The 72,089-nt window shown below is 37.2% G+C and overlaps 3 protein-coding genes and 1 long non-coding RNA gene across 4 annotated transcripts; 2 read left to right on the plus strand and 2 right to left on the minus strand.

The window, feature by feature from the left end:
* Nucleotides 1-11,182: 11,182 nt before the first annotated feature.
* Nucleotides 11,183-13,926, minus strand: LOC140169336 (uncharacterized). The gene is made up of 4 exons (XM_072192592.1): nt 13,548-13,926; nt 13,044-13,269; nt 12,557-12,641; nt 11,183-12,188 (listed from the first exon to the last, which is right to left on the minus strand). The coding sequence occupies exons 1-4, from the start codon at nt 13,924-13,926 to the stop codon at nt 11,205-11,207; spliced, it is 1,674 nt and encodes a 557-aa protein (XP_072048693.1). The 3' UTR covers nt 11,183-11,204.
* Nucleotides 13,927-34,821: 20,895 nt separating this feature from the next.
* LOC140169337 (uncharacterized) lies at nt 34,822-54,577 on the plus strand. The gene is made up of 9 exons (XM_072192593.1): nt 34,822-34,997; nt 36,245-36,387; nt 36,980-37,128; nt 37,890-38,431; nt 39,766-39,961; nt 43,088-43,273; nt 44,241-44,360; nt 47,397-47,518; nt 48,227-54,577. The coding sequence occupies exons 1-9, from the start codon at nt 34,918-34,920 to the stop codon at nt 51,819-51,821; spliced, it is 5,133 nt and encodes a 1,710-aa protein (XP_072048694.1). The 5' UTR covers nt 34,822-34,917; the 3' UTR covers nt 51,822-54,577.
* Nucleotides 54,578-59,924: 5,347 nt separating this feature from the next.
* Nucleotides 59,925-62,814, minus strand: LOC140168999 (short transient receptor potential channel 7-like). The gene is made up of 3 exons (XM_072192295.1): nt 62,701-62,814; nt 61,925-62,070; nt 59,925-60,559 (listed from the first exon to the last, which is right to left on the minus strand). Exons 1-3 carry the CDS (start codon nt 62,771-62,773, stop codon nt 60,083-60,085), a joined length of 696 nt encoding a protein of 231 aa, XP_072048396.1. The 5' UTR covers nt 62,774-62,814; the 3' UTR covers nt 59,925-60,082.
* Nucleotides 62,815-65,085: 2,271 nt separating this feature from the next.
* LOC140169903 (uncharacterized) lies at nt 65,086-68,511 on the plus strand. Its single transcript, XR_011861428.1, has 4 exons — nt 65,086-65,185; nt 66,196-66,291; nt 67,066-67,178; nt 68,348-68,511. It is a non-coding gene; the product is annotated as an uncharacterized lncRNA (long non-coding RNA).
* The last annotated feature ends 3,578 nt before the right edge of the window (nt 68,512-72,089 follow it).

A 72,089-nucleotide genomic window follows, 5' to 3' on the forward strand; every position in this document is an offset into this window, starting at 1 on the left:
CACTATGTGTAAGAAATGTAATGAAATCGTTGGAATGGTGTATTAATTGTAATCACTATGTGTAAGAAATGTAATGAAATCGTTGAAATGATGTATTAATTGAAATCACTATGTGTAAGAAATGTAACGAAATCGTTGCAATGATGTATTAATTGAAATCACTATGTGTAAGAAATGTAATGAAATCGTTGAAATGATGTATTAATTGTAATCACTATGTGTAAGAAATGTAATGAAATCGTTGGAATGATGTATTAATTGTAATCACTATGTGTAAGAAATGTAATGAAATCGTTGGAATGGTGTATTAATTGTAATCACTATGTGTAAGAAATGTAATGAAATCGTTGAAATGATGTATTAATTGAAATCACTATGTGTAAGAAATGTAACGAAATCGTTGCAATGATGTATTAATTGAAATCACTATGTGTAAGAAATGTAACGAAATCGTTGGAATGATGTATTAATTGTTATCACTATGTGTAAGAAATGTAATGAAATCGTTTGAATGATGTATTAATTGTAATCACTATGTGTAAGAAATGTAATGAAATCGTTGCAATGGTGTATTAATTGTAATAGCTAATTCCTTATCCTTTAGTTAGTCCTAACTATCGATAAAAGTCAAATTGTAATATTTAGCCAATTTTTGGAAATAAGGGCCAAAACATGCGTTTTTATGGTATTTTTCGTATCCTGTGACAATCAAGCCCCAAGACTTGTACTAAGACTAATTTCAGTTTATACATTCTAATTTTTGGAAAAGACAGGTTTCATTCTTACTATACAGAACTGATTGTTTGTTTATTTTTTAATACAAACAAAAAAATATGTGACCATCCAGCACAACTGAGCCCTGAAGTCGCCAATCATCATCTTTGAGATATTCAACCAAAATATTCTGCTTGAAATTAGCTTTAAAATGATGTATATCATTTCTATAGTACTTGACATTTAAGTAGTGAAAAATCAATAAAACAGTCAATAAATCCTTTGTTTCCTGTTGTTTATTGTTAAGTTCAATGGAGCAAATCTCAATAGTGGCACTGGCGGAGCATATCTCAATAGTGGCACTGGCGACATCAGGGCTCAGTTGTGGAGGATGGTCACATATTATCCTGTTTAGCCACACGAAACATAGCTAAATCCTAATCCTTTAGTTAGTCCTAACTAGCGATAAACGTAAAATTTAAATATTTGGCCACGTTTGGAAATAAGGGCCAAAAATATGCGTTTTAGGGTACTTTTCGTATGCTGTGACAATCAAGCCCAAAGACTTGTACTAAGAATAATTTCAGTTTATGTAGTCTAATTTCATTCTTATAACCAACCATTTATTAAAGTAACACACACACACAAAAGTGAAAATTAGAGCAAAATTTCGGCTGATACACAACATTTTGAACGCTTAGACTTGTTCCAAGTCTGTGATATTTCTGATTCGATTGTTATAAACATGCCGAAAATGCATGTTTTTGGCTCTTTTTTTCAAGAAATTAGTAAAATAGGGAACTTTTTCTTTTATCTCCAGTTAGGACTAAATGAATGATTAGAATTGAGCTGTTTCATTTGGTAGAATTTGATTATTATTATAACCCCAAATAGTTAATGCTGTATTTTTCTGGAATGGGGAGTAAATCCATTTAAATCGTTACAATAACGAAATGATTGTAATGATTGGGAGGGCGAGTTAGCGCAGCGGTAGTTCCCTCGCTTTGCACCACTGAGGTCCCGGGTTCAAGCCCCGGCGCGGCCCAAGGACTCATGTGCACTTGGTTTATCCGATTCCATGCTCGCTCTCGCAGGTTTTCTCCGGGATCTCCGGTTTCCTCCTGCTTTAAAAAATCGGTGATTAGTTGTTTGGTTATCAAAAACTTCCTTCACCCGATGGAATTTGGGGAGCTGCACAGATAATTGGTGGATGTTACAATCTAAGTGCGGATAGGTCTGCGCCTGAGGTTCGGCTGCAACTGGCCTAGATGATGCGATCTGATTGTGATGATTCACCATGGCAGCGAAATTACAGCGCTTTGAATCCTTCAAGATCTAGCTGGAAAAAGGCGTTATATAAATCCGAAATTTATATTATTTATTATTATTATAAGTTGCATATAAAAGATCACTAAATTAGTAGAAGACCGTCCTGTAGAGTTCATGACCAACTCATAGAACAAAGATTTGAAAGTTATTTTGGGATCTTTGATTGATTCTGAATCAATTTAGCCTGGGCTCACCTCCTGAAACTTCTGGGTATTCCGGGGAGAGGTCAATCGAGGTTACAAGGGGGTAAAATTTTCAGAATGCTCCAATTATGTTAAAGTAATATATTAAATTACTCGTGTGGTCACGAGGATTCCACAAATGTATAGCTTGTTATGTGTCGGACCTTTCAAGAGGGCGCTACGACGGAAAATGTTCATAGGTCAACGACCTTTTTGAATTCTAAGCATAGTAAACAACGTCCGATTTCGTCCGATCAAATCTTACAGGTGAGAGTTTCAGCATGACATGGTTCAATGCCGAGGTACCGCGTGAACGTACCAGTGCAGCACGGTATATTCAAAAATTGTTTTCACCTATTCGCCAGCGTATGCAAGACTATTTTTACGAGCCACTCACGCCTAGGCGTAAGTGCATATACACCAAACACAAGTCAATTGAAGCCGTACAATTTACCGCGAATTTAGGACCGTAAAATTTAGACTGTTATTTTGTCTAGATTAGCACCCAACCTCTCATCTCAAGGTTTTATGTCAAAAATTAACATAACTTACCAAAACGAAAACTGAAATTCACGTGCTTCAAATTATTAGTAACTAACAAAAGGCTAGAATAAAAGATTGGTCACACCTGGGAGGCTACCACTTTATTATAACTGCGGCAGGTCCCGGACAGAACCTGAATCCAGTGAGATTGGGCGATGAAAATATAATACGAAAAACATAGAAATATCCAAAACTATGGAACAATTTAGAGTCTCAGTTTTGTAAGGAATTTCTATCTGGAAATCCCTCGGGTAATTCTGGCTAGAAATACCCGAAATATCGAATCATGCTGTAAACATCTAAACATGTTAAACACCATCTGATCTCTTCACTCTACCGTGTACATGGTATAACAATATTGATTAATCGAAACAACTTTGTGAGAGATCAGTGTTACATGTCTTATTGGCTTTTAATGCGGCGTTCTGAAAAGTAAGCGTGCTAACTAGGAATTAAACAAAATATTAATTCCATACAGCTTAAAACACATAGCAAAGACTTGCAATTAATGGAGTTCACATAAAAGATTGGTCACACCTGGGACGCTACCACTTCAGAATAACAATGACTTACGAAAACGGATACAGATACGGAAACAGAAACTGAAAAGATAAAACGACGGCATGTATTGTATTCATCATATGCAACAGCACGTAATGTACTGAATAGATTCATCAGGTTTGAAGATAAATAAATATACAATTTCTTCTAAACAAAACCAAATTTTACTCACTAGTTTGACAGTTTCAGTAGAGGATCATATACGTGACTTAGATAGTGGCGCTTGGAGAATGACACTACACTGAAAGAAAGAACCCTACTCTCAGTTGACGAAGTGTTGGAGTTACTACAGTTTGTACTCACTACCACATATTTCCTTTTCCGCGGCACTTTTTATAAACAACGATTTGGTGCTGCGATGGGTAGTCCCGTATCCCCGTTTGTAGCTAATCTCTACATGGAGTTTTTAGAGCAAAAGGCCATAGCATCTGCCCCTCTCACATGTAAGCCACGGTTGTGGAAGAGATACGTGGACGATATATTGGAAATAGTGCAAAAAGATCATGTAGACAATCTTACTGAGCACCTTAATCAGAGTGACCCCACTGAGAACATCAAATTTACCTATGAGAAAGAGCACGAGGGTACCATACCATTTTTGGACACACTATTAAATTGTTCGTAAGCCAGATGGGTCAGTGAAGGTCACACACACTGACCAGTACCTGAATTTTAATTCGCACCACCCTATCCACCAAAAACTTGGGGTGATCAGGACTCTTTTTGATCGAATGCATTCCATCAAAACTGAGGACGCGGACAAGAAAGTGGAGGAAACAAAAATCAAAGAGGCCCTCGGCCGCTGTGGATACCCAAATTGGACTTTTAAGCAAGTTAAAGACAAAATGGATAAGAAACAGGCTAAGAAACCTAAAAAGAAAAAGGACACTGACATCCAAACTAAAGGACTAGTTGTCATTCCTTACGTGGAAGGGCTCGCGGAAAAAGCCAATATGATATTCAGAAAGCATGGCATAGCCACAGCCATGAAGCCAAACACTAACCTCCGCAAACTTCTAGTCCACCCCAAGGACAAGGTTGACCCCATTAACAGCACGGATTGCGTCTATGAGATACTTTGTACCAATTGTAACAACACTTATGTTGGTGAGACCGGAAGGACGTTTGCAACGCGACTCAAAGAACATCAAAAAGAAAATATGAGGGTGCAAAAGACAAAACAAAACTACACGCGTCAAACACGTAAACAGTCATAAACTGAACAATCAAAATCGGCTATTGCAGACCATGCAGAACCACGTAATATATTGGGACAATTCAAAAATCCTGAGCAAGGAGTGTAATGCAAATATAAGACGCATCAGGAATCAATCTGGATTCGTAGAAGAGGACCCAACGTCATGAATAGGGACGACGGGGCACACTATCTAAGTCACGTATATGATCCTCTACTGAGTGACATTTCTACACCCTCTGTGGTCGGGAATCGTCCAACCGGAAGAAGTGATCAACAATCAATATTCTGATGATGCTTTTCGACCATGAAAAGCGAAACCGTCAAACTAGTGAGTAAAATTTGGTTTTGTTTAGAAGAAATAGTATATTTAAATGTAATGTAATTGTTCTTATGTATTAATTGTAATTACCATGTTGAGCAACACTAAATGTAATGAAATCGTTATTCTGAATGATGTATTAATTATTGTAATCACTATGTGGAACAAGACTAAATGTAATGAAATCGTTATACTGATGTATTATTGTAATCACAATCACTAAATGTAATGAAAGTGTCATGATGTATTAATGATGAATTATTGTGATGAACAGCCCTAAATGTAATGAAATCGTTATACTGATGTATTATTGTAATCACAATCACTAAATGTAATGAAAGTGTCATGATGTATTAATGATGAATTATTGTGATGAACAGCCCTAAATGTAATGAAATCGTAATGACAACGTAGTCAAAATGTAGAGCAACACTAAATGTAATGAAATCGTTATAATCATGTATTGATTGATATTACCATATAGAACACTGAATGTAATGAAATCGTTATAATCATGTATTGATTGTTATTACCATATAGAACACTGAATGTAATGAAATCGTTATAATCATGTATTGATTGATATTACCATATAGAACACTGAATGTAATGAAATCGTTATAATCATGTATTGATTGTTATTACCATATAGAACACTGAATGTAATGAAATCGTTATAATCATGTATTGATTGATATTACCATATAGAACACTGAATTTAATGAAATCGTTATAATCATGTATTGATTGATATTACCATATAGAACACTGAATGTAATGAAATCGTTATAATCAAGTATTGATTGTTATTACCATATAGAACACTGAATGTAATGAAATCGTTATAATCATGTATTGATTGTTATTACCATATAGAACACTGAATGTAATGAAATCGTTATAATCATGTATTGATTGATATTACCATATAGAACACTGAATTTAATGAAATCGTTATAATCATGTATTGATTGTTATTACCATATAGAACACTGAGTGTAATGAAATCGTTATAATCATGTATTAATTGTAATCACCATGTAGAACACTGAGTGTAATGAAATCGTTATAATCATGTATTGATTGATATTACCATATAGAACACTGAATGTAATGAAATCGTTATAATCAAGTATTGATTGTTATTACCATATAGAACACTGAATGTAATGAAATCGTTATAATCAAGTATTGATTGTTATTACCATATAGAACACTGAATGTAATGAAATCGTTATAATCATGTATTGATTGATATTACCATATAGAACACTGAATGTAATGAAATCGTTATAATCATGTATTGATTGTTATTACCATATAGAACACTGAATGTAATGAAATCGTTATAATCATGTATTGATTGATATTACCATATAGAACACTGAGTGTAATGAAATCGTTATAATCATGTATTGATTGATATTACCATATAGAACACTGAATGTAATGAAATCGTTATAATCATGTATTGATTGATATTACCATATAGAACACTGAATGTAATGAAATCGTTATAATCATGTATTGATTGATATTACCATATAGAACACTGAATTTAATGAAATCGTTATAATCATGTATTGATTGTTATCACCATGTAGAACACTGAGTGTAATGAAATCGTTATAATCATGTATTGATTGATATTACCATATAGAACACTGAATTTAATGAAATCGTTATAATCATGTATTGATTGTTATTACCATATAGAACACTGAGTGTAATGAAATCGTTATAATCATGTATTGATTGATATTACCATATAGAACACTGAGTGTAATGAAATCGTTATAATCATGTATTGATTGTTATCACCATAATGTAATGAAATCGTTATAATCATGTATTGATTGTTATTACCATATAGAACACTGAGTGTAATGAAATCGTTATAATCATGTATTGATTGTTATTACCATATAGAACACTGAGTGTAATGAAATCGTTATAATCATGTATTGATTGTTATTACCATATAGAACACTGAATGTAATGAAATCGTTATAATCATGTATTGATTGTTATTACCATATAGAACACTGAATGTAATGAAATCGTTATAATCAAGTATTGATTGTTATTACCATATAGAACACTGAATGTAATGAAATCGTTATAATCATGTATTGATTGTTATTACCATATAGAACACTGAATGTAATGAAATCGTTATAATCATGTATTGATTGATATTACCATATAGAACACTGAATTTAATGAAATCGTTATAATCATGTATTGATTGTTATTACCATGTAGAACACTGAGTGTAATGAAATCGTTATAATCATGTATTGATTGTTATTACCATATAGAACACTGAGTGTAATGAAATCGTTATAATCATGTATTAATTGTTATCACCATGTGTAACAGCAGCAATGTTTGGAACAACACTAAATGGTTAAAATTTGTAATCATTTAAGGGATCTGGAATGAGCATTTTGAGCATTTCGACAGTATTTTTGTGGGACATGAGAGCACATCAGACATATCTAATTGTATTCTGAATACGAAGAATGTCTTTCTGATATCAAATAATTTTCATTTTTTGAAATTCACGATATAATTAAAAAATTAAACGAAAACTTACCTGTTTGAAGTTTGATTTTAATTTTATGAATGATTAGATGGTAATGAGAGAGCTAACAGGAGAGATACGGTTCGCGCATGCGTAATCATCTTTGAAAGATATTATAAGGCCAGAATATTAATTGTCCAGCCATAATATACACAATAAACATAGATCAATAAGATCATATAGTTTCTTGTCTCAATACACCTGTGATGAAGCTTGTGAAATGAAGGGATGGGTGAGGAGGGCCTGTTAGCTCTCTCATTACCATCATTCATAAAATTAAAATCAAACTTCAAACAGGTAAGTTTTCGTTTAATTGTTTAATTTATTTCATGATACATTCGTTCACTACCAGGAGATCTTTAAAGGAACTCTGGTCTCATAATAAAGTAAAACAAACATCTGACAAGTGACAACTAGATTGTAAACATAACATGTCATTAACAACTTTTAATGTGTCAATATTTTGTAATCAAAATCATGTTCAATGGTGTCAACACACTGGTTTGTAATCTATACTATTACCTGTTGTCAAATAAACTGGCAAATGTCAACATAAAACCTACCTATTGTAGCTTTTCATTGTTTTGTGTCTCGTGTACATGTACAATGTACCCGGGGGTGCCACTGTAATGGTGAAGGGGGGTATCAGGCGCGTCCGTGGACTCACAAAAAGCACCCTAAACAAGTATTGCTGAGACTGAAATTTACACCCCTAAACAAGTATAAGTAGCGTGATTTGCTACCCTAAACAAGTAGTTGTCTTTTCTCTACCCCTAAACAATTGATGCAATTATTACCCCTAAACAACACTAAGAAACAGGTGCTTTTAACCATAAAATAAGTAAGAAGCTGTTGCCTTGGTCAATTTTGGAAATAACTTGGACCAAAAATGTGTTTTTGCTTCCTTTATTAAATAAATGCATGTTATGAAAAGTTTGAACATGTTGAATGTAAAAGTTTCAACTTCAAAGGTTCATAACTTGACAACTGAGCCCCCTACATACATATGAACTGTATCAAGAGATAGAGCTCTTTAAAATAAAGCTTTTCTCAAAAAATTGGACAGAGCTCCGCCGTCTGACAGAGAAATTTAAGGTTTCCAAGAGCTTGCTTTTTAATCACAAGTCACTTATTCACAGAGCTTACCTATAGTACTAGTAGTAGCCTCCATTAAAACAATAGTTTAAGGATGCACAACTATGTTTTCTCAAAATTTGAGTTGGCAAAATCCCTAAAAAAGTAAGTCCTAAATTTATTAATTTATTCAATTTGGCAACTGGCTAAATTGCGAAAAAACAAACAACCAGGTTTTGAATTTGGAGTTAATAGGACATCAGTAAAGTGGTCAAACATCGTTTTTTAGTCTTTATCAATTATTAATTTAAATGAATAGGACTGGCAACCCACTAATTTCAGAAAATCATTGATCAATACATCATTAAATCAGTCAAGTGTCAATGTCAATTAGAATACTATGATAGCAGTGGATATGCATGGTTAAAGAAAATATATTAATGTGCCCATGCTGCACCATGAGAAAGTCACGACAAAACAAAGTCGAAAACCATCTTGTAGGCTTCTTTTGCACAAATAGACCTAAATAGTTAACTAAATACCTTCATGACCTTCAGAAGACAAAGCATGTGTAGCAGTTAGATAGTTAATAAAAAATATTAATGTGCATGAAAAATCGGCAAGTTGGAAGAAAATCATTTCGGAAACCATCTTGTAGGCCTATATAGTTTTTTTTAATGTGCATGCATCATGCGAAAGTCGGGAGAAAAACAAAGTCCGAAACCATCTTGTAGGCTTATTTTTTGCACCGATAGAGCTAAATAGTTAACTAAATACCTTCAGAAGACATAGCATGAGATGGTTGAGTAAAATACTCTCTAAATTACAAAGTCTTATTTTTAAATCTAAAAGACTTACTTTTAAATCTAACAGAGACTGTTATTAGTGACGAACCCTTTGGGATTTAAACTAAGTCTTTGTTAAGACTTAAAATTTTAAAACCACAAAAGACTTAAAATATAAATCTCTTAGACTTGAAATTTAAATCTTTTCAGTTTTACCTTTAAATCTTTTCAAGATTTACTTATAAATAAATCTTCTTGAGATTTAAAATTTGCAAAGGAGTTGGGATGCAGAAAAAACAACAACACAGACTCGAAATGTGCAATTTATTCAGGCAAATATTGATTTCTTTTATTGCAGCTCCATAATAAACACATTGAATGACATCCAAACATAATATCATAATACTAGTAATTGTGATATGTGTCAAATGCAGAAATTGAATCCTAGGTGTATATGTGTATAGGTAAGCGTACAGCAGAAGCACAGACTACTACCTCGGCGATTGAAGATAATGTTCACATTCGCCCTTCGTGCACAACAATGTAAGCTTTTTCATGGAAGTTATAGTCACTGACATTGGCAATTTACATCTGGGATGCCATTCTGCAAAACAAATTCGTCTATATCACTTCATTCATTCGCTCGTCACCACACGAAATCGCAAAAGAAAGATGGCGGCTGACGTCCAGGAAAACGTTTCGATTTGATCACGTGCACGCACCATCGCGTTGTGATTGGCTCGATTGGCTTCATGTTTAAGTCTTTCGAAAGATTTAAAAATAGATTTTCTTTTTCCCGATCCCAAAGAAAATTTAAATCTAACCCCGCTTAAAATAAATCTTAAAGACTTAAAAATGTACAAGTCTCAACTAAGATTTAAATTTTAAGTCTTTCTAATTTAGAGAGTATTAATGTGCATGAAAAATCAGCAAGTCGGAAGAACATTATTTCGGAAACCATCTTGAAGGCCTAGCCATATAATTTTTTAATGTGCATACATCATGCGAAAGTCGGGAGAATAACGCAGTCGGAAACCATCTTGTAGGCTTATTCTTTTGCACCAATAGAGCTAAATAGTTAACTGAATACCTTCAGAAGACATAGCATCATATGGTTTTAAGTAAAATATTAATGTGCATGAAAAATCAGCAAGTCGGAAGAACATTATTTCGGAAACCATCTTGTAGTCCTAGCCATATATTTTTTTAAATGTGCATGCATCATGCGAAAGTCGGGAGAATAACGCAGTCGGAAACCATCTTGTAGCCTTATTCTTTTGCAACACTAGAGCTAAATAGTTAACTGAATACCTTCAGAAGACATAGTATTAGATGGTTATTAAAATATTAATGTGCAGGAGAAAATTATTTCGGAAACCATCTTGTTGTAGGCTACAACAAGATGGTTTCTGTAGGCCTATTAAATAATTTTTAATGTGCATGCATCAACGAAAGTCGGGAGAAAAATGATGTATATTTTTGCCAGTTTGGTATGGGTTAAGTGTCTAGTGTCGAAAGAATTGAGTCCGTTGGCAAAACCCCGGGGCAAAACTACCTTAAGTACGTAAGAGCTCCAAAAACATACCCTTTTACACCAATTTTACATGGATTTGATACCCTATTCGCGTTACGCACGTAACGTGCCCTAGTCTGAAAAAATACCCTTTTTACGTAAATTTACGGACGCGCCTGATACTCCCCTTCACCATTCGAGTGCCCCCCCCCCCGGGACAATGTACCTTTATGATATGAAATTATCTTCAACAGTCAGTAACTTTTTGAAACGTAAATGTGCAGTTTTTGTGCACAGTAAAAACAAACTATATAGCAAAGCATTTGTTGTAAAAATTCTTAGTTTCAAAATTCTGATCAAGTTCTCATGTAGTTTGTGTGTTCATACACATAAGCAGTTTCAAGTATTCAAAGTGTCCAATATTGCAGAAGACACGCCATCCATGTTCTGCTCAACAGGCTTGTTATATAATTTGCGAAAAGTTTCCTCTCGTGCCCAGCCTGCAGCATTCAAAATCTGTGATTCTGGCACTGTAGAATTGTTTAGCGTTGAAGTTGAAGCAGCTCTTGTGGAATGCGGCTTATACTTGGTCGTGTCCACTTCAGCTAATTCCATGACAGTTCGAATCCACCGGGATATGGTGTCTTTAGACACCCTAGCATATGGACGTCTAAAGCTGATAAATAAGTGGCTTTCTCCAGATTTTCGAAGATCCTTTGTTTTGTTCAGATAGTGCTGAAGATACTTGAACACACATAGGCGTCTGTCAGGTGGGTATGCTGAAAGTCGTACAATGGTCCCAACATGACCTGGCCTGCTCTGCTTGACTAATTCTTTCACATGAAAACAAGCAGAATTATCAGTCATTTTCAGATCAGCAATCTGCAATTTGTGTAAAGTTTCAATTCTTTGGGTGCTAGTTAATGCTATCAGCATGCTCAGCTTGTAAGTCAAATCTCTCAATCCAAGGGTTTCTACAGGAGAGAGTTTGCGTAAAACATTTAGGACTACTCTAACGTCCCAAATATGTGTGTAGCGTGGTTGCGGTGGTTGCAAATTAAAGATGCCCTTCATAAAACGCTTGACGAGTGAATGATTACCCACTGATTGTCCATTTGGTGATAAAATGAAAGAAGACAGTGCATTTTGTGCTGTGTTCAAGGCACTATAACCCAAGTTAAAGTTTTCATGAATTTCTGTTAGAAAGGTTAAAATATAAGTCACATCCGCTTGCACTGGATTACACTGTTCTCGACAACAAAAGTCCAACCAGTGTCTAATATGGACAGCATATTGTTTCCGCGTAGATTCTCTCCACGAAGACATAATAATTGGCAATGCTTTCTCCGGTACTCCAGCACTGATGTACGATTGCCAGACAATCTGCAAGCAAGAAGATCAAGTTTGTTATGTAGTGGATGCATAATGCAGGAAACAGGTTGTGTTAGTGTATTTTTAGCTTAAGGCAACACAATGGGGTCATCAACTAACATATGCAATAATACCGAAAACCAAGTTTGTGTTGGCCATTTTGGTACAATCATAATTACTTCAGATTTATCAATGCCAACCTTTTGCAAACATCTACCAATGAGGCAGAAGGGAGGAAATGCATACAGGAGTATATTTGGATCCCAAAAAATTGATAGAGCATCAATTTAATAATAATAATAATAATAATAAAAACCCACTTATATAGCGCTTTCAGTCCGAAGACATCAAAGCGCTTTACAAAATATAAAAACATCTACAGATCTCCAAACAACAGCAGAAACAGAACGAGCAACCGGAGAGCTGGTTGATGGAGATCTGTAGACGACAACAAAATATCTTAAACTATAACAAAATAAAGCACCAACATAATTAAGCATAGGCATCAAAATCAAAACAAAATTGCACAAAATAGGTACTACAAAAGTCTACAAACCTCCAAAGAACACATAAACGAGAGCCCAAAACCAAAAAGGCAGGTTCATGGAGATCTGTAGACAGCAATAAATACCAACTATCTTAAACTACAGCATATTATAAAACAGCATTCAAGCAAAACATCGTAAGTCCCAAACGAGAAAGTCAGAAACACACGAACAAAAGATGATTAGATTTTCCAGCCGTGAATATTGAGTTTGAAGAGATGAGTTTTGAGGACACGTTTGATTTAGATTTCTTGATATGGTCGGGAAGATTGTTCCACAGTGAAGGAGCAGCGTGGCAGAATGCTCTTGAGTCATATCATACCGTAGACCAGTTCTTAGTTGGTGGTTGCAGAAGATTCCTTCAGCACCTGGATCTGGCTTCCAGGATACATATCTAGGCAGTTGAGCATTAAGTCTAGAAGCAAAAATGTCTATTTCTGGTGTCCCAAAGTGGTCACAAACTTGCTTAAACATGTCCTTATTCAACATCCACTCCGTGTGATCATCAAAGTTTCGTGATTTGTCATCTGCAATAACATTCAGAACACCTGGCAAATGACACGGTGACAACCAGATATTCCTCTGTATCGCCCAATGCCAAATTTCTTTTGCAAGCTTGTTACAATCAGGGGATTTTGTACCCCCCATATGGTTAACATATGCTACTGCTGTGGTATTATCAGATTTAATTTTGACATGGATGTCTGACATGTCATTGCAGAATGACATGTAGCGCAAGGTAAATTGCCAAGGTAAATTGCCATCAACTCAAGAAAAATGATCTCATTATTTTCCGCCCTTTTTGCTTCTTGCTCATTCCATCTACCTCCTATTTGTTCATTTCCATCTGTACTGCTCCATCCTAATCCAGAGGCATCAGTTTCAAGTTCAAGGTCAGCTTTCCCCTGATTTATAGACCTGCAAGAGCTACTGACCATGTTTATCCACCAATCCAGCTCTTCTTTGGCTTCATTGGATAGCTTCATAGAGTTATTGAAATTTCCTCTATTATTACGCAATGCCATAGTCTTCTCTATTTCAAGTTGGCGATAATGCAGTTGACCATACTGGACGGCAGGCATGGCTGCAACTAGTTTTCCAATAACTTTGGCTACCTGCCTAATTTTAAGATATTTTTGAGCCTTAGCGTCAATGCAAATGTCAATAATTTCTTGAACTTTTGAGGCTGTGAGCTTCACTGTCATTGTTACTGAATTCGTCGGTCGCAACACATAGTGGCGTACGGTGATTTTGGTCAATTTTATGAAATTTGGCCCAACGGTTTTATATATCAAGTTCTTCAAGTATACCAAGTTAGAAAGCTCAACTATACTTAATTAATAAATAACGTTAATTAATTAATTGACTTATGTTAACAATCCCGTAAGAATCCAATATCTTCCGTTTCACAAACTGACGTACGATCATCATACGCCATTATGTGAAACGGCGAAAATCGGATTTGATGACATTTAGGCACATCATCCGTCAATAATGTGGCGTACACTTCAGAAACCAGCCGAAGACCCCAAATCTTCCGTTTCACATAGTGGCGTACGTGCGACTTACGCTTCAAAAATCCGCCGAAAACCCCGCTTAAAATAAATCTTAAAGACTTAAAAATGTACAAGTCTCAACTAAGATTTAAATTTTAAGTCTTTCTAATTTAGAGAGTATTAATTCCTCTGTATCGCCCAATGCCAAATTTCTTTTGCAAGCTTGTTACAATCAGGGGATTTTGTACCCCCCATATGGTTAACATATGCTACTGCTGTGGTATTATCAGATTTAATTTTGACATGGATGTCTGACATGTCATTGCAGAATGACATGTAGCGCAAGGTAAATTGCCAAGGTAAATTGCCATCAACTCAAGAAAAATGATCTCATTATTTTCCGCCCTTTTTGCTTCTTGCTCATTCCATCTACCTCCTATTTGTTCATTTCCATCTGTACTGCTCCATCCTAATCCAGAGGCATCAGTTTCAAGTTCAAGGTCAGCTTTCCCCTTATTTATAGACCTGCAAGAGCTACTGACCATGTTTATCCACCAATCCAGCTCTTCTTTGGCTTCATTGGATAGCTTCATAGAGTTATTGAAATTTCCTCTATTATTACGCAATGCCATAGTCTTCTCTATTTCAAGTTGGCGATAATGCAGTTGACCATACTGGACGGCAGGCATGGCTGCAACTAGTTTTCCAATAACTTTGGCTACCTGCCTAATTTTAAGATATTTTTGAGCCTTAGCGTCAATGCAAATGTCAATAATTTCTTGAACTTTTGAGGCTGTGAGCTTCACTGTCATTGTTACTGAATTCGTCGGTCGCAACACATAGTGGCGTACGGTGATTTTGGTCAATTTTATGAAATTTGGCCCAACGGTTTTATATATCAAGTTCTTCAAGTATACCAAGTTAGAAAGCTCAACTATACTTAATTAATAAATAACGTTAATTAATTAATTGACTTATGTTAACAATCCCGTAAGAATCCAATATCTTCCGTTTCACAAACTGACGTACGATCATCATACGCCATTATGTGAAACGGCGAAAATCGGATTTGATGACATTTAGGCACATCATCCGTCAATAATGTGGCGTACACTTCAGAAACCAGCCGAAGACCCCAAATCTTCCGTTTCACATAGTGGCGTACGTGCGACTTACGCTTCAAAAATCCGCCGAAATCCACAAATCTTCCGTTTCACATAGTGGCGTAAGTTTAGAGCTAGATATATCATGTAAAAGTTGTTTCTTTTTAACTATTTATGTTACAGTTTAATAGCATAATCCTTTAACTTTAATTTCAAATGTAATCGGTCCACTGAGAGATAATATTGGAGGAGTACTGACTATCTTATTAGTAGCATATCCTTCAAACGCGTTTTTCTCGGAAATGTATTTTGCGTTTATCCTGCACGTACGCCACTATGTGTTGCCACCGACGAAATATTACTTGTCTTGAATCAATTGGAAAACATGAGGTTACATCCCCGGGTTGCATATTCATATGCCTTTATTAATCTGGGATTATTCCTAGCACAGGTAAAAACTAAGCCTTTTTATCCCGTTATGCACTGCACTCGAGTCGAATCCATACATTCAACAGGTTCAAATATTCATCACGTCCATGGCATGCGATACTTGACTTTCCACACTCTTTCCAAAAAAAGCAGTAGGCAAACAAACTTTTCCTTTTATGAAGTAAGTTCCCCGGAGCATGTTTACTGCAAAAAATGCGTTTAAGACAGCTTTATCTTTCTGTTAAATCAGCATTCAGTTATATTCCGTTCAGAAGTTCACCAGCAATCACCCAACATGGCCAACAGCACGATCGTGTTGCGTTGTTTAACACCGCGCCGTCACGTCCACTGTGCAAATATTAACTGTAACACATGTGCGCGTCTGTTCGGTAATAAAGTTTGCAACATGGACCAGACACTCTTCTCTGATTGGCTGCAGGACCGTGCATAACCCATCAAGTACGTACATGAGCTCACATGACTATAGTCAAATGCAGCAAACCTTTGACGAGCGCGACTACCGTGATGTTGCAAATTCGGCGCTAACAACGCGTACGGCGCACAGTTCATTCATAAATTTCCACTCAGCAACAACATATCGCCTTAGCAGCCAATCAGAGACAAGTGCGTGCAACGCAGTAAATACGCGATGTATCCTTACAATACGCGCTCGTCAAAGGTTTACTGCATTTCAGTATAGCATGTAGCATCAACAGTAATATAACAATCAACAATAATAATACAGAATAAATACTGGGATTAGTGATGACGGTAAGTTTTATAAATCATGAAATGGCGTTTATACGTGCGGCATGCGGGTAAATGAGGCCGGAGGATCTAAGACTCATACAGGAAAATAAAATCTGCTACCCGGATTTCGTAAACTGCATTGTGAAGTTGAAAGGATGTTTTAAATGAAAACTTCAAAATTTATTCCGGCTAAACCACGCCAATAATTAATTTAAAGCGATAAATACTGTGCTTTGGTGCAAAAATATCAAAAAAAATCAAACAAATCCTTCTTTTCAAAGGGAATATTAGATATCAGAAAGTTTATGAAGTAAAAAGATATAAGCCAACAAACTTCAATAATTATATAACCATTTTATTGATAAAAAAATATATATATACGGTAAAACGCAATTCCGAGGCAAATTCAAGTTATGAGATATGATCCGATGCTCCCTGTTATGACTGTGCGGCACTTTTAGCAACATAGCCATCAGTTTGCGCGGGAAAATAATAAAGCGGATGTGACGTCACGCGTGAACTCAGTTACGGGTCGAGAACAGCGGTGTATTGCCAGTTCGAGGCTCTCCTCGCATATGGCGGAACCGTGCAATTCGCTACTTGCACGGTTCCGCCATTATGCTCCTGTTGCGGGAGAGCCTCGAACTGGCAGCATACATGAATGGGAATTGAACTAGTCATAACGTTCTGTGTAAGGTTACATAATTCTTCCTTTCATGTATGCTGCCAGTTCGAGGCTCTCCTCGCACATAGTGCATAATGGCGGAACCGTGCAAGTAGCGAATAGGCGAATACGAATCAAAAACAAACTAAGAAAGAAGGGAAAAGAAACCTGGCGCGGCATTCGTGAATGTGGTTTGCCATGAAGTAGCTCAAAATTGGAAAACATGATACGTATGCTATAGCGGATAGCGTTCGAATGGTTGATAAAGTATATATTATAATAATCTGAAGTTACACGGTACCTAGTAATAACAATATAGGATGAAAGTCAAGCTACTTTCAATGGATATTTTTGTATATATTTTAATTTTAATATAGATTTAATCTTAAATACTTAAAAGTATTTAAGTTTAACTTTTTATGTTGCTGGAATCCACGAACGACTCAAACAAGAAAAGTAGCGTACTTGACAATCATTTAGCAACTTTCAACGGATATTTTTGTTAATATTAAGTATTTAAGTTTAAAGGTTTATCATGCTGGAATCCATTAACGACTCAAACTGGATTCAAACTGGACTCAAACGGGATAAAACGGATATTTTTGTATATATTAAGTATTTAAGTTTTATTTTGCTGGATTCCATGAACGACTTGACAATCATTTAGCAGTAGAAAACTGGAACACCTGACCACCCCGGATTTGACATTTTTGCTTTAAACTCATGAACGGTATGACTCAGATGGTCAAACTATACTTTTCATGAATTCTTGAGATGATAATAATAATTTGGTATGGATGTTAACAAAGTTTGAGTAGATTTGAAATATGTTTTGGAACCATCTAAGGAATCTTAAAAATGGCTATTAGTCCGGGGGGTGCAAAGCCAGAGATGCTACCTATCCGTCTGTATCGTCTGCTAGCATGCGATCGAAATGATTGTGCCAAAGCCGTATGTCCTATTTGCCTGTGGTGTCCGAATCATGCTTTTTTTACATTGAACTCTCAAAACGTTTGTTCGCGATGTCTGGTTTACCGTTATCAATGATATTTTATGTAAATATACTTTGAAAAAAATACAGTTAAAATACAGTTCTTTCAAGGGAAGCAAACGTTGAAAATTATTGAAGGTGGGGGGGGGGCGTCGTGGTCGAGCATATTTTGTGCCAGTTTTAGTGGAATTGTTTTCGCGCGTGCAAACATTTAATTTCAGACTTTTGGACCCACAAATAAATACCATATTTAGGCCCAAAACATGGTATTTTTCGTACTGAAAAGGAAGATGCGCAGGAAGATGCGTTTCGTGTATTATAAGTTTTATGTGCGGTGGACGTCGCCCTTGCAACAACTACGGTCGAGGTGCCCCGTCCCCCCCTTAAGAAGTGTAGAGGTGGGGAAAGACATCTGACAGGGGCAGGTACTTCCTTGTCTACGCCACTGAGTTATACCACTACTTGGTTTTAACATTTATTTCATTTGAAAACAAAAACAACATTCAATTGGTTAATAATATTGACACTTTTAACTATTATTTTCTCTATTAATATATAGTTTATACACTTATGTGATAATTGAGGGCACTATTTATTTTAATTCAAAATTCAGATTTATTATAGTCATTGACCCAAGTTTGTTTCTTGATTTAGTTATTAATTATATATTCTCCCAAACTCTTCAAGATCTTGTAGATTTGTGCTCTGACAAGACACCAATAAAATGACTTCATGCTTAGTTTATTTAGATGCTCCCAAACAATTATCAATTGGTAAATTATTGGGATCATGGCGCATGGATTTGAGAAAGGTCAAAGTTCAATTTGAGTATTAAAATCCACACGCCTGAATGCCTTTAATTACAGCTGGCCTCCGGTAAATTATTGCCCCTGATTTGAGGGCAAAGAAAACAAATTGCCCATCAAGTAGTTTATTGTAGCTGTCGTGCAGGGGCGTAACTAGGGTTGGTAGCGCCCGGCGGCTTAATTTCTTTCTGCAACCATAATGGGCCGCAATATATCACTAACCGCATAGTCCGAGGCAAGGTTCATTATTGTCAGGGTTAGGGTCTTAGGGTTAGGGTCTTATGGTTAGGGTTAGGGGTTAGGGTTAGGGGTCAGGGTTAGGGTTAGGGTTAGGGTTTAGGATTAGGGTTAGGGTTTAGGGTTAGTGTTAGGGTAAGGGTAAGGGTTAGGGTTAGGGATTAGGGTTAGGGTTAGGATTATATTCGTATTTATAATATTAGTACTAATATACTAGTAAAAGTATATTGTGTGTATGCACTTTATTCCGTAATCAATAAGTATCATAAACAAACACCTTTCTGGCACAACGAATCATATCACAGTCGTGTAAGCATTAGACTATGGATACATAGATTGTGGGTTCGAACCCCAGGTAAACCGTTGTAGAATTTTTTATTTTATTAAGTAAGAGGAAATAATAATGGTAATAAACTCGTGTTATATCTAGCCTCATAGGCCTATAATTACATGTATGTACTATGTGTTATCGCATTGCGGCCCATTATGGTTGCAGAAAGAAATTACGCCGCCCGGCGCATGAAACAAAATATTCACATTGTATAATATTTCAATTGTCTGTATCATATTAAGTTAAGGTATAAGGTAATGTAAAAAAAGATGGAAAGAAACATTTTTGAAATGCACTTGATGAATACAATCAATTTAAATGTTATCAATTAGAGAGAAATGCGTTATTTATATAAACAGTCTTTACAGTCTGTGTTTGATGTAAATCTTCGGCTTTGCCCTTTATTCCGAGGTTTTCAGCGTTTCATCAATGTATATTATCACCTCAACAATCTCTAATCAATTTGTCAATTAATTTCACATACAGAATTACAACAATTAGTGTAGTTTTAAGCAATATTGCATACGTAAACATAATTCAAGATTCCACTTAAATAAATCTGTTAAGTATATGCTTTAATTTGAAACCACTTTCATGAAAATCCACAATCTTTTTTTTTTTTATCTTTGACAAATAAATTGTCTAGCTTACGCCTTTATTTCTAAAATTTTCTATATTCTTTCTTTCTCTTTTCCTTTCTTCGTACCATTATTATATCATGTCATCACTTAATGTTGCAATATATTTTGCAATAATTCCATTTTTCTTTATCTATATTTATCCTCAGTTTTTGTTTTGTATTCAACATTATTGGATCAACTCTGTTTATTTCCTGAATAAATAACATCAATATAGGTATAGATTTTCCAGTATCATTGTATATTATTCTAGATTTGTAAATAGCAATATTACTTTCAATATCCCATCCACATAAAATGTTTTCCAATGTTATGGTTTATTTTATGGTTTATTTTAAACACGTTGCAATTTTCCATTTGACAAATAAATTTTGAAAATTTAATCCAGAATACGATGTTATTTGAACACATAAAGAAATGTTCTAAATTATCTGTACTATTACAAAAGTCACATGTTTCTGAATTACTAAGTTTCCATAAATTCCTTTTACATGGAATAAGATTGTATAACACATTAAATTGGAATTGCCCCAATCTATTTTCAATTCTGTTTCGAATTTTAAATTGAAATACCTTTTCCCACACTCTTTCATACACGCCATGTTTTTCCCAATACTGAATACACACAGGTTTCTCCAGATCAGTATTTAACATACTATACATTTCTTTCGTTTCAAGAATGGATATATGTTTAAATTGCTTATTCTGAAATTCAAAAATAGTGGACGATGTTTCTTTACAGGAGGACATAGAATTACTCCTGACCCCTTTTTTCCAGTTTTTCGGAATCGCATGAATTAATTTGTGAAATAAGAAAATGTTCAGTGGATATTTGATAATTTGAGATAAATTTTAGTTCATTTAAATTTCAAAACCTATTATTTGTAACAATGTCTTTCATGTGTATTACACCTGCATCAATCCATTCCTTGAAGGAAAGAACATTATTTTTATGTCTTATATTTATATTGCCCCATAATACAGCCATTGTGACACCTATAATGAAGAAACCAAGCATGGACTCTAACGAACTCAAAAGTTACAGACCTGTTAGCAACATAAAGGTCTTTTCAAAGATCATGGAGAAAGTAGTTCTTCCTCAGATCAGATCTCATCTTGCTATTAATGACTTAGAGGAACCATTTCAGTCAGGAGAATAAGCCATCGCACAGTACTGAAACAGCCCTACTCAGAGTAAGGAGCGATATTCTGAATGCCATCGACAGAAAGCATGCCGTATCCCTGGTTCTTCTGGACCTAAGCGCGACACTGTGGACTACCCTACTCTTATCAACAGACTAACCAGCGTTTATGGCATTACTGAAACAGCGCAGGCATGGCTTGCCTCCTATCTCACCAAGAGAGATCACCAAGTTTGTGTGTCAGGAGCCTTCCTCTGCTTTATGGACTTCCACAGGGGTCTTGCATCAGCCCGGCAACTTTTACAATGTACACTTATCCAATGGGAGCAATCATCCGCCATTATAACATCAATTACCACCTTTACGCGGTTGATGTGCAACTTTATATTGAATTTGACCCTAAAATTCCGGGTGATGCTGCTGATGCAGCTTTTAAGCTCCAGGCTTGTATTGCAGAACTTAAGATATGGATGAGCACTAACAAGCTGCAGCTAAACGAAAGTAAAACAGAGTTCATGGTGTTAGCTTCAAAACACAACCTGAAAGACCTTTCTACTGTCACTTTGAATTTGGATAACACCACCATCATCCCTTCAACTGTCATTAAGAACCTCGGTGTCAAGTTCGAGTCTGACATGTCAATGACTGCTCAGATTGCTTCCATATCTATCTCCACTAACTACCATCTCCGCAATATAAACTTTCATTGACAAAGACACCAGATTGGACTACTGCAACTCTCTGCTTATTAACATCACAGCCAAAGACATACAAAAGCTTCAAAAGATCCAGAACCGCTCTGCACGTCTCATTTTCCGGGCAAGCAGACGTGAGAACACTTCTCCTCTGATTCAAGAGTTGCACTGGTTGCCGGTCAAATAGCGAATCATCTTCAAGACCATTCTGCTTGTTTACAAGTGCCTGCACAATCAAGCCCCCATTTACCTCACTGAACTCCTTCACATCTACATTCCGTCTGTCAACCTTCGTTCCGGACACGACCAACCTCGCCTTGTTGGCAACAGAATTTTCACAGCTTAAGGGGATCGCGCTTTTACAAATGCTGCCCCAATGTTATGGAACACTTTACCAAATATCATCAGAAACTCTATCACACATGCTTATTTCAAGAGCCAAACAAAAACTCATTTATTCCCGGACTAATTCTTCCCCCATGTTTCATGCTGCTTTGTTTTATTTGTTAATTAGTAATATAAGATGTGTAGTATAAGATATTTTTTGTAAAGCGCCGAGGTCGTGTTTGCTCATGTTACGGCGTTATATAAAAGTTGCTTGTTGTTGTTGTTGTATTATTGTTTACAGAAACGTTTTTCCTTTTTTTCTGTTTTGCAGGGTATACCAAGCTTTTAAAACCTCTTTATAGAACAGAGGCATTTTATCATACACGATTTCTTTTATGTCTTTCGCATTACAATTAAGCTCGAGTATTAAAGCCACCAAGCTGTTTGAACCAATGTTGTGATATTTTCTTCCATATAGCATTATTGTTATTTCCATCTAAAATTCTAGCAATCCATTTTATTTTTAAAGCAGCTATTTAATGCTCTAAGTTTATCATTTTCAAACCACCATATATAATTAAATTGTAGAAAGCTAAACTTAATACGAAGATTTTCAATTGCGATTTTCTAGAAATGCATGTTTTTCGAGCAGTATGTGATGCGTCCGACGATATTAAGTTTTATTGTCTTGGCCTGATCGGCGATCATTATTAGTGTCTATTTCGTAATTCCATACACTGTATTAAAAGATAAGATACAGATCACCAGTTTTACCTTGAACTTGCCCTGAACTTGAAATGTGGCGAATGTGGTCAGTAATCTTTTGTAATGGGTTTCAGAATAATTTATGGGTGCGCTGTGGTCGCGGCTGTGGTATTCTTTGGAGCAGAAAATCAATCCATTGTGCTTCACGCACGTATTCCGTAGAATGTGTATGACATTGGTAGCCAAGCGAAAACGGGAACATTAATTGCTACCACTTTGGGAGTCGTAAAGTAGGTAAAACTTTCATTAATTTATCTTTGATCTCAAACATGAGCGATGGTTAGTGAGTTAGTGAGTGACTGTGAGTAATTTGGTGAGCGATCGAGTAATTGTTTGAAAGACTGATTAAATGAGCGATGTATTGAATGAGTGGGTGAATGAAGGAATGAGTGATCGAATGATTTATTGAATGTGCGTCGAGCAAGTCTTTGAATGCGTGATCAAGTTAGATTGATTGCGACTGATTATGGAGTAATTGATCGAATGAGTGATTGAATGAATGAGTAAACTATCGAATGATTTAGCTATCGAATTTGTGATTGAATGACCTATTATGATTGACTGAGTGATTGAATTAGTAAGTGAGTGAGTGGGTGATGGATCAGAGAGTGAGTGAGCGAGAGAGTAAACGAATGATCTACAGTCAGTCTACTTTGAAGTACAAAGTACCGACGCGGACGCTGTATACGCGCGCGTTGTCACTTTGTACTTCAGAGTGGACAAACTGTACTTATTTTTTTCTAAGTGTAAAGATAATTTTTGGCGCAGTGTATTCCCCTCTCAGTAGAAGTGAGAGGGTGATACACAAGCGTATGATACTTACCTCCCACGACCTGAGCGCTACAAGTGTTTTAGACGTTCTAACCCTCAAGATTTCCTAAGTTCATATAGACGAATCCAATTTCACGCATTCCTACACCTCAATGGCTGGGTCCTCGTCGGATATATTTCACCTAAAAATATGAAATAATGCGTCCTTGGCGGGGATTTAAACTACATTTCATCGCCCGTGTTACACGTAGATTTTTAAGCGGCTTTAATCCACCCGATTGGGCAGTCACAACACCATTTTGGTGCGCAGGGGACCCAGTCATGGCCGACTAAATTCTGACCATCACTTGGCTCGTTGGATTCGTCTAAACTTAGAGGGTCTCAAGAAACATGTGCTGGTACGGTGAAGGCGACATCTCGTTTATGGTTGAGCGATGTTCCGTGGAACAGGGGGTTTCTTGTTGTTCCAAACTATCGTTTTATGTTTACAAGTCGTAATCCCCTATTAATTCAATATTTACCTTGTTCCCTATAATGAACGTTCCACCTATTTTGGGGACCATTGAAAAACTTGAAAATGAGAAAAAGTGATGAATTGTATTTCAGACCATCTAAGCATGGTTTGAGACATACGAATCGTGTTTCTATAACTAATAAGTGACATAGTGCCTCTGTTTTCTATATTTACTCTATCATTTTAATAATTTTGGAAGCCATTTTGAAAAAAAAAGTCGATTTATCCTTTCGCAGAGGTTGATTTTGGTAGACTTTTAGTATGTTAATAAAGCTACCTAATAGAAATGTTTCCCACAAAAGAAATCCATGCTGCAATGTTTTGACCTTTTCTGCTGAGTTTAATGGCCTACAGTATAATAATAGTATTCTATTAGCAATTACGTGGTATACCAAGTTCATTCATAAACTCGATCAATGAAGTGCACTGTAGCATGCCAAGATTTGACCTCTTTCATACACGCGCGAAATTATGTGTGCTGCAAAACTATCCTAATTTTAATAATGAAGCAACTAGTATACACTTGAAATATTATATCTTATGATCAGTGGAGTATTGTGGCCGATCCTATTCGGGGGGCTATAGAAAATGTAAATTTTGCCGCCCCCTGCAGCAACAGCCCGAAAAGGTTGGCCCAATTGTTTTGCCAGCCAGGATGGCGCTCAAGAACAGGTGTTACACCCCCAGTTATCCCCACCGCGTCGAGTGGTGGCCCTGCTGTATAATTACATTAGTTTATGAACTTGAGACTATAATCAGATCCATCCGAGATAGGATGTGAAATAGTGCAACTCATCAAAATGTAAGTCCAGTAGATCTGATTATAATCTTAAGTTCATTAGTTGTTACCTGGATGAATGATAATTTTCATAATCGTACATTAGTTTATCATAATTGGCCGCCCTTTTTCATTAATAATTTTTCTTGCCGCCCCCTTCTGCTCGCCTTTTTTCTTTAATAATTCTTCTTAGAGCCCTGTAATTTTCTTTTTTGCCGTCCTTGCTTTTACCACGAAGGACTCGCGTCCCTAAAGCCCCCCCCCCAAATAGGAAAATAATTTCATCTTAATTAGTAGCGCATAATATAATTAAAATATTAAATATTGATAAAACAAACAGGGTGTTGATAAACTTGAGCAGGTCCAGACCTTCATTCTTACTGCAAAACAGGACTGAATTTCAATTTTAGATTGGCATATTATATACCCCTGACTACGGCTTTGAGCAGGTCTGTACAATTCATGAAAACAATGAAATGTGGTATAAACGTGGGAGTATGAATTGAGGGCCTTCGGATGTTACCGGGATATACCGTTAGATAGCTATATTTAAATGAGCAAAGATTGTATAATTCCAATGGCTATATAACAGTTGTTAGGGGACGGACGAACAAAGCAGGAAACATGCATAATAAGATACAATTCAAAGTAATGAAAAATGGTCAAATTAAGGGCTCTAGTATGAACGTTTCGACAGTATTTTTTGTGGGACATGAGAGCACATCAGACATATCGAATTGAATTCTAAATACAAGGAATGTCCTTCTGATATCAAAAAAAAAATGATTTCTTTTTAAGTTCGCTATATAAATTTTATGACAAATTATTAAAAGACTTATAGTGTATGTAGCTGGGAAGAAAAGCCGATGATCAATTGAAAATGTTGGCCTTTTATATTGAACATTTTTTTCCAAAAAGACCTTTAATTGTGTTTTGCTGTTTGGGGAAAATCCAATTTTTAATTACTCGTTGGCTTTTCATCCCAGCTATATAGAGTTTAAGTACACATCATTAGATTTTGAAAGTTTACTTCGAAGACTGTTAAGTATCCAAAATAACACTTTTTAATCATCAAAAAATCAAAATTATTTGATATCAGAAGGACGTTCTTCGTCGTATTCATTATGCAATTCGATATGTCTGATGTGCTCTCATGTCCCACAAAACTACTGCCCAACGTTTATACGCCAGCCCTTAAAGGTCCGTAACCCGATCGACAGCATCATCCCCCGATTTTTTTCATTGTTGATGAGGTTTTGGTATCACATAATAGATACTATTTTTCTCATAACTATCCTGAAATTTGACGCTCCAAGTCGATGTATTTCCGGAGAAATCATGAAACACAGCGGCTTTTACAGGCTACCGGTTTGTAAACAATGGTAAATACTTTGGATTTCTGGGCCGGGAATTATGAACGAAATAGCTCGAAATATCAGTCTCCTCAACAGCTACTTTGGTTTCGCGTCATACACATTCTGTGAAAAAAGCGAACCACACTAACTGCTGAGGAGACGCGTCTAGACGGTGTGCCGTATTTAATTATAAAATGTCCACGATGGAGGCAGCGGGCCGATTAGCTCAGTCGGTTAGCGCGCGCTTCATGTTTCTACCCGAGAGGTACCCGGTTCAAAATCCGATACGGAATGGTTTTTTTCCCCTCCATTTTTAACCCAAACTTTTTTTATATTCATTTGAAATGTACATATTGCAATACGGGCCGGGCATTGATTGTACAGCATGTCAGCATTAAATTCGTCATACGAACGGAAATGGTTGTTGTTGCTTGCCTACCCAGAATGCTATTCACGTATACCAAGGTATTGGATTGCAAATTTGGCTATTTATTCACATTTACGCTGAAAATGCTCTCGTTTTTTCACAAAGCAGCATAAAGGGGGCGATATTTGATATTATTATGTAATTTTAAAGACAATCCATATCCAAAACCAATAGGGTTACCCCCCTTTAAGTACATGTATAATTTATAATAAATACATTTACCGTGGCACAGACTATGACACCCCAGCTCCCTGGGATGAATAACATGATTGAGTGATTTTTTTAGATGAAGGAGATGAGTTGTAAACAAACAAATAATGATAATTTCCCAATTTTGAATGGAAATTCTAGTGGTGACTACCCGTGTTTTCTATAACTAGCTCGTTCCGGGGACTCAATTTTTGACTAGGGATGAGAGGAAGAGTGGAGAATGAGAGAGAGAAATGAGGAAGAGAGCAGTGAAAAGGGGAGCTAGAGAGGAGAAGGACTTTGATCGCATGTAATAACTAAAGGTGAAAGAGAGTGCATATAGAGAAAATTTTAATTCATTCCTTCTCCGTTTCCAGGCCATGTCAGCGGCAACTTCATCGGCTGCTTCAGCGACAACAAAGGCTATTAAAGAAGCATCAACTAATGCTTCTGCGGCAACAAAACTACGTCAGCGGTTCCTAATGCAGCAACGGCAGCAAAATCTAATTCAGGAGACCCGTGTCATTTGATGTGGCCACGGATAGCAAAAATTTAAAAGCCAGAAAACTTTTCCACAACAGAGTTGAAGGTCATGACAGACACGAACATCCGTGTGAAAAAATTAAATCGAAGAGGAACTGATTTCTATGGAAGACATGGATTCAATGGAGAAGAGTAAAAACGGTGTGTTTGGGATGTTGAAAAGCAAAGCAGCAGTAACTGCTTCTGCGGCAACAATAGCTTCGTCGGAGGCTACTAATCCACCAACAACAGCAACTTCAGCGGTAACAAAAGCTGTATTGGTGGCTACCATTGCAGCATCAGCAGCTACATCAGCGGCTGTTTCCGCGGCATCAAGAGCTATGTCAGGAGTCACAAACTTTGATTTGGGCACGGATAGCAGCAATAACAATCCAGATAATTCCTCAACAGAGTCGAAGGTCAAGACAGAAGAGACAAAAACCAGTTTGAAAAATGAAGTTATGAATGACCTGATTTCTAATGAAGACATGGATACAATCGAGGCTGGTGAAAACGGCGTGTTTGGGATGTTGAAAAGTAAAGCAACAGCAGCAACTTCAGCGGCTGCTTCTGCGGCAACAAAAGCTACGTCAACGGCTACTGATGCAACAACAGCAGTAACTTCAGCGGCTGTTTCTGCAGCAATAAAAGCTACATCAGGAGTCACAAACTTTGACTTGGGCACGGAAAACAGCAATCCAAATAATATCTCGAGAGAAGAGACAAAAACGAGTTTGGAAAATGAAGTTAAGAATTTAACCGAGAATGTTAAAAATGGTTTGTTTGGGATGTTTAAAAGTAAAGCAACGGCAGCAACGTCAGCGGCTTCTTCTGCGGAAACAAGAGCAACGTCAACGGCTACTGATGCAGCAGCAGGATTAACTTCAGCGCATGCAGCAATAAAATCCACACCAGGAGTCACAAACTTTGACTTGGACACAGAAAGCAGCAATCCAAATAATATCTCGACAAAGTCGAAGGTCAAGACAGAAGAGACAAAAACGAGTTTGGAAAATACAATTCAGGATGAACTGATTTCCAAGGAAGACATGGATTTAACCGAGAATGGTAAAGCTGGTTTGTTTTGGATGTTCAAAAGTAAAGCAACGCCAGCGAAGTCATCGGCTGCTTCTGCGGAAACAAGAGCTACGTCAGCGGCTACTGATGCAGCAACAGCAGTAACTTCAGCGCATGTTTCTGCAGTAATAAAAGCCACATCAGGAGTCACAAACTTTGACTTGGACACGGAAAGCAGCAAAAGCAGCAATTCAGATAATTCCTCGACAGAGTCGAAGGTCAAGACAGAGGAGACAAAAACGAGTTTGGAAAATAAAGTTAAAGATGAACTGATTTCCAAGGAAGATATGGATTTAACCGAGAATGGTAAAAACGGTTTGTTTGGGATGTTTAAAAGTAAAGCAACGGCAGCAACGTCAGCGGCTTCATCTGCGGAAACAAGATCAACGTCAACGGCTACTGATGCAGCAACAGAATTAACTTCAGCGCATGCAGCAATAAAATCCACACCAGGAGTCACAAACTTTGACTTGGACACAGAAAGCAGCAATCCAAATAATATCTCGACAGAGGAAAAGGTCAAGACAGAAGAGACAAAAACGAGTTTGGAAAATAAAGTTAAGGATGAACTGATTTCCAAGGAAGACATGGATTTAACCGAGAATGGTAAAAACGGTTTGTTTGGGATATTCAAAGGTAAAGCAACGGCACCAACGTCAGCGGCATCTTCTGCGGCAACAAAACCAACGTCAGCGGCTACTGATGCAGCAACAGCAGTAACTTTAGCGTCTAGTTCTGCAGCAATAAAAGCCACACCAGCAGGAGTCACAAACTTTAATTTGGGCACGGAAAGCAGCACTAATAATTCCACGACAGGGTCAAAGATCAATATAGAAGAGACAAAAACCAGTTCGGAAAATGAAGTTCAATTGTTTGGGATGTTGAAAAGTAAAGCAACGGCAGCAATGTCAGCGGTTGCTTCTACGGCAATAAAAGCTACGTCAGCGGCTACTGATGCTGGAACAGCAGCAACTTCAGCGGCAAGAAAAGTTTCGTCAGCGGCTATTAATGCATTAACAGCAGCTACGGCAGCCGCTATTTCTGTGGCAACAAATGCTACATCAGCGGCTACTAATACAGCGAATACTTTGCAAAATGAAGTTGATGATGACCTCCTTTCTAGGCAAAACAAATTTATGGATTCGATCGAGAATGGTGAAATCAGTGCTTTTATTGAGATGTTGTATCAAAAAGATGAACTCGACCTTGACCTTGATGGTTTTAGGGATGCCAATGGTTTGTCACCGTTACGGCTTGCTATATCAAAGGGTTATTCTGGTAAGTTTCCTACATTATAATTATATATTTAAACCGTTGAAGACCGAAAAGGTATTCGCCGCTATTCGGTCCAAACTTTGGTTGCTCCAACAAGATATTAGGGCCGTGCACTAAATAAAGGGTTAAAAAATCCCCTTCTAAAAATTACAAAACAATTCTTTGCATAACTTGACACACATTTCGTTGATTAAAAAAGTTTAACAACCTGTGAATAAAAGAATGAGTTGCACTTTTCAACATACTGTACATGTAATGAACAAAACCATTCTCGATATTAATGTTTTTATTGATTTAATGGTGTTTTTGTTTTCTTTTTATGTATACAATAAACCAGTCACCCATGATATTTATTCACCCATAATTTGATGATATTTATCTAAAGAGTTCAATGGCATGAGGATTTGGGTCAAGACGTCACCAATTCTTCATATTTGGTTTTATTGTGACACTTATCATTTTACTCAGGTATCGTTGAACTACTTCTAAACAATGGAGCAGGTGCTAGAGATGGATTACTACGGGCTGTGGATATTGGATTTCTCGAAACAGTTCAGAAGATATGCAAATACGCCACCAGTTTGGAGGTACATAAATTCTGTGTCTTGTGTGACGACTTCTGTCTCTGAAGGCTTATGAATCATTTGAGTCCATAGAATCCAATAGTTTGTATGAATTGATATAAATAAATTAAATCATTAGAAGATAAATAATCAAGGTTAATACACATAACGCGTCTGTCTGTTACTTTGTCATGTCATAAATCATTCATCTCATGAAAAGCAAACTTCTTTTTTAACAGGCGAGACATGTAACGTTAAGGAAATCTTTGTAAGAATTTCTAAAAAGGTAGGCTCTACGGTTTTCAGTTATGGGTGAAAATGTCAACAAAAAAGTCCGGAAAGTAACAAAAAATACAACAAATAATTATTAAGAACTAACAGATTTATCAAAATTTTGATGTTTTTGATATTCTAAGACAATTTCTTATACGATTCATACAGGGTGCGCAACTTATAAGTTCCCCCTAAATACCTTTTAGAATAAATATTTGACGACATGCAAACTTGTAAAGAGACATGCGTAGCCATAATTGTTTTACACCTATGGAACAAATTATAGCGTCGCACATCATTGCATTCAGTCACAATGGCTCATTATGTGAAAAAAGAGACCGTTTTAAACTGTGTTAAAAGCTGCGTCTGAGCCCGTAGGAGTCAACTCTCTAACAATACAGCAGCCCAGGTCTATTCATGTGTTTGTTCAACAACTCTTCCTATACTTAATCCGTGATGAATCCACACTTCCCAATAGCGTATACGCGAACGCAAGTTAATGGAAGCGCGTATACGCGATACGCGTCAGAAATTTACCATACCTGGGACTTGTGTGCTCTACATGTTGTTTTCATTATTTTGGATGAAGTGGCTAAACATCCCCTTTTATTCTGTAGTTCCTTTGCTGCTATCAACAGAAAAGCATCGATCTTCTCGTATGTTTGGTAGCGATGACAAAACTGATCATTCCTCATGAAATAATCGTGTGAATTAAACGATCTTTAGCTTGTTTTGTTGTTGAACGGGATTCAATCATGTTTCGCCGTTGTTCATCATCGATTAACAACTCGCGTCTGGCGCGTCTGCGTGATTTATTTCGCTCGCGAAGTAAACCACGCAGGCGACGCAGACGCATCGTTGTTAATTGGTGATGAACAACGGTAAAACATGATTGATTTAATCCCTATAATTAAAGAAAACCTGACTGCTACGGACTCAGGTGCAACTTTTAAAACAGACTCTTTTCTTACATAATTAACCATTGTGACTAAACACAATGATGTTATTAAATTGATCCACAGGTGTAAAACAAATAGGGCTATACATATCTTTTACATTTTTACACTACGTAAAATATTTGTCGGCTTATTTTAAAAAGTATTAGGGGGAACGTAGCAGTTGTGCACCGTGTATACCACTTGTAACAAATATATTCTTTTTTTTGATGAAACTAGAAAGTTGCAAAATTAGCCCTCCAACTATTTTGTTTTACAATCGAGATCATTATCTTCAAAACTGTTTTTATCAAATGAGCCCTGTTTTGTTTGCAAATGATAGCTAGATGTGACTTTCACATACGTTAACACTAAATGATTGGTGTTCCGTTTTTTTATTATTATATTTTCAGAAACCTGAAGATCGCCTTGCAATCATCGAATGTCATTGCGAGAATGACGATTTTCATGCAGCTGTGACACCTATTGTATTAGCCGCTCAAAGAAACGAATTCGCCATCGTAAAGGTATGTGCCTACCTTATTTCGTTACAGTTTATAGTGAACGGTTGTATTGGTTTGGGTAAGGACAATTCGCACATTGTAGACTGAACTTGGACGTACGTGGTGCGAAAATTCTAGCCGCACATTTTTTGGGTAATTAATATTCATACGTTTTCGGTCACGCATCTGTAAGTATCACCATTTACAGTCTTTTAATGGAAGGGGGTGCAAATCAAACACTTTTGTTAAAGACATGATAGAAGTCTTTATATTTCAACAATATTACCTAAACCCGCGGCCCAGCTTTTCCGGGTAGGCTAATAGTAACGATTAGCTAGGGCCTGAACTTTAATGATTGTCCACGGTGAGCTACTGTGAAAGCTAATGATAGGTGTGCTATTATATTGTTATTATTTGTGAAGGTCCTCAGCGATGCTGGTTGCAAAATTGAAACTGACCGTTCAAAGACAAAACAGAGCAGCTCTGCTGCTGTCGACGACTTGCAAAAATCCGTAGGTTCACTGGAGTTGTACAAAGCTCTGGCAAGTGAGGCCTATCTGACGCAAGTCAATGATGATCCTATAGATACTGCCTTTATGTTGTCCGATAAACTGCGGAGCCTGGGTGAGGTGAGTATACCAAATACTCTCATTTCAAATGGCACAGTTCAGTTACCTTTAATCAAACTAGGCTACAATCATATGGTATACCAGTAATAGTACCAATGCAGTACCAGTGATTCTGTGCAGTTAGCAGCAGTGGTACTGTACAGGTACTCTGTGTGTATCAGTCAGGTACCTTGGCGATGGTGTACCTGTGCAGGCAGCCCCAATAGGAATGTTTAGTGTACAATAATATTTAACATCGAGTTGTTGCCAACATCGAGTTTGTGCCAACGCAATTGAAGGTCATTAAATAAATGAATATTCAAATGATTTGGTGTCAGATATTTGGTGATATAACCGTAATTTTCGCATACTGACGAATTACTCTAAACCGTCCCTATAATCTCGATTCACCGAGTGAAAAAACGGAATTGCACCGCAAAAACATCGACAAACGTCGCCCTCAATTGTTATCAAAATACAAAACGGCCGGTCTGTAGATATCTGGGATTCGTCAGTATGTATCTGATGACGACGACGATGAATGAATTTTATAAAATAGATGTATGGAAGACTATTTCATTAGAGTAGAAAAACAAATAATATTTGTTTCCTGTAGGCCGCGCGAGATATTTTTTTCTTACATTTTGTAAAACAAGGAAATTAACTTCAATCGCTGGAGAAGGCGGGATAGGCGAATTTTCTACTTTTAAACAGGATCTTTATCAATGGAACCATACATCTAACTTAGTTTCTATAACTGTACCCTGCAATAGACAGACGTTGAATTCAGACCGAGTTACATTGAACTTGCAGACAAAGTAGACCAGGTCGGGACAGAATTGATATCACACGCCAGGAATACGGAGGAGGTAAGTTAATAGATCGGTTTCGATGTTCCATACGCATTGCGCCGCACGGACGTACACACGGGAGTTCATATGTGCGTACAAACCGCTAGTTTTGGTTATAAGCTGAAAAGGTATGACTCAAAAGTTTGCTCAATTCAATACCAAATTCGGTCGTTTTGTATTGCCTCATTAATAGCCATCGATTCACTAGCGTTCTGAGTGGATGTTGCTCCTCCCCCTTTTCTACTTTTCTCTTTTATCTGTTTTGTTGCTTCTCCCCCATTCCTCATTTTCTCCTTTGTCTGTTTTCTTCCCCCTTTTGCCTATTTCTCTTCCTCTCTTTATGTTCTTCCTTCTTCCTCTTTTCTTTCTCTCATCCTCTCTTCCTTCTTTACTCATTATTCATGCGCTTCAATTGACGGATGTCCACATAATCTGGTCATCATAAGAAGCGTCTCACCGCTAATTAATTAACTACATATTCACCCAGGTTAAATTTAAAAATTAATGGTCATAAAAATCTTACATTTCATCATTAGCCTACACTATAATTGCCTTCATTTCAGATATTAACTGTTTTGACATATTATGAAAAGGATAAAAGCAATACGGAAGAGACTGATATAAACAGAGGACCGCTACCAAAAATATCCAGGGCCATAGACTTTCACCAAAAATCGGTAATATTATTTTTTATTTGGCTTTATTAGATATGCCGATAAAATGCCCACAGAATTATATCTATACTTGGAACAGTGGTTTAAAATTGCAAATTGGACAATAATTAGGTACTTTTATGTTTTAATAGACACTTTGATACGTACGTGGTTCTGCGAAATCGACAAGTTATCATTACAAACATTTGGATGGGCGAAGGTTGAATTTTATTGACCATTCAAAGTGAAAAGACCCCCCCCCCCCCAAAAAAAAAAACAAACAAAAACAACCCGGACCAAATAACAAACAAACAAACAAGCAAATATTGATTATTACAAACCATGTATAAAATATAGTTTTGAACAAAAGTTATTTCTTTGTACTCTATAATATAATTGCCATAATATACCATTTTTCAGTTTGTTGCTCATCCTTACTGCCAGCAGTCAGTACTTGCCAAATTTTACGGTCAGCTAGCCTTTTTGCGAGATCAGAACACAAAGCAAAAATTATCCTACCTACTGCTCATGGTACTGGGTTTCCCGATATTGTCGCTGCTCTACCTGTATCTTCCATTCCAGAAGGTTAAACAACTTGTCGGATGTCCGTAAGTTTTTTATACTTTTTCCTGTAAGTCGTCGTCATGATTTCTGCATTGTGACGAATACTGTAAACCCAGGTGGTGTCGGATACGATATCGGCATTTGATTAACACATAATCATGAAATCTTCACAAACAATTCTAAATTTATTATGTGGTGTTAAAGCAAAATTATCCATTGGGGGTACCGCACTGTAACTATGTTGTTTTTCAATTTAATTTAACTGCTAAACCGTCTGTTTTGAATGGGGCTATCAGCCTTGTATTTTCGCCAGCCTCGAACGTCACGTGTTGCGTGTCATATACCGGCTGGTAAACAAACCGCGCTAACGGTGCGCCCTCTGTTGACTAAAACGCTAAAGAAAATGACCAAACGCTTAAAGAATCGTAGGGCCATCTTTTGCCTTTATTAGAACGTAAATTTGAAAACCATTATGTTTCACTGCCTGAAGAGAATTGATCAAAAATTGAATTCCCTCCTGAGCCTGGTATGATGAGTTGACCAGATGACTAGGCTCTCATTATAGCTAGAGGCAGTATGAGTCAGATGGGTCAATGAGTTAGGGCCTATGCCCTTATGAAGTATTGAGTTTCCAGGAGTTTTGCCTGAGGCAATTTGTGCTTAGGCCTAAATGTTGCGGATCCCTCAATATAGGATTAGGTTGAAAAATTAGATGAGACGCGATCAATTCTGTTCAGGCAGTGAAACCCAAAGCTGTAGTTTATGCTATTAAAGTGGAAGGGTGTTTAAGGGGGAAGCGGCTACCTAGATATGTTACCATGTGCTCTTGTTATAGTATTATCTTAGTATTTGTTAGATTAGTCATTCTCTTCCATTCTAAGCCAAAACCTGATGAATTTGTGCATAATTACACTAATACTAATTTTGGTATCAATTGAAAGAAAACACGCATACCCATCCCATGGTATCACATTAGCATTCACACATCAGCTATTGTTGAAAATCAGGGAGTACCACCCTTGGTAAAGCTGAATTTATACTCCTTCGCTGAGCGACGAGCGATTGGTGTTTTACCAATGAGGTAGCGCGCTTTTCACAACGCAACAGAACGCGAGATACCTGACTGACAATCGCTCGTAGCTCAGCGATGGAGTATAAATTCAGCTTACGACGTGTTGCCCAATAAAAGCTTGATATGACGAGGCTTAAAAATGACAAACCTCAATGTCTACTTGTTCCAGGATTGTGAGAACGGATCATATTATAGTTCGGTCCATTTTTCTTCTTTTAGATACAGTAAGTTCGTGTTGAAGTTTGCCTCAGATCTGTTTTTTATCATTCTTCTGACTGTTGATACCACGATGAAGAGTGAGCTTTCCACAGAGCTTGCCATTCAAAGTCCAACAAAGGCTTTATTGCTGATATGGATAATTGGTAAGAAAATCTTCCTATCATTTGATCAGTCAAAAGTAATTATATGTCTTTGATCATGATTGCCTGTCAGCAGTGCAGTATACTATAAACATATTATTTGAATGTAGAAGCTTGAAAGAAATATTAATCAAATATGAGGGTCGTTTAAAAAGTTATGTCTCGACTATCGTAACTTTAGGTCTGAAACGAAAATGGTCCCGACGTTGTATAATAACCACAATGTCAAAAACAATAAGAGAAGTATAGTATTTATCCCAATTCTTATTAAAGTACTGAGATGTTATATTACATTTAATTAAGTATAAAGAAAATCTGCCCTTTATACCACCCTTTCTACATAGACATATAAACACCTCCACCTCCAATATTTAAATACCACCAAATGGTTGTTCTTGCAAACTCCTATACTTCCATCACGTATTTTCTTACCCCATGATCCCCACTTCTTCTGACTGGTTGTCTTCATGGGTTAAATAAAGACGTCATGCCTTTCTTTTTGTTAACATACTAACAACTATACATTAAAACCAAACTGACTGGTTTATGTCAATATTTTCTTGCTATAACCATATCCTATCATGAATCATTACAGGTATAGCGTGGCGAGAATTTAGAGTTGTTTATAGGCAAGGACCATCGGCGTTGAAGCAAAGTAGTCATTGGAGAGACATGTTACTGGTCTTACTCTTTGTACTCGGGATTGCCTTCGACACGGCTAGCTTCTTTGTATACAACAACAACGTAAGTGCTTGGCCTTAAACGTTTCTCAGTCTAAGCTAGCCCCACTGTCCACATGTCATTGTGGACGGGGAATTTACTCCCGACTTTTCTCCTGGGATAGGCAATATGTCTTTCCTAGATACTAATAGTTCTCTTGTGACATAAAAGTTGATAACTCTGCAAAACTTTTGATTTACCACAGCAATGTACCAGAGATAACCTTGGATGTGAATCCGACCAATAGTGGCAATGATCAATTAATGAGGAATTGGGGATTGTTGCGCACTTCCATAGTTCGTATGTTTTCCTTTGAGACAGTAGAGTTCAAATCAAATATTGGGATTTTCTCAAAAAAACTGCTCAGTTGGATACTTTTAATTATCATTACGTTTAGAAATACAATAAAAGGCAATATCTAAATTACTGACTCGATGAAGCCATATGGACTGTAGTTTAGATGGACAGTATAAAATGCCTAAGATATATGTTCTTTTGTCATTGATCATGCTGGCTGACAGATTGTGAAGAAACCAAATCTCCCACATGATACAACGTGCTGTAATGTTACGGGAAATTTCCGAGGGCAGCCGGAACTGTTCCATAAATATGTTCTATCGAAATACTTTCCGAAATATATGGAAATTTCTTGATATTCTAACTGTGTGTGGAACTTTTACTGCAACCTCGTCTTTCCTTCCTTTACAGCAGGGGTGTAGTAGTAGTGGTATTATAGCTTATTCGATCTTTAATAATATGTCTTTGACGTTATTCAATACATGCAGGAAACGTCAGATGACACTTCAGAAGTCAGACGAGACACCTACTTTATGTATTCCCAACCATACAAAAGTTCTGATTCCAGACTTCCCGCAATCCAATCGGGCATTCAATTCGGCGCAGAACATGCTGCGATAGACTCACCGATATTGCACCGCATGGCAAGGGCTACAAAAATAATCAAAGGTCAAGTAGATGGCGATGATGCATCACAGGGTCTGAATTTCATAGATCAACAGTTTACGAAATTCATCGCTTACGAGTGGTGGCATCCCAAACTTCTCGCAACCGCCATGTTTGCCATGTCCACAGTTATATCATTTCTGCGCATGCTTCAATACGCCGTAGTCAGTGACGTCATTGGACCGTTCCAGATTTCATTGGGATCCATGGTTTCGAAGACGGCTAATTTCTTCGTGGTTGTCGGAGTTGTCTTGTTTTCGTTCGCTGTGGGTTTGACATATATGTATTCTTATTACGACAAGGTACAGTCACTTAGTTGTGGTAGGACTTCAGGTGTGGAATGTGTTGACAGCAAATTCTCAAAGTAAGCACTTTTCAGAATGCAATGTGATATTCCATTTTAAATTCATACACTACCTAAATCAACCACATTTCCATATCACAAAAACAATATTTATAACAAAACAACACCCCCTGTGGAGGATATGACCCTAATCTTTTACACAGTGGGTGTATAACTTTAAATGGTGCCACCCATTCAGAAAATTAAATTTAAAATACTAGGCTTCAGTATGGATTGCAAATTGATTACCCAAGCTAATGGTCAATTTTCTTGCCACGCCGCCGTCGCGTGATGACATAATACGTACTTTCACCCTTACACTTACATACCCTTACCCGTATCCATACATCTCACACCCTTATCATCATGTGGCCTTACCATGCACTTTACTCGTACCTCATAATGTCATACTACTTGCCACTTTGCCTCCGATGACGATTTCTACCTCAGGAAGCCGATATATCGATCACTCCAACGCTTTTACCAAAGTAGCAAATTGCTTGAAGCCTTATTGCTCTGACGTATGTTACAGGATACGATATTTGGCCAGTGAGAAAAAGCAGCAACTCTGGCTTTCAGAGTCATGTCGCTGTCGTTGAGCGGAGTAGCATATACAACTTGGTGACTGGCGCTTGCAGAAAAGTGCAAACGGCATTGAGAAGCGTCACGCCGCTCAGTGGCACGCAGTGTGATATTATGACACCAGCATAATCCCTTACCCCATTCGTAGTATTTTGATACGGAAGGTCGGATGGCAGTGACCATATTTTCCAGTTAAGTTATTAAACTCGGTAGTGTACTTCTTAATTATTAATACACTGATCTTATAAGAAATGAAGGAGGAAACAAATAATGGCATTTATATTTCCATATGTCTTGTGTCATTTGAATTTAGACCGAAAATATGCCATAACGAACATTTCGGGTGTTGCACCCTCTCCAGATAAAAATCATTGACACGGGGCAGGAAGGACATCCATATATCAAGCCTTGTAATCCCCCTTATATAACTGATACCTTTCCTCTTTAGTATCATATTTACTTTCTTAATTTTGAGGGCAACACCGCAAGGTCACGCTCGCCCACCGATTCTCCTTAACACAAAATGTACCCTCCAAAAACTATTAGTGGTTGTTGTCGTTTACAGCAAGTCTGGACCCTGACAATTGAAGACGACAACCGAACAATTTGATTATTCCAATTGAAACCCACGCATTTTTGAAATTCACACGCCCTGTGTGGAGGATGAAGGTAGTGTTTTCAATAGGGGTGTGTGGATTTCAATTAAAACTTGGGGTTTGGTCTGGTGAGCATCAGTAATTCAATTTTGTATTTGCGTTTTTGTTTTCCTTCAGCCTATTCTTCGGTTTCATGTACTTATTTTGGTCGGCATTAGGGTTTCAAGATCAAGGAGCACTGGCGTTGAGCAACCAAGCTGTTGTTATCGAAACGGCTGGTGTACTTTTGTATGCAGCCTTTTATGTGCTGATGGTCATCGTACTGCTGAATGCACTTATTGCGGTTATGAGTAAAACGTACCACAGCGTCGAGGTGAGTTGATACGTTAGGATTCACTTGCAAACCTGGAGGAAATGGGATTTAAGTTTTAATATGGTTGATGGTATTTGCCATGAACTTAATGTGAAGGCTGAGAATGACAGTTGGAAGTCATACACGGTATTTTCTTTTAGAAGCAGAGATGACAAGACCTAGAGCTGCTGGTGCTATGACAGTTCTACAACTCCTGAGGCGTTAAAAATTGTATATTAGAGAGATTGCGATTTTCCAAACGTAGACGTAGGACGTACGTTTTTACGTACGTTAACACGTACGTTTTTACGTAGCTATGTAAGCAGTGAGGCCACGTACTTTACCAGCGCTCGTGTTGTGGCGCTATGTCCTATAGTCAGTCATCTGGTGATTTGTTTTGCATGGAATCAGCCCGGGGTAGTCGGTGGGGTCAGGGATCAATAAAGGGATCTTAATCCTCTCTACGTCATACATAAATTCGCCCAGTCTCATTTCCCTAATATTAATGGAATTTCAGTTCGGCACTGGTGGGCCTCGAACCCACGCCGCGCCGCTGCTACATAAACAATACAGAAGTCCAGCGCACTAATCCACTGGACCACATGACAGTTCGGTAGCCATATTGAATTGGGTATAGACCACTTGACATGTGACGTAATTGCCCGGCAGTATGCGCGCGAATTATGACAATTTCCATTGTTCTTTGCCCTGCAGTGTGCGTACGCATCGTAGTTTGCTCAGGGCACGTGCATTTCAAATCGCCTACCATATTTCATATAGTACAAGAAAGCCATTGAACAATGTAGCGGTTTGTTTGAGCATATCGACAGACGAGTCCCTCGCCTTTGTTGATAAACAATGATTTCATATTAGCATAATGACATCGCTCATCAGTTAATAGCCACTTGGTGAATAGATGGGCATTATCAGCTATCAAAGAGATGTCTTATGCAGCTGCCAATCACGACAGAGGCTTGAAAACATTTTGTTATAAACCCAAAAGTGATATAAGGACAAAACTGTGCATGTTGGTACTTGATTGTTTGGATTCTTATATGTTGAAAATCCCTTGTAGTAGTATTTTTTATGTGTAGTGTAAAATTGTTTATAAATTATACAGGAATTGTGCATATTTGAACGTGTTCCTAATGATCCTAAAATATCTGAGCCAAAATTTCCTTGCCCTCCCCCCACCCAACTTTCGACCTGCAATAAAAAAATGCTTGCTCCCCCCTTTTGACCTGCCAACCAATCTTTGCCCCCCCCCTCCCCACCCCCTATAATATTTCACCACCTCGGGGATACACAAAGTTATTGCACCACCCCTCAGCTGTACAAAAACACATGATATTTTGACTATAACATTCGTAGAGAAACACTCGTTCTCTACGTTTCCTTTACCTAGACTCGAGGTAAAATCAGCCTATTTCCACGTGGAACCATGGTGGAACGTACGTTTTAATGCTACGTTGAGTCCAAAATGTCAAATCGCAAGGTAATTTTTATACGCAAAGTATCACACACATTTCAATAGACAATCTCTGCGTATGAATATTGCGTTTAAATTTAGTCCATTTTTAACACATCGCTGTACCTTTATTATAATGATTTGTTACAAACAAAAAGGATCATAATAATAATTAGACTTTCCTTCGTATGTTCATTATCTTTGACTGTCTTTAACATATTGTGAAATGGACAAATTTTGTGTATTTTCAACGATGTATCTACGTCGATTTCGCACGTGGAATATCTTCAAAAATAGCTAAATACGTGACCTCGCTTCGATACAGGAGAGTGGTTTTGAATAGATCAACGTACGTCCGATGTCTACGTTTGGAAATCGCAATCTCTCTATTTTACATGACCTTACGTGGAATCATCATGACAAATGCATTAAAATGAGTACAAACAAGCCCAGTATTGTTTCAATGGTTCTTTATATAGCACTTGAGCTTTTGTGAAAATATCTCTAAGCTTTTAAGTTGATGCATGTGACCAGTACGCAAAGCATTATTTATCGTGGTATATTTGTAGAAAAACGCGGTACAGTCCGCTACCATATCACTACAGCCTCGTTGCAAGAATAATGTAGATTGTTTTTTATAATTTGCATCAAATTTCTAGCTTCTCCTCCGTCGCACTCCAAGATGCTTTAATTACTCATTGATATATTTTGTGGTTTTATTATTGTTATATTTGCCCTCCCATTCATGCCCTGCGGGGCCTTAATATATTGGAACTCTTTAATATTGGAACTCTTTAATATAATTGAAACTATTTTGTATGTCAATTACTACGAAAGTTAATGGTCTCAGCCCTGCCCGGCTTGCGGCCTTATGTTTGGGTGAAGCGAATATGTACCGAGGCGTTAGGGCGGTACCGGGCAGTACCGGGCAGTACCGGGGTTTTCATACATATAACATCCATACATTGAGTTTTTGAAAATAAAGAAATTCAATAGTCGATTAACTACCTCACTGCAGTTTATTCAAATCAGTTGCATTTACACACGCCCTACAGGTCAGATTGTGTCCTGTACAGTAGAAGCTAGATCGGACTCAAGCTAGTCACATGTCCCCTTGTTCATCAAAACAAGTTGCGATGCCTTGAGAGTGCTTTGCGAAAAAAATGCAAACTGACATGTTTTGAGAAAAAACAAAACAAATGCCATCGTAAAAATCGTATTTTCAAACAAGTATACGTTCGCTATGTCGAAGGAGCTTCGCTATGTCGAAGGAGGTTTGCTATGTCGAAGGAGCTTTGCTATGTCGAAGGAGGTTCGCTATATCGAAGGAGGTTCGCTATGTCGAGCTGATATTTTCATATAAGGCTTACCAGAGAATTCGGTATGTCCAATATGAATCAGGATTAGTTAGGGTTAGAGTTGGAACTATGGTTAGAGTTAGGGTAAGCAGTTTTTATAATAATTTATTGAACCCTATTTCATATTTGACAGAGCGAACGTTGTTTCATATTCGACATGGCGGATCTTCGGAATCACGAACCTTGAACACAAGGCTTCGACACAGCGAGCCTTCAGAATATTGGGATGTAATCGTCAATCATGAAATGAAGCAAGATGTTGGGTAGAAATATCCTGTACAAATTGTGTTTAAATTTCGAATGTGTTTATATTTCGAATAGGGAAACGCTGATGTGGAATGGAAGTTTCACTCTACCGTAATGTGGATGAGCATTCTATTTGACGATGACGTCATTCCGCCTCCGTTTAATTTGCTACCATCAATAGATAGTATCAAAAAGTTACTAAGCAGGTGCCGACGTTGGGGAAAGAAATGCCGACATGGCGATGACGACAAGATTCAAGAGGTAAAAACAAGCAAATTGTGACATATTAGCTACGCTATGACCTACTACTAAAATACTAATTTTGGGCGCACAAGTTTCACCGGTAACTTATACTGATTTGAAAATACCTAGGCTCTGCCCTGTACTGTTGTAGACTGTTTGAATCTCACACGAATATAGGCCTGATATATTTATTCTAAGTATCCAAAGAGTAATGCAATTCATCAATATTATTTTGTATATCCCTCCCTCAATATATAAGTAGTGTATTGTATAGGTATTTGCTCAAATAGCATTGTGCTTAGTTAGCTTTAATACCCGGTTTTTTATATGTAAAATATGTAGGCTTTAGGGACTTTTTTATGGGCATTTAAAAAAAAAATTTAAAAAAGAGCAGTGATTTATAGTGCGCTACGCACAGGCACAACGCCTAGACGTTGATCCACAAGCCTCAGCACACTTTACAGGTTGTCGCTGACCACTACGGCCCCACATCATTCCATAAACCATTTAACAACAAATCAGGGACTTTGCTGCTACAAGAGCGCACACCCTAGACATTCCACAATTAACCATCGCAACCAGGATCAGCTCCCCGAGTTTCGTACGGGTTACAACGAGACGATTAGCAGCAAGTTCCTTGTCCAGGGGAATTTCAAGCTAATTCAATTTTTCCACGAGAGCATACTAGGCACCGCCAGGTTCGAACCGCAACCTCTCGCACCATAGTCGAACGCCTTAACGATTGAGCTAACTTGACTGCTAAAAATGCCCCTAAAAAGAGCAGAACACAATCAAATTTCGCACAAAATGTTATAAGATCAGATACAAAATTACAAGAGGGCTATGGCAAAAAAAATTGTTCTATACCTTAGCAGTTATAAAGCGAAGGTGAGGTAGAGACTCCATCTTCTCCATTTTCTCCATCTTTACATGCATGGTCATCTTTGTGAAAAATAAGAAATGTATTATTTTGTTCTTATTCCAGATGGAAAATCAAATCAAACAGAAACATGCTGATAAGTCGCAGTATAAGGTAAAGCTGATAAATATAGACACTGCAGTAGACAGAGCATCTGCATCTGTAACCATGATAGCTGCCATTTGTGTAAACCATGATTGCCGTCATAGGCTGTTCCATCCTTGTAAACTAGTTTTACAGTTGAATATCGTATCCAGGTTTACAACTTTCAATTCTATATCAGGAGTTCTTTAAAATATACTCAAAATATTTCGGTGTTAGTAGTCTTGCGACTAAGTTACCACGTTTACTTTTGTACCCTAAACAATTATAGTGCTATACATATACAGGGTGTCCCAGAATGATCTGTACCGGGAAAGATGGAATTTTTTAGATATGAAGGGCATGTTGAATGGTCATATTGTCTTGCATTTTTAGTTCTACATATATTTAGCTTTCTCAGATTTTTTAGATTTTAAAAATTGGACGTTTCTAGTAGAAGTTATAGAAGGTTGCGTAAAAATGGTGAATTCTAAGTTTTGACAACGCAACCTATTTTGAAAATCTGTAACATTACTAACCGTTCAGCACAAAGTTATTTGGAAAAAGTTATGCAGGTATTTTAGTTGTGCCCTGTTCATATTTCCACTAAATAGCCGATATCTATCTATTATTTATGACGTTACGAAGCAATCATTATATGGAATTAAGGATTTGTGGCCTAATCCCATTCTCTCTTTGGCGGTAGTTTCATTTGAAATGCATGCAGAGATCAAACTGGTTGTGGTACAGAAAAGACGGCTCCTCAATTTACTGTACAGTAGCGTGGATTTCTTTCAAAAACTTACTGGCAAACCGGCAGCTATGTTGAGACGCAAAGAAGATTCATTAGACAATAGTGTATAACGTAAAGAAGTTTGACGGAACTGTCAGGAATCGGCAGATACGTATCGTGCCATATTTCAAAGGTATGCGAGTCGTTTTTCATCGATTTTACATTATTGTATGCCACGCCAAAACAAATAAAGGTAGCGTGCTGAAATAAACAGAATAAGTAGGAGACATGTCCAGCATTATAATGCTGGTATCAAAAATAGATACACTGCCCGTCTTCTATTTTTAATTATTTTTGCAAACACGGTACAAATCATTCTGGGACACCCTGTATTTTTAAAGAAAAAGTAATAGCACTATGCTAAACTGAGCTCAAAAAGAAACTTATAATTTTTCACAAGGTCATATCTTGAAATCCTGTCTATCAAATTCTACCAAAATTACACACAGGTTTACTTCAATACTCTACTCTTAACACATGTCAGTAACCACGCAGTTATCCAACTGACACAACAGCAAAATACACTGACATGGAACAGCTTCCTGGAACACATTCACAGCCCAGCCCTGTTTCATGAAAAAAATGTATGAAAAGCAGAAAGCAGCACCGTTTTATCATCTGTGCAAGGATCTTGTGTGCATTCTCACAGATTTTTTGTGCTGGGTGCCAAATGTTGAGCTGTGAAAGTGGATGAAGTCCAGGATGCTGTCCCATGACAGTGCATTTTGCTGTTGTGTCAGTTGGACAACGGCTTGGCTTACTGACATGTGTTTTGAGTAGAGTATTAAAGTAATCCTGTATGTAATTTTGGTTCATTTTGATTGACAGTATTTTAAGATATGAGATTCACGCGTGATTCACGCGTTGTAAAAAATTATAAGTTTCTTTTTGAGCTCAGTTTATAAGCAAATGCTCTCCACGATTTAACACCACTCGGTATCCCCAGCATGCCATCTATGGGACGCTATGCAGTTAGCAGCCTGCACAACCGATTCTTTAGAAATGCTTAGTCGCGCTGAAAGTCGATCGATACATGTTAAAATCAGCACAATTCAGAGATACACCTTTTTGCTATGAAATTAATTTTCTCGGTCAAATATAAAGCAATATTTTTTTTCTTCAGTAATGTCAGTTAAAAACTTGGTGCTTGGGTATACATTTTTTTTACAAATCCTGGTGTTAAAATTAAGCATCAAATTGTGTCTTTTAGTGTGATATTTTTGATTTTTATAGGCCTTCAGTTCGCACGCGAGCTTTTTACGGAATTCATTTTTAGCGTCTCAAACTAATATAGTTTGCTAAAGAAAGATATTTCCCACCTCTGTAAAGCACATCGTGTGGGTCTATATATTATAGTTTTGTTAGAATTTCCGTTTTTATTTTACCCTTTTCCCCTTCCTACTCCGAAAATGTCTAACTCAGTACTTTTATCTCGAGAGCAACCAACAGAAATAGTCGATATTTCCTTTGTTGTTTATCCAGGTCAATTTTCCATTGAAAGCAAATTGCCGGACCAGCGATTTGGTAGCCCAAATCCCCAATTGAGTGTTCTGGTTAAACATGATCAGTAGGAGCGCTATAGGCCTGGGAATTTCTTTGCTATATTGAAGTTCTAGCAACACTGTAGCCATGCCGGTATTCCTATTAAACCCAGGGATATCGATCCACAATGCTAGTATTAGCCTATAGATTTCACTCGTTGATTTTGAAAAATGGTCAGCCGGCAGTTAAAATAGTGAAATGAAAACGCAAATTCTGACAAAACTATGATATATCGCTCACGGTGATGTGCGTTAGAAAGTTGGGAAAAATCCTTCATTAGCGAACTATCTTACTTTGAAAAGCTAAAAGGTAAAACAAAAAAAAGGCTCGCGGACAGAGTTTAAGCCTATCAAAATCGAAAATCTTACACTAAATGACTAAATTTCACGCCTAAGTTTAACACTAGAATTTGAAAAAAAATACAGTATCAAGCACTACAATTTTTCCTGACATTTACTGAAAAAAATGAAAATGATTGCTTTTCATTTGGCCGAGAAAATTAATTTTACATCGAAAAGGTGTAACTAAAATTTAGCTCATTTCAACACCAAATTCGATCGTTTGTATTGCCTCATTAAATGACTGAGTGAGCCTTGCCAAACAAAAGAATCGGTTGTGCAGGCTGCTAACTGTATGGGACCAAAATGAACATGATACCTTATCTTCACTTCAAGTGGCAAAATGTCTCAGTTTTTTGCATGAATATTGAATCTAAATTTAAACTTAAAACCTCCTTAAATGTTTTTACGTTAACTCACACGGCTTAACTATTTTAACGCCAGTTTTTATATACATGTTTTAAACAGCGTGTTATTAATAAACTTGTGGAGCGATATGTTACGGATAAGACGAAGGACGGAAAAAGCCCCAATGCTGAAGTAAATATCACTGATATACTTGGACTGAAGAATGATCTTCAATCTCTCAAGTAAGATAACGTTTGTATTTTTATTTGTTTGGGAATATTATTAGTTGATAGTCCGACCGCATTAATATGCTTTATGATTAATAGTATTAGTTGTATATATAGTGACTGTAATGACGCGGTGGTGATTTCTTGACTTTGAGAAAAAACACACTTTCGAACAATTTTCAGAAAACAACATGCACCTTATATACCACATGATTCTGGTTAAAAGATAGGTCTATTCATTGACAAAGTCATTTGCCCAGAAAACAAGTGCACACTTGATGTACCGCTACATTGCCCAAGAAACCAATTTCAGTGTTGAAAATGGTATGTTTAGAGTGATTAAGGGCTGTTGTTATGGCAACCAACGTCTGCTGATTTTCTAAATCTTACATCCTAGCCAAAGGTCTGCCACCTGGCTAAATTTACGGAAATTTTAAGGAAAGGGGTCGTGTCCATGAGTGCGAGGACATAGACAAATTTGTCTCTTAAATAACTTTTGAACTTTTTGAATTATTATAATTTGTGTTACTTTGTGAGAAAACTGTCAATTTTAACAATTTTTGAAACAACACCAATTTCGTTCGTGTGCAATTAATTATACATTTTTTTATTAATTTGATTTTTAATTTGATGAAGAGCATTCTTACCAAAGTTGTACCCCGATACAATACCATTTTGGAATTTGGCTCTTTATATATTTCAATCTCAATTTTGCTTCTACAGACTTGAAATGTTTCAAAGGTTAATTGAAACCAACCATCTCATTAACACAACTACCGTTGACGGATATACCATACAAGATACATCAACAAAAGCAAAAATAGTACTCAACAAGACCGGGGATATTCACGATTACGCAGACACAGTTTTGAAAAGCACCGTACTTGATTTCAAAACATCTGTGTTGACCCGTAAGAACAAAGTTCTAAAGGATGACGGTTTGTTTAGTTCACTTTTTCGCAAAGACTCGACAAAGTCTAGAATTGGAGACAGACGTCATAGCAGTGTCGGTACAAACAACAGTGCAAAAGTGGCACCAGTTAAAAGAAATAGTTTAGAGAGCAAGAATTTTTCTGATCAAGGACTTTTAATTAACCGTGCTTCATCACTTCTTAATGTGGGTAGCAGCTCTGAATCTGAGCAAAGTTTTAATGAGAAAAGTGGCAAAAAGAATGAAGGACTCGAATTTATTACTGTTGATGGGAACATATCAACGACAAAAACAGCTGTTCAAGAACGTGGGGAAATGGGAGACCTGCTAGATGATTCTTCTGAAGGACCTCCTATGGCACAAGTCAATGATCAGAAACGGAATGACACCGGATTTTTCTCACGATTTAAAAGCGCTAAAGAGACAAACAAGAATAGTACTTCCTGTGTGGAGAACGTTATTTTAAATGAATCCACCCAGTCGGGTATAGAAAACGGGACTGTAAAACAAAGTGACAAGTTCTCTAAGAATATACCGCATACCGATACTGATGAAAGCATATTATCTGTAGCAAAAGCTTCATTTGAAGAAAATGGGCAAACTGTAGACACGTCAGACGGTGCAATGCAACATAGTGACAAAGAGTCGACGATTGAGACGCATGCCGATAAAAGCATATTATCTGTAGCAGAGATACAGAACAACACCGGGATATTCACCAAACTATTTGGCTCATCTGAATCACCAAAGTTTACTTTCGAAGAAAATGGGCAAACGGAAGACGCGCCAAACGGTGACTTGCAACAAAGTGACAAACCCTCGAAGATTGAGACGCACACCGATAAAAGCATATTATCAGCAGCAGAGACGGAAAACACCACTGGAATATTCACCAAATTATTTGGATCATCTGAGTCACAAAAAGCTTCTTTCGAAGAAAATGGGCAAACTGTAGACACGTCAGACGGTGCAATGCAACATAGTGACAAAGCGTCGACGATTGAGACGCATACCGATAAAAGCATATTATCTGTAGCAGGGACACAAAACACCACTGGGATATTCACCAAACTATTTAGCTCATCTGAGTCACAAGAAACTTCTTTCGAAGAAAATGGGCAAACTGTAGATACATCAGACGGTGCCATGCAACATAGGGACAAAGCGTCTAAGATTGAGGCGCATACCGATAAAAGCATATTATCTGCAGCAGAGACACAGAATAAAACGGGGATATTCACCAAACTATTTAGTTCATCTGAATCACCAAAAGTTACTTTTGAAGAAAATGGGCAAACGGAAGATACGCCAAACGGTGACTTGCATCAAAGTGACAAACTCTCGAAAATTGAGACGCATACCGATAAAAGTAATTTATCAGCAGCAGAGACGGAAAACACCACTGGAATATTCACCAAACTATTTGGCTCATCTGAGTCACAAAAAGCCCTTTCCGAAGAAAATGGGCAAACTGTAGACACGTCAGACGGTGCCATGCAACATAGGGACAAAGCGTCTAAGATTGAGACACATACCGATAAGGGCATAATGTCTGCAGCAGACACACAGAACAACACCGGGATATTCACCAAACTATTTGGCCCATATGAGTCACAAAAAGCCCTTTCCGAAGAAAATGGGCAAACTGTAGACACGTCAGACGGTGCCATGCAACATAGTGACAAAGCGTCGAAGATTAAGACGCATACCGATAAATTCCTACTATCTGGAGCAGAGACACAGAACAACATCGGGATATTTACCAAACTATTTGGCTCATCTGAGTCACAAGAAGCTTCTTTCGAAGAAAATGGGCAAACTGTAGACACGTCAGACCGTGCAATGCAACATAGGGACAAAGCGCCGAAGATTGAGACGCATACCGATAAAGGCATACTGTCTGCAGCAGAGATACAGAACAATACCGGGATATTCACCAAACTATTTGGCTCATCGGAGTCACAAGAGGCTTCTTTCGAAGAAAATGGGCAAACTGTAGACACGTCAGACGGTGACTTGAAACAAAGTGACAAACCCTCGAAGATTGAGACGCATACCGATAAAAGCATATTATCAGCAGCAGACACGGAAAACATCACTGGAATATTTACCAAACTATTTGGCTCATCTGACTCACAAAAAGCTTGTTTCGAAGAAAATGGGCAAACTGTAGACACGTCAGACGGTGCAATGCAACATAGTGACAAAGAGTCGACGATTGAGACGCATACCGATAAAAGCATATTATCTGTAGCAGAGACACAGAACACCACTGGGATGTTCACCAAACTATTTGGCTCATCTGAGTCACATAAAGCCCTAGACACGTCAGACGGTGACTTGAAACAAAGTGACAAACCCTCAAAGATTGAGACGCATACCGATAAAAGCGTATTATCAGCAACAGAGACGGAAAACACCACTGGGATATTCACCAAACTATTTGCCTCTTCTGAGTCACAAAAAGCCCCTTTCGAAGAAAATGGGCAAACTGTAGACACGTCAGACGGTGCCATGCAACATAGGGACAAAGCGTCGAAGATTGAGACGCATACCGATACATTCATATTATCTGCAGCAGACACGCAGAACAACACCGGGATATTTACCAAACTATTTGGCTCATCTGAGTCACAAGAAACTTCTTTCGAAGAAAAAGGGCAAACTATAGACACGTCAGATGGTGCCATGCAACATAGGGACAAAGCGTCAGAGATTGAGACGCATACAAATAGAGGCATATTATCAGCAGACGAGACACAGAACAAAACTGGGATATTCACCAAACTATTTGGCTCATCTGAATCAACAACAATTACTTTCGAAGAAAATGGGCAAAGGGAAGACAGGTCAAACGGTGCCTTGAGAAGTGAAAAACCCTCGAAGATTGAGAGGCATACTGATAAAAGCATATTATCAGCAGCAGAGACGGAAAACACCACTGGAATATTCACCCAACTATTTGGCTCATCTGAGTCACAAAACGCTTCTTTCGAAGAAAATGGACATACTGTAGACAAGTCAGATGGTACAATGCAACATAGTGACAAAGAGTCGACGATTGAGACGCATACCGATAAAAGCATATTATCAGCAGCAGAGACGGGAAACACCAATGGAATATTCACCAAACCATTTGGCAAATATGAGGCACCAAAAGCTTCCTTGGAAGAAAATGAACAGATGATAGACAAGTTAAATGATGGCACGAAACAACACGATTTTCCCGAAACATCAAGCATATCAAGTTGGGAAGACCACCTTAAAGATGGGGGCAACGAATATACTGGGGCTGTTGATAATCAGAATAAGGACAGTAGTGTATTATCGAAGCTTTTCGGCAGCAAAAGAAAAGAGACCACTGAGATATCGTATCTTCTTCAGTGACTGAGCAGGAGTGGAAACAAAATGGCAGAGGAATATTCTCAAAACTGGTCGGTACCCAAAAGAGCTTTATGGAACAGATCATTTGACAACTGAACAGAATAGCAAGCAGACTAAATTGAACAGATCCTTCGACAACTGAACACGATAGCAAACTAATTGGCTTAGCAAAACCGATTACTGAAACTGATTTTTCGACGACGGAGAAGAAAAGCACAGAAAATGACAATGAAACATTCTCAAAACGTGGAATTCTCTCAAAACTGATTGGTACCAAGAAAGAGCTTCCTGAAGCTGATTCTTCAACAACTGAGAAGGAGAACAAGGAGCATGTCAGTGTTAGCTTCTCAAAATCTGATCGATAGCGGCAAAGAACCTGCTAATATGGATCCGTCGACGACTGGTCAAGAGAACAAACAAAACGGTAGCGACATATCGTTAAAACAGGGCAGCAACGATGGCTCAGAATTAGACACTGAAAAGGAAACAAATATAGCTATGAAGCAAAAAAAAAACCAGGAAAGAAGGGAAAAGAAATCCGGCGCAGCAATCAGGAATATGATTTGCAGCGAAGTACATGTAGTTCATAATTTGAAAAGAAACTATACATTATGCTATAATTGAGGACAGTGTTTGAATTGGTGATAAAGTATAGTATACAATAATCCGAAGTGATAACTCTGGCACTAACAATAATATAAAATGAATCAAACTACTGCCAAACTACTTTCAACCATACTGCAGTTACTGTCCGTTTTCCTATACACAATACACAGTGCTCTCACCATTGACGCGCGTCCTTTACAAATAGAGTATGTTAGAAGTATAGACATTTGCTAGTTAACATCACTGTGTGAAAAATAACCGGCCAATATTCTAGCAAATATATTTCTCTAACATGACCTAAAATTACAGCTAGGTTAGATGTTCAGAAATAATCGCACTTTGGTAAAATATAAGTGAGGGCAAGGCATAGCTAGCTTCGTAGCTAGCCAACTCCCCGTGTTAATTGAATGGAGATTTGACCGAAAATATTGGTAACGGACCGCTCACTTCTGAAGGATGCCACAAAAAAAACGGTACAAGCTACATTTATTCTATTCTAGAAAATATAGTTTGTCCTAAATTTTTAGCTAATTAAGGTGTTTGGAAGTATTCGCACTTTTGTGTTTTAGGAAGGATATGTAAACGACAGATAACACCAAAAAATATGAAGAAATTATTTCCAAACCGTGTTAAGTCAACAATCATTATGTTGCTCATTTTCAAGAATGCTGGTTAACAATAAGCAGACCATTGTCTCATTTCGTGAACAAAGGCCACATACCATTGTTACCTTTCGTTTCCTTTATAATCGGTTACCCAACTGAAACTATCATACCAGCTCATTGCGATACCGCACAGATAAAACAGACACATGTGCACAACCAGAGAAGATCTGATTTAATCAGTTGAGCTGTTTTCAATGAGTGTTATCTTGGTTTAATAGCTTTTATGGGGTTTAAGTCCTGCAAAGGTCGTGGTGAATTCTACTGTAGACATGACTGCATCATGCGGATATTTTTGTACATAGTAAGTATTTAGGTTGAAAGTATTATGTTGCTGAACATGAACGACTCAAACAAGAAAAGTAGCGTACTCCCCAGTGTTGAAATTGACAATCATAAAGCCGATAAACGGGACTCTAGAACATAGCGGAGCTACACAGCAGCTTACCTCTCCCAAAACTCGTTCGATTCTATTCTGAATACATCCATCCAAGGTAATACAGAAAGTATGACTATAAAATACAGTAGCGAGTCTTATTTCGACGCAGGATAAATTTCATAGCAATGGAATATTCGCCAATGTGTAAAACTTGGAGTCACTAACGGTTTCTTTTGAAGCAAGTGGGTAAACAGAATAAACGCCAAACGGTACCGCAACGAAACAACATGACTCTCTCCACTCTCAAAGTGGGGAAATGTCATTCTAAATTTAATAAATGAAACAAAGGAAACAATTTCTTCTCTTTTCTATTGTTTTGGAAACCTGTCAACTACTCATATCTTTGGAACAATAATCCGATTTCAATGTAATGAACATTGAATATACCAGACTTCAGAATATTTTGCTTGATCACACCACATTTTATGAATTAATAGAAAGTACAATAATTCTCAGGCAAGTCGATTACTTGCTTTCTGCCATGTTTACGTGTCAAAAGCATGTTAAATTTCCTGTTTTTCCCAGATTTTTGCGCATGACCCTCGTCAGCAATCGAGTAGCCATTTTTATAAGGGAAGGGGTGGAGGGGGCAAAGAGGAGGAAGACAACTTTCAAGGGATGCAAACGTTGACGAAAATGATCAAAATGGCCTAAGACGTACAAAGAGGCATACACATCGTTATCTATTTGTATATTTTATTAATCTATGCAAATATGTACATTTTATATTAAAATATGAGGACGCTGTTTACTTTAATTAAAAATTGAGATTTATTATAAGTATCAATTCAAATGTTGTTTCTTGATTTAGCAAGTTATATACTGCGCCAAAAAGTATCTTGACACTTAGAAAAATAATCACAATTTCAACACTGAATCATATTGGGGTAAAATTTTTGCATTATATCTAATTCAGCACATTATGACACCCCATTGAATCCAATGTGACTTCAAGAAGCAAAGTTACAAGCATTTGATTAGACGAAGGTCCAGTTTTAAAAGTGACAAACTGGTCTATACAAAGCGCATAAATATTCCAACAAGCGCAACAAAGAGACTGTACCCAGTTTCTTCAATGAAGCTTTATTTAAAACAGTATTTATTTCAGTTTTTACTTCTCTGTACTTTTCATAACTTCTATTTTATTTGTCAGCTCTTTTGTGTCAGTTTTCTTTTGTTCCTTTTGTTTCCAAATTAAAGGCACGCACAAATTTTCCATTTACCACTCTCAAACCAGATGTCTATAGTCCGTGGAGTTTTGAATAGGCTAGTTTGTCACTTTTAAAACTGGACCTTCGTCTATCAAATGCTTGTAACTTTGCTTCTTGAAGTCACATTGAATGCAATGGGGTGGCATAATGTGCCGGATTAGATAGTGCATCTACATTTACCCCAATATGGCTCAGTTTTAAAATTGTGATTATTTTTCCAAGTGTAAGGATACTTTCTTGGAGCAGTATATATATTTTATTTTTACTTTGTTCGTTGTTTCAATTTACTAAAAAGAGCGACTTGATTAGTTAAGTTGATGATTCTTTAGAATAAGGTAAGAATAAAAATATCCCATGTAATTTCACAGTCACACCATGTGGTATACCAACCGCAGGCCTAAACTGTTCTATGGACAAATGTTTTGCTTCTAGTTATAGAAACCGCTGCATAAATTTATCACAGAATTTCGAATCATATTCTTTTGGTGATTTGTCTCCATGTAAGTTACAAAACAACAAATAGAGACCAATAATAAATCGGATTATATACTTCATTAATATATTCTTGTTCATTGATTGGTTAAAAGTTGATCACATGACCAAATATAGTTCTACCATCAGTAATCTTATCCGTAAATAGTTCCTCTAAGCCGTAAATAGTAATTTTAATGTCCCGGATGAGTCGTAAATAGTACCACCAAGCAGTAAATAGTAATCTACCAAAAAACGTTGACAACGTAAAGAAAGCAGCAAGTTTAAAAAGCCCCACCTCGGCTCACTTTTTGAAACTTGGTCCCATTTTGAATATCAACAGCAATAGCATCATTGCCATTAACATGCCTACTTGTTATTCGTTTAATTCAATCATTGATCATGAACTTAATAATTATTATAAAACAAAACATATATAGGATATTGGCCAAGAACAACCTTTCTGATCGTTCCAGAATGCTGACAACTTAATATCGCATCGGCAAATTAAAGATACATAACACTTCTGCAAATGTTTTAAGTTGATAATTATGACAAAGTTTAAATCAGTATCTTTTACAAATGGGACCAAGTTTCAAAAAGTGAGCCGAGGTGGGGCTTTTTAAACTTGCTGCTTTCTTTTACGTTGTCAACGTTTTTTGGTAGATTTGCTTTCTTTTTATGAATGAAGCCGAGTAGCTCCAAGCTTGAAAAGTCATCCGGTTACGAAGTACTCCATAAGACGAATAAAGCGAAAAATAAAAGTTTGAATAATATTATCCTTGATTTATGATAATAAAAAATACGAGTATAGGGGGCCTATGTAGCTAGCTATACCTATAACTAAAATGTAAGTGGTTCTTTGTAGCCCTGGGGCAATCTAGTTGGATATCCAAATGTCGCCGTTTGTGGTTCTTTGTAGCCCTGCAGGCAATCTAGTTGGATATCTCTATTGAGCGGCGGTTGTTGGCGGTCTTTCGCGGTTCGTGGTATTCCTTTATTCTTCAAACCATGTCCTCTATCGTGGCTGATTTATTGTTTAAGCTTGTTGGATATCCATATTTCGCGGTGTGTGGTTCTTTGTAGCCCTGCGGGGCAATCTAGTTGGATTTCCAAATTTCGCCGTTTGTGGTTCTTTGTAGCCCTCCAGGCAATCTAGTTGAATATCTCTATTGAGGTGGTTGTTGGAGGTCTTTCGCGGTTCGTGGTTATAATGTTCCTTATCCTTCAAGCCTTGCCCTTTATCGAGGGCTAATTTATAGTTAAAACTTGTTGGACATCCATATTTCGCGGTGTGGGGTTCTTTATAGCCCTGCAGGGCAATCTAGTTGGATATTTCTATTGAGCGGCAGTTGTTGGCGGTTTTTCGCGGTTTGTGGTTTTAATTGGTAGGATATCCATATTTCAAGATTTGTGGTTCCTGATTCCTGCGGGGCAATATAGCTGGATATCCAAATTTCGCGGTTTGTGGTTCTTTGTAGCCCTGCGGGACAATCTAGTTGGATATCCCTATTGAGCGGTGGTTGTCGGCGGTCTTTTGAGATTTAATTTTCCTTTAATTTCGGGCCGCCCTCCTCTACATCCCGAGGATGCTTTTCAAAATTGTAATTATACGGTGTCAAAATTACTATTACTTGGTATGGTAATTTATCTTACTATGTTGACTTATATTGTTTGTTAAGGTAACTTTCGCGGTTCGTGGTTATAATTTCCCTAATCCTTCAAGCTTTGCCCTCTATCGAGGGCTAATTTATAGTTAAAACTTGTTGGACATCCCTATTTCGCGGTTTATGGTTCTTTATAGCCCTGCGGGGCAATCTAGTTGGATATCCAAATTTCACGGTTTGTGGTTCTTTGTAGCCCTGCGGGCAATATAGTTGAATATTTCTATTAAGCGGCAGTTGTTGGCGGTTTTTCGCGGTTTGTGGTTTTAATTTGTAGGATATCCATATTTCAAGATTTGTGGTTCCTGAGTCCTGCGGGACAATCTAGCTGGATATCCAAATTTCGCGGTTTGTGGTTCTTTGTAGCCCTGCGGGGCAATCTAGTTGGATATCCCTATTGAGCGGTAGTTGTCGGCGGTCTTTTGAGATTTAATTTTCCCTTTAATTTCGGGCCGCCCCTCCTCTACATCCGAGGATGCTTTTCAATAATTTAAATTCTACGGTGTCAAAAATTACTATTCCTTGGTATGATAATTTAATCTTACCATGCTGACTTATATTGTTTGTTAGGTCAATTGGACGTGACAAAATATCCTGCTATGTAGACATTAATTTGTTGCTAAATTGACTTGGCATAATAATTTATTTCGCGAAGACGATATCCATTTTTGGTATGTCGACTTAGCATGACAATTTATCTTGCCATGTTGATTTGTTTGTTCAGTTGTCTTGGCGAGATATTTTATATCGTCATGTTGACATAATGCTGATAATAAGTCGACATGGCAAGACTATATATGCTTGATAAATGTTATTTCGATATTTTTTTTCCTGCTGGCCTTCCATACTAGCGGAACAATTTTCCACACCTACAGAGTGTTTGTAATCAACCTACCGGGACGGTATGACAATTGTCATGTTCTACGATAGCTGAAGATGACAGAGAGTCAGGTCTCTGAATCGATTCAACAACCATTCATACATATCACAATCATGTTTTATTGTCCTATTATCATGCGAATTTTCCCGTGGTAGGACAAAATATATTTAAATGAGAATAACAATGAGTAACGTCGTATTGTATACCCTATAATACCTGATCTAGTTTCTTGGTTATTCAGATTTCTTTTGATCCTTGATGGTGTTGTATCTCATTATGCTGTGTTTTTAAATAGGCCCTTAACACAATAAACAATTTCCATGAGAACCAAACAACTTGCTTTAATAAAAAAATAATATCACGACAGCACTGGATGTTTAAAATTATGTTATCCTTGATTAATGACAATAAATTGTTTAATAAAACATTGAAGAAAAAAATCAGTTGGTCATCGGGTTTCGAACTCGAGATAACGTATCTGGAGTCAAGCGCCCTAACCATTAGACCACGGGCCTCTGCTATAAATTACTGTGTCGAAATACAGCATTTATTATATAAATGGATGCGTCGTCCGATATGAACAAAAGAATGGTGAAAAACTTGATTTTTTGGCGAATGTGGCTCAGAATTTGTATGTAGGGTATCCAGGAACCTGCTAGGGTATATTTGGAAGTGAATCTGAAAAAGTAGTGTGAAGGTGATAACCAGGTAGACCTGTAGCAGTGTCCAAAAATTCTGGATCAGTATGATTTGCAACTAATTTTCGCTATGAAATACCGCGTGAAATGGAAGCCAAAATATTAGTTTATTACGAACAATGATTGACTGTAGGATTGGTGGCCCTATTGGAATTAATGAGTTGTCACGATATTACACCTGGGACTGTAAATAACATTTAGCATGGTTTTAGATACATTTTGTACCCAGCGAAAAATAACATCGAACAATAGAAGTCAAGTGTTTTAATGTTAGGTGTAAATATAGTCTCGCGGGAGCATCTGTTATTAGTCTTCTTTATCAGTCTTTTTTTTTTAAAACTTGCTGGTCACGGCTACCGCGTGACTCTAATAACCACCAACAGTTTTTGGAGATTACATTTTGAGTTTGATGTATATAGAATTGGCTTAATTATTAAGAAAATGCAAACTATAGATGGCGCTATTTATCATAAATCATATTTCTTAATTTGCAAGGGGTATGTAATCAATACTGCCATTTAAACAGGTGGAATAGGTGAAACAAGCAACAAAGAAATTTTATAAACATATTTCATCAAAAAATAAAATGAATTATTTTTATTAAAAGCCTGAAAGAGTAATTTCCAGTATCTAAATAGCGCCACCAATCTTGTCATATATAGATACATTATATATCCGAAAAAGCTTTAAAAAATGCTGTGAAACTGGATAATGTTGAAAAAGAAGGGGAAACGAAAGTTGAAATGGACTCAACAGCATCTGTAAACATTAGCATGATACCGCTTTTTGAAAATTGGGTTGTACATGATGTTTTGTTTGAAAAACTAATAAATGATCACATCAAACAACCGTGTGACCTTGTGGTATTGCCATCAAAAGAGGAGAGGTATCAGTTATATAAGGGAGATTATAAAGCTTGATAAAATGTATGTCCTTCCTGCCCCATGTCCATAATTTTTATCCGGAGAGGGGGCAACATCCAAAATGTTCGTTTTGGCATATTTCGGTCTAAAATCAAATGCCAAAAGACCTATGGAAATATAAATGCCATTGTTTGCTACCTTGATTCATTGCTTATAAGATCAGTGTATTAATATTTAAGAAGTACACTGCCAATTGCGTACTGACGTAGAAATTGTCATCGGATGCAAAGCGGCAAGCAGTATAACATTATGAGGAAAGACCATGAGTAAAGTGCGTGGTAAGGCCACATGATAATAAGGGTATGAGATGTATGGATATGGGTAAGGGTATGTGACTGCAAGGGTGAAAGAACGTATTATGTCATCACGCGGCGGCGCGGCGTGGCAAGAAAATTGACCATTTAGTTGGAGTAATCTATTTGCAATCCATACTAAAGCCTAGCATTAAATTTGTCATAAATATGTATTTTAAATTGAATTTTCTGAATGGGTGACACCATTTAAAGTTACACCCCCTGTATTAGAGTTATATCCTCCATAGGGGGTGTTGTTTTGTTATAAATATTGTTCTTGTGATATGGAAATGTGGTTGATTTGGGTAGTGTATGGATTTAAAATGGAATATCCTATTGCAACTGTCCGAAAAGTGCTTACTTTGAGAATTTGCTGTCAACACATTCCACACCTGAACTCCTACCGCAACTAAGTGATTACACCTTGTCGTTATAAGAATACATATATGTCAAACCCACAGCGAATGAAAACAAAACAACTCCGACAACCACGAAGAAATTAGCCGTTTTTGAAACCATGGATCCCAATGAAATCTGGAACGGTCCAATGACGTCACTGACTACGGCGTATTGAAGCATGCGCAGAAAGGATATGACTGTGGACATGGCAAACATGGTGGTTGCGAGAATTTCGGGGTGCCACCACTTGTAAGTTAGGAGTTTCGTAAACTGTTGATTTATGATATTCGGGCCCTGTGATGCATATTCGCCATCTACTTGGCCTTGTGTTATTTTTGTAGCCCTTGCCACGCGGTGCATTATCGGTGAGTATATCGCAGCATGTTCTGCGCCGAATTGGATGCCCGATTGGATCGCGGGAAGTCCGGAATCAGAACTTTTGTATGGTTGGGAATATGTGTCTCGTCTGATTTCTGAAGTGACATCCGACGTTTCCTGCATGTATTAAAGAACGTCAAAGGTATATTATTAAAGATCTATTGGCAACTACTACTACATCCATGCTGTAACTTTACGGCAGGAAAGAAGAGGTTGCAGGAAAAGTTCCATACATATCAGTTACAATAGCACGAAATTTCCATATATATCTGAAAGTATTTCGATAGAACTTATTTACGGAACAGTTCCAGCTGCCGCGGAAATTTCCGGTAACATTACAGCACGTTATTTCATGTTGGAGATTTGGTTTCTTCACAATCAGTCTTCATCGAGTCAGTAATTTAGATATTGCTTTTCATTCTATTTTCTAAACGTAATGACAATTAAGTATATAAAAGTATCCAACTGAGCAGTTTTTGAGAAAATCCCAATATTTGCTTTTAACTTTACTGTCTCGAAGGAAAGCATACGAACTAATGTATAGAAGTGAGCAAAAATCACCAATTCCTCACTAATTGGTAATTGCCACTCTTGGTCGCATTCACATCCAAAGTTATCTCTGGTACATTGCTGTGGTTAATCAAAAGTTTTGCAGAGTTATCTACTTTGAGTAAGATTTGATCTTTCCCTAGAGAAGTCCTTTTCAGAGGGCTGAGCTTTCGGAACTCTAGCGAGTGCCATCTTCAGAGCAACTCCTTATATACACTAGGAGGGAACTGTCAATGGAACATGACAAAGTTATTGACATAAAATGTCAAGAGGAGGGATGTCAACATGGTTGACAGGAAGTGTCAAAAAGTCAATAAGGAGAACTTCCTGTGTGGTGAAACAAGCAAGCTAATTAACTTGGTCAGAGGTCCTTTTTGAATAACCTTTTCCATTGTCCCTATTGAAATTGTCTGGATTGGAATGGATATGCCAAGCTTCCATGAACTTCCTTTCAGATCACTTGGTGTTCATGTCCAAAATATCGGTATTGTCCCAGTCAATGTCGTGTTTGTTTAAAACAGCAAATTGTACACCCCAAATACCCAATTTCCAAGGATCTCCAGGCAGGAGCTATCTATTCTATTCCTTGTTGATCTTGTGACCAAGTTTACATTGGTGAAACTGGCAGAACTTTGAAGAAGAGAACTAGTGAACACCAAAGAGACACCAACTCTGACAACACACAGAAATCAACAGTCGCTGAGCATGTGTGGCAAAACCAGTTCTCTAGGGAAAGATCAAATCTTACTCATGTTTACCGACCTAGAGTAAGTTTCAAATCGTAGTTATCTACTTTTATTATCTATTAGCATCTGTGAAAGACATAAATCTTGCCTGTCCCAGGAACAAAGTCGGGGGTACACTTTCCGTCCACAATGACAGGTGGACAGGTGGCTAACTACGACTGAGAGACGGTATAGACCAAGCACTTACGTTGTTGTACACAAAGAAGCTAGCCGTGTCAAAGGCAACCCCGAGTACAAAGAGTAAGACCAGTAACATGTCTCTCCAATGACTACTTTGCTTCAACGCCGATGCTCCTTGCCTATAAACAACTCTGATTTCTCGCCATGCTATACCTGTAATGATTCATGACAGGATGTAGTTTAGCACGAAATTATTGACATAATCCAGCCAGTTTGGTTTGAATGTATAGTAGGTAGTATGTTAACGAAAGGAAAGTCATGACGTCTTTATTTAACCCATGAATAAAACCAGTCAGTAGAAGTGGTCATCATGGGTACGAAAATACGTGATGGAAGTATAGGAGTTTGCAAGAGCAACCATTTGGCGGTATTTAAAGATAGTTGAACCCGGGACCTCCGATTGTAGTTGGAAGTGTTTATATTGACCAGCTATGTAGAAAGGGTAGGATAAAGGGCCGATTTTCTTAAGCTTCATTTAATGTAATGTAACATCTGTACTTGGGATTGCGATAGATATTATACTTCCCTAATTTTTTTGACAATCTGGTTATTATACAACGTTTGGGGAAACTACCATATTCAGACCCAAAGTTACGAGAGTCGAGGCCCAACGAACCTCGTATTTGATTAATATTTCTTTCTATTTCTTTCAAGCTTCTGTATTCAAATAATATATACATGGTACAATACAATGCAAACAAACTGCAAATAACAGTAAATCTTAATTAACATTAATTTTATACATTTGACAGATAAAAAAAAATGATTCGAAGATTTTCTTACCAAGTATCCATATGAGCAATAAAGCCTTTGTTGGACTTTGAATGGCAAGCTCTGTGGAAAGCATACTATTCATCGTGGTATCAACAGTCAGAAGAATGATAAAGAACAGATCTGAGGCAAACTTCAACACAAACTTACTGTACCTAAAATAACGAAAATCACTATAATATGATCCATTCCCACAATCCTGGAACACGTAAACATTGAGGTTTGTCATTATTAAGCCTCGTCATATCAAGTTTTTATTGGGCAACACGTCGTAAACTGAATTTATACTCCATCGCTGAGCTACGAGCTACGAGCGAGTGGTTTCTAGTCAGTCATGTTCTGTTGCGTTGGAAGCGCGCGACCTCATTGGTCAAATACCAATCGCTCGTCGTTCAGCGAAGAAATATAAATTCAGCTTAAGGGTGGTGCACACCCTTGATTTTCAACAATAGCTGATGTGTGAATGAGTGGTACCATGGGATGGGTATGCGTGTTTTCTTTTAATTGATACCAACATGATTACCAACGTGTCTTGAATGACGTCATTATATCCTCGTATTCATCCATTGAGCAACCGCATGAGAGTTAGAGCAGCCACACTCTTCTATCGTATGTTCTACAAGGAAGCCCCCCGGGTTGTTATGTCAGCTGATACCAGACATCCATGTCCATGACCCCAGGTCGCTGTGAGATTCCATTACCTAGCAGTGGAAGTCCCAAGATCAAACTTTGTCAGCCATGAAAGATCATTTCTGGCCCTACGATTCTTTAACCCTAACCCTCCTGAATACTACAAAATACTACTTGATATATGCGCTGTTCTAGCATGCATCCCACGTGGTGTGATGACGCAATCGATCCTTACATTCAACAATGATCTTTCCGCTCTCCTCAGAATATTATCCGCTTTAGTTCCTTTGACTGTGCTAGATAAACGGAGACTTACTGGTGTTATCCTTTGGTGTTTACAGTGGAGACTAAACCGGAGATGATTCCAATACCGGGCGATTTTACAGCCCGTTTTTTCCAACTGTCTGATGTTATTTAGGCAATCCTTGCCGTAATCATTTCGTATACTAGCATGAAAGTTCATCTGTGTTGGTAGACTTCATAATTGGAAATTTAAACTTATGATCTCAACACAAAATTAAGACGTACCACAAATTTTCGGTCACAACTTTGACCTTCATCGGTATTCTTCAGAAAAGCGGTATCATTTCATTCATTACCTACAGCAAAAGTTTTCCTTACTTGAAGTCCTTATAAGACTTCGAAATAATCGTATTAGTTTTTCATTTCAGAGAGTATCAAATGTCGCCCGCGTTGATAGATATCCTATATATAATGAAAATGTTAGCACAATAGGCCATTATATACTTATGGTTATTTGCCATTACATACTTAAGGTTTTACCCTCTTGTGTCCTCCCATCCCAATAGACGAATCCAACGAGCCAAGTCATGGTCATGATTTGGTCGGCCATCTTTCGGTCCCCGCAACACCAAAAAGGCGCTTAAAAATCGATGTTAAATTCTTTTGTGTTGTAAACTGTCATCATTCTTTTGTCTACGTGTAACACGGGTGATAGAATGCAGTTTAAAATACCCTCCAAGGCCGCATTATGTCACATTTTAGGTAAGATTGAGCCGACGGGGACCCAACTTTGGCAGCCATTAAGGAATGCGTGAAAATGGATTCGTCTATAGTGTTATGATTGCAGACCAGTTCATCTCCACTTTTTAATCCCTTGTTTTTTGGTTCCTGAACAAAAGAGAAACCAAAACTTATAATTCGAAATGAGGGAATGACCAATAGATTAACCGTCCGACGGATAGCACACATCATCGAAACTTATATAAAAGTGTTATGCCCTCAAAAAACACCGAGTGCATATTTTGATAAAGCACCTCGGCGATTCAAGACTTTAAAAACACATCAAGAATTAATAATTTGGATAATTGCAATTACAAAATTATACACAATACTCATGAAACTATGCTCTATGCTACCAGAAGCATATTCCTGACTATGATATTTACTTTCGTTTTCCACTAAAAAGAACGCCTTGCCGTACACGCTGTAAACGAGTGCTAGGGTTCGTTGTCCTATCGCATATAGTATATTAAAATTAACTTTTGTATTCAATTATTTAATAAAATATCATCTACAGTAGTCTTTGTCAAAGAATACTCGTGATCGTGGAGGTAACACAATGTTTTCCGAGAGTGTGTGGTACCTAGCAGCTTCTCTCACTGGGTAATATAGATGCAAGTTCTGTAGCACAGACTAAATATACAGCTGCAGTTTTTTGAATTTTAATTTAACATTACTTTTATCAAAAATATAAATAAAAAAACTAATAAAAGATCATTCTTTATAAAATAAAGTTGTAAAGACAAAGAATCGTGAATAGCTACATTTGTCAACGGAGAGGCAGAAGCGCATGGATTGACATTCCGAATCACTATTTTGACTGAATACTACCGCATTTAAGATTGTGAGTATAATGTTCTATTTATGCGCAATAGTTCGGCATATTGATACTATTCATTATACGGTATTACGAGCACTTAACCGAAGTTCGTTATTTTTGTTTACGTATAAAACTATACCGATATTTGGAGTTTTCATTTTCTACTAGACTGGGAAAATGATTAGCTACCAACATTATTCGCCCCCACTTTTTCCACACCTGAGGGTCTGTGATATAGACAAAGTTAAGATATGTAATAGGTGCCTTTCTTGTGAAATAAAACAAAGAACATAAAGGGAACTGGAATGAGCGTTTTGAGCGTTTCGACAGCATTTTTTGTGGGACATGAGAGCACATCAGACCTATCGAATTGCATTCTGAATACGAAGAATGTCTTTCTGATATCAAATAATTTTCATTTTATGAAATTCACGATATAATACAAATTGTATGACAAATTATTATAATTTGATATTTTTCACATTTTGGAGATATAACAGTCCTCGAAGTAAATTTTATAAATTTAATGAAATTCGATGTTAGATTATTTTGTGTTGAAAACTGTCATCATTCTTTTTTCTACGTGTAACACGGGTGATAGAATGCAGTTTAAAATACCCTCCAAGGACGCATCATTTCACATTTTAGGTGAGATGGAGCCAACGGGGACCAAGCTATGGCTGCCATTGAGGTGTAGGATTGCGTGAAATTATTTTCATTGGAAAATAAACGGAGTGGTAGCTCCGCATTATGCAAGGTGCATTAATACCATGAATACTCTTTTGTCTTATCTACCCATAAGTAATGACAGAGCGTTCGGTACAAACAAAATGAATACTTGGAATTTTGTTTATCGAAAAAAGAGGTTTTGTAATCAGAATTTCAAATCCATAGATGAAACTTTGAAAGTGTTAATACACTTAAAATATGCAACAAACGAAAAGAAAGACTTCACTTAATCCCCACCATCTATGCTCAATCGCTTTAATAATGATCTACAGTGTAGTAATTATGTTTTTGCTTACATGTTTCAGTATGATGGTTGCGTTCAAGCATTTGCAAATAGCATTGGTTGTGATCGCGCTGATTTATCAGTGTTGTTCTGCAGCTCCAGAGAAACGTGTTAAAAAGTAAGCCACAGTACAATTTTATAATTAATGTTTGTATTCCAGTCATGAGGGCTGTGCAATAATTGGAGTGGGGGGGGCAAGGATTTATCTGGCAAGATGAAGGGGGGGCAAAAACTTTGGCAAGTCGAAATGGGGGACTTTTGGCAAACATTAATACAATTAAATTATACAAGCTGTATCAAAATAATTGGCACCCGTCAATTTCTGATTTAAACGAGACTGCCGCATCAAATGCAGCATTATAATCCACCTAGTTTATAGTATAAAATATTATAAATGGTTACACAACTATAATTTGTGGTCATTTCAATATGATCCAATACGAAGAAGCAGCTTTTCAATAAACTTAAATATTGGTGGGTAACAATCATTTTGATACACTCTGTACAGCACCGTTTTAAGGCCAAAAAATTGGTGTGTGCCCCGAAAAATCACAATGGCCGATCGGTCGATATTTGTTTTGAACCTTCAGTTTGAAAAAACAAAAACAAAAAACTACTGTATAACTGTTAATCGATTTAGACGTGTCTTCCAATAAAGCATTCATTTTAAGTGGGAAACATTGAAATTTGAACATGATTTGTAATTCATAAAGAAAAACATCGCGACCCTGATTTTTAAGGATTTATGGTCGGTAGCTGAGGGCAACACAACACAACGCTCAACAAAGACTCAGAACGGGAACGTTCAAATATGGTAATGTTTTGTATAACAATCATGATATTTATCTATTTGCATATTGCATTTATCTATTTGCAATTTTGCTCTGACAAGGAATGATGACATTGGACTTGATACTCGTGACCAAGATCCTAAACATAGAATACAAGTTTTCAAGCGGGGAAATTCAGACGCTGACTTAGAAAATCGTTATGTTCTTAGCAAAGGTTTGTATCGTGCATGGTTGAGGTTTTTGTACGCTGTAAAAGGTATGTGAAGAAACCTATAATCGTTAGCTGTAATAAACCAAAACAAATATATCAATCGGTTATCAACTTTTGAAGATATGCCCTTTTTAAAGAAATGTACCTCTCTGTCCATGGGATGGGTCATGATGTGGAGACTGAAGAACTAAAGACAAATCAAACAGCCCTTTTCTCGGAAAACGAGAAATTACTTATGTTGTAAATAAAACGAAAGCAAGAAACAACAAAGTAAGAAAGTAAGAAAATTAATAAATCAAAAAGGCATCAATAATTGCAAGTAAAGAAAAGAAGTATCATCCCACATCCATTTTGCCCACAAATTAATGACAGTCGGCAAAGCCCATTCCCTAAATAAAGTTGTTATTTTATAAAGTTATCATCATGATCATAGAGGAATATTTGATATTTATGCATGGTACGTGTACTCCTTTTTAATAATTGAAGTAGCAAAACCTCCTCCGTGGACAAAGTGAAAAACGGGTAAATTTCTTTAAAAGAGCATAATTATTTTATAAAGTTGTGACCCGATTGGGATATTTTTTCCGGTTTATTAAAGCTAACTATTAAAGGTTTCTTTACATACCAAAATCTATTTGATCAACTTGTCTAAAATAAGAGAAAATGAGGGCGCAATGAGGGTTCTGTTTTTTTGTTTTGTTTTGTTTTGTTTTGTTGTTGTTGTTATTTTTTTTTTGGGGAGGGGGCACCATGTATATTGAAACAAAATAGATCGAGCAACAAAAGGGACGAACATATGCCCAAGTCTCCAAAAACATTTGATTTAGTGAGCATTATGCGTGTTCAATCAACCAGTACAGTGCGTCTTGAAGTCAAACAGCAATTTGCAAATTGTATCCTGCAACCATTTGTACACCTGAGATCATTATATTCAACGTTATTTTATCAGATGAGCTCTAGTTCTTGCTTGCAAATTATAGGTAAATGGTGTGGCATTCACATTATGTAAACACCGAATGGTGGTTAGAAACACATTTTAAAATATTACACAATTCGTTGGAACCCGCTTTTTATAGGACACACTGAAATTTTACAATTGACATCCCAAAATGTCACTTACGACTTTTTTGCACTGACCTGTTAATTTTACATAATTATGGTTTATTTTACAGAGGAACAATACAAAAACAAGAATCGAGCCTACTCTGCGTATGGCCCGGCTTATCGCCGCGGAGGACGCTAGTTTGGAATAGTCAGACTTCACTTTAAGGGGCCCACCATTAGATTTCCAGGAGGGAACATGGAATTTTGGGTCACGAAGATTTTGGGTGCGATGAGGGGGTGTTGCTTATGTGTGTGGGTGGGGGTGTTGGGTGTGGGGGGTGTGTGGGGGTGTGTGTTTAATTTCCAATTTCGTCTCATTGGATGGCGAAGTTGTTGGGTTTGGGGTGTTTTTTTAAACTTTCCATACTCCCCCATGGAAATCTAATCAATCTTGATGGTTGCAGGGCCAATTTTGAATTTTAGTGTGGGCACAGACCACGTTTTGTAAAAAAGTAGTTATGTATTTTATAGAAAATATTTTAACAATTAAAAAAATGCCCCATTGATGTGTCTTTTTTTAGCACCATATTTTTGAGTCAATGTAGATTGAGCGACGAACATAGCCCTAAGTGAGTATTATGCGTGTTCAATCAATCATAATGGTGCAATTTGAAGTCAAACAGAAATTTGCAAAAAATAATCAGTCAGGAGTTGGAAATATTGATTTTGAGATATAGCCAAACAAAGCAAGTATTTCGTTATGGTTCCTACTGTTTTAGAAACTCTTTTGAACTGGTTGTCCAAATTCAATGGGGTTTTCTGAAAATTGAATATGTCCGACTTAAGACTGGTTTTGATTGATCTGAAGTCTGTTTTGTTTTAACTAAAACACGAGGCGTTGCCATTAGGTAAATACTGAAAGTTCGAAAACACATTTTAAATAGACTTACATAGATGAATAGATTATACATAGAGAAAATAATAGCTAAAAAGTGTCATTATTATTGTCCTTATTGAATGTTGTCGGAATAGTCCTTTCGTCGCTAGCGCAAGAACGTCGTATCTGCATTTTTGTCGTTCCCTTGAGAAGCATTTTCATGTTTTAAATGGGCATTTCGTGATCCCAGCATCATCCCCCCACACTTTTCTCAAAAAAAGTTGAGATTTTTATATCACTGGAAACCTCTGGCTACCTAATGTGTGATGTACCCTGTATAATTCTGCTAAATGAAATAGGGGAAGTTACCTTTATAATCATGCAATAGTTTGTTTTGTTATGACTTTTCTGGAAAACCCCTATGATAGAAATAACAACATCATTTATCAAGACTATTTATGTCAAGGGGAAAATCCCTGAGACTGTAAAGAAAGAATGACATCATGGAAAAACCCACAAGAAGTGATGTAAGGTGAAATGTTAATGTCTATTATTAGAACATTGGGAAAATCCAGGATTTGCTACAAAACATCATGTTGGTAGTAATTCTTGGCAGACCATGACCACTTAAAATCAGGATACTCAAGGAGTATTGCTGAGTGTGGTCATGGAGATCATGTGTTTCCTACAGTGCTATTTAAAACAGCCTCTGAGCGATGAAGATGGATGGATGTTTTCACCGACAAGCTGGAAGTATGGTTATTTCAAAGCTACGAAAATGGACCAAAGTGAGACACTACTGCGGATTGTGAATGACTTTATGGAAAATATTACAATTATTATCATCTGGATACAGATCCGACAGGCTGCAATAGCCTTTATTAGGACAGAATGTCGTGGGAGATTGTAAAACTCCACATCTGTGTGTTGGTCTTCGTGCATCAAAAAAGAAGTGCATTTTAACCAGTTTACATAGCCAATAATTGAGCTATTTTAATACAACAACGAAGGAGATTTATGAGTACGCGAATGTGCTCTTCCTCATCGAAGGATTAAAGTTCTTCTGTCGACTTGCTGGAGTCTGGTAATTTAAAACCATATAACTGTCAAATACAGTGGAGCAATGCAGAAAAGCCTGTTCCCCTGGAGAAAGAGTGATTGGTGAAAGAAACACCATTTTTGGAGAAAGCAGCGCAAGGAGATAAATGTTTGGAGAAAGCAGCGCATTGAGATGGGCGTTTGGAGAAAGCAGCGCAAGGAGATCATTGTTTGGAGTAAGCAGCACCATTCTTGTGTGAGGACTTTAAATGCAAGGATACTTATAAGTGCAAGTGTACAAAGGACTTTGCTGATTTTCGCAGGACAAGTAATTGAGGATATTTACATCAGCCGTCCAGAACATTGCAAGAACTTTGTTATCTTCAAGAAGAAGAATGCTGGTTAAGTACTGAGTAGTTAAAATATTATTGTGATTGTGTGATTGTTTTATATGTGCATTTGTTGTCATATATTGTACCAATCATATATTGCTTTCAATGAAAGACTTAGATTTTGTTAGCTTAATCAAACAGTGTATTTGTGCATTCGTGTAAATTTGGCTAAAAGGTGATTTTGGCCTTGAGTCAAGTACGACTCGTAACAAATGTTTATGAACATGTACAAACAATTTCTTGCCGATTAATTCGTTTAGCAAAGCTATCGTGAAATTTGAATTTCGTTCTGGTATACCAGAACGAAATTACAACACAATATGGTTGGACAATGTGTATGGAGCAGTGTAATACACATAATGCATAACTCGCAAACGCAAAATCGGAATCAACTAACATTTTGGGAATAAGGGTTTTTCGTGGATATCTTCTGAAAATGTCATAAAAAGAGGATGCTAGGATGATCACGAAATACTCCTTTAACTTGTGTACTTCATGGTTTTTAACGTTTAAAGACTGAGTTTATGGTAAAACATGTATCACTTGGTCGTGGCAAAAAAATCAAATTTCTTCATATTCCCATAAATGTATATGTTAGCCCTTGGGGCTGACATTTCAGAAATAAAAGAAATTTTGCATACAAATATGTTGTTACCATGGTAACGGCCAAAAACAGATTTCCCCATTTTTGCCCATTTTCCAGCTATGAAAATCCACAAGAAATTGTCAAATTCAACAGGACGTCCCGGATATAACCATATTTTTGTATTGAGTAATATAATACCTCAAAGGGGTGGTCTTTACACTACACATTAATATGCTGCCAATCATTGGGTTGACAGTTGCCTGTCTTTTATGGCATATAACATCTATGATAGTGAGTCAGCTACAATATTATGTAAATTGGTCCTTGGTCAACCCCTATATGAATTTGCATTTTAGGCAACACAAATATGCAGTTACAGTGTTGCCATATTTACGGACTATTTTGAAAAATGCGGTTTGTAGTATAAGCCTAAATGTTTATTTAAATCTTTAAAAGGTTACTTATTTTTCCGTTCATACACATAGACAAAAGGGTTCGAGAGGTTCTACATATACAGATCAAGCGGGAAAAGGATCCTAGGAAATTGTAAGAACACCGAAATGTCGGCGCCTAATCGGGACATCAAGCTTTTTTTGTAAATTAAAGGTGGGTGGTTCAATTGTGTTCATATGTTGTTTTGTAACTTACATTGATGCCTATCCCTATATCAATCAGATTCCAAGTTTTGAGATATTTTGTTCTGGCTGCGGTTTGTATAATTAGAAGCAAAAACGTTTATCACTAATAGCCCGTAGAATACTTTAGTCATAGCGCATATGGGTAGAATATCACAGGATGTGACATATGACATGTGTGATTTTCGTTTATACCATATTCTTAAGTCAGTTACAGTAATATTATGATATTATGGAAATTCATTTGGTCCTTGGTGAACCCCTATATGAATTTGCATCGTAGGCAACAAGTATGCAGTTACAGTGTTGCCATACATAGGGACTATTTTTGAAAAATGCGGT

Source organism: Amphiura filiformis, chromosome 14, assembly GCF_039555335.1.
Source record: "Amphiura filiformis chromosome 14, Afil_fr2py, whole genome shotgun sequence".
NCBI classification, from domain to species: Eukaryota; Metazoa; Echinodermata; class Ophiuroidea; order Amphilepidida; family Amphiuridae; genus Amphiura; species Amphiura filiformis.

Bases quoted from the DNA above. Each gene is read 5' to 3' on its own strand.
- LOC140169336 (XM_072192592.1), bottom strand. From the start codon at position 13,926: ATGACAGTGAAGCTCACAGCCTCAAAAGTTCAAGAAATTATTGACATT. The intron at 13,270-13,547 runs GTAGATGGAATG...GTCATTTGCCAG, and splicing joins TGGAAATGAACAAATAGGAG to GTGTTCTGAATGTTATTGCA. The intron at 12,642-13,043 runs GTATGATATGAC...ATTTTGTTATAG, and splicing joins CAACTAAGAACTGGTCTACG to TTTAAGATATTTTGTTGTCG.
- LOC140169337 (XM_072192593.1), top strand. From the start codon at position 34,918: ATGGTACTGGGTTTCCCGATATTGTCGCTGCTCTACCTGTATCTTCCA. The intron at 36,388-36,979 runs GTAAGAAAATCT...GAATCATTACAG, and splicing joins ATTGCTGATATGGATAATTG to GTATAGCGTGGCGAGAATTT. The intron at 47,519-48,226 runs GTAAGATAACGT...TTGCTTCTACAG, and splicing joins AATGATCTTCAATCTCTCAA to ACTTGAAATGTTTCAAAGGT.
- LOC140168999 (XM_072192295.1), bottom strand. From the start codon at position 62,773: ATGAATAGTATGCTTTCCACAGAGCTTGCCATTCAAAGTCCAACAAAG. The intron at 62,071-62,700 runs GTAAGAAAATCT...GAATCATTACAG, and splicing joins ATTGCTCATATGGATACTTG to GTATAGCATGGCGAGAAATC. The intron at 60,560-61,924 runs GTAAGTGCTTGG...TAATACATGCAG, and splicing joins GCTTCTTTGTGTACAACAAC to GAAACGTCGGATGTCACTTC.